Source organism: Chenopodium album, chromosome 25 (assembly GCF_948465745.1).
Source record: "Chenopodium album chromosome 25, dcCheAlbu1.1, whole genome shotgun sequence".
Classification (NCBI taxonomy): Eukaryota; Viridiplantae; Streptophyta; class Magnoliopsida; order Caryophyllales; family Amaranthaceae; genus Chenopodium; species Chenopodium album.
In genome coordinates, this window is record NC_137858.1 from 32,275,838 (window position 1) to 32,347,926 (window position 72,089).

Here is a 72,089-nt window from a genome sequence, read left to right on the forward strand (position 1 = left end):
AGATCTAGAAACACCTAGCCAAGTTCGAAGTTGCCTTCACCTTAGACGTGAAAGGTTTATACTTTTCTGAGGGTTTGGTCCCAAATCCAGTCTAAACTTTTTAACTCTTTTTTTCAATCATTTAATTTAATTCTTTGATTTATTATTTTCATTGATGTTTACTAATGCGTGTATTTTGTTATTAAAAAAAGGTACGAGGCTTCGAAATAAGTAATTAGCTTCGAAGTAAGTAATTAGCTTTCTCCCTTTTTATTTCAATGTAGAAAGCATGCTTAGATTTAATATTCCTAGTATCATGTTAGGATGTTATTTATTGCTTTCTAGAATCATGTTTAGGGTGCCTCTTATTATTTCTAATAGCATGTTAGTATCATGTTAGGTTTAAAGCTTTGATCTTTAGTGCATAGTGACATGTTAGTAGGGCCGTATCTGGGCCGGGGCACCCGCCCAGGGCCCCAAAATCTGAAAATCAAATTAGTTATTAAAAAAAATAATAATAAAGTTATAATATTACTGATAATGAAGTAAGCGGCATTTCTTGGTATGTTAGTCAATCATTCCCTTATTAACTCCTCACAGTAAATCATTAATATTCCTCCTTGAAATTAACTCCTTCATTTTGGGAAGTTAAATTTGACAAATTAATCCCATAATCTAACCAATTCATCCGTACAATCTTCTATTTTCATCCATGAAATCAATTATTTGTATCATTACCTATATTTTTCATCTTCCTTCCCAAATTAATGCTAAAGTGATGATTTCCCCCATAAACGTTTTTCTTTGCAATCAATTTTCAACGGGATTAATCTATGAATTTTCTATAAATTATACTCTTTCAGTTGTTCTTCACATATCAATCTACCTAATCAATTTTTTCTATTTGTTTCTATTAATTTTTCACCATTATTATGGATTTTGGCTTCGATGTTCGAAGATAAACTCGTAAACGGTACGGGCCTGATATTAAGTCATTGGTATGTTCTGTTCTGTACTCCAATTTTTTTTTTCCAGAAATTACAAATGATTAATTTATTTTAATGTATAGATTATTCGATTTTACAAGAGAAGTTCTGAAATAATCATATTAATTTTATGTCATACGAATTTTAATTTCTGATTTATGAATTATCAGTAGATCTGTAGATAGTATGTCAAATTTATATTTTTCCCAGTTCATTCTAATTTCTAATTTTGTTTGAATTATGATATTTTATATTTGATTAACGATTAATAATTAATTGATTATGAATTATCAAATTGTCACATTTGTCAGTATGTCGATTTGATAAATTGATTAATTTTTTAATTATGAATTATCAATTTATGAATATGTCGAAATGTCGAATTGTAGAAATGTAGAATGATAATTGATTAATTTTTAATTAATTTTTAGTTAAAAATTATCAGTATGTCAAATGATAAACTTTTAATAATTTATTCAATTGTACTGAATTTTTAATTTGTGCTATCAATATTATATTGTAGGTGTCAGCGTGTCGCTCATTCTACCATATCTGACGACTTTTGGACTTTTTGGCTTTACTACTAGCATCTTGCGAGATTTGGTGATATCATTCATTAACTTTTTATTGTATAATTTGTTTTAATAATGTTTCCGAGAAAACATGCATCCGGTCATGATAAAAGGGTTAAAAGAAAACGAATACAAGATTTAAATGAATCTCAAAGAGGAACACTAGATAAGTTTTTTTGTATAAGTCGAGTTGAAGAGTCTTCGATTAATTTGAATAATGATAATATTAATGATGTGCCAAAGGATGATGTTCCTAATGATGTGCCAAATGTTGATGTTCCTAATGATGTGCCAAATGTTGATGTTCCTAATGATGACCATGATAATGTTGATGTTCCTAATGTCGATAATGTTGATGTGAGTGTTAATGAACACTTTATCCCTCCTTTTGATATGTATGATCCTAGAAATTGGGTTCACTTGATGAAAAATCTAGAGATATTTTGATTGAAAAAGGACCTATAAGAGATTTAAATCTCACATTTCCTATCGATATATTTTCTAGGCATTTTTCATATATTTATTTTACTAGAAAGTTGAGTAATGGAGAGACTTCGAATAGAAAATGGTTGGTTTATTCTAAAAATGTTGATAAAGTATATTGTTTTTGTTGTAAGTTGTTCACTTCTCAAAATAACAAAACTCTTTTAGCAAATTATGGAGTGAATGATTGGAAACATTTGAGTGAGAAACTCAAACTACATGAGAATAGTGTTGAACATTTGACTAATATGAGTATTTGGAATGAAACAAGGTTGAGATTGAATAAGAACAAAGGCATTGATAAAGAGTTGCAAGAAGGGATTCTAAAAGCTAAGAAAAGGAACGTTGGAGACAAGTTTTGATAAGAATAGTATCTGTTGTTAAATGTCTTGCTAAACATAATTTAGCTTTTCTTGGATCTAATGGAAAATTGTATGAGGATAGTAATGGTAATTTTTTGGGCTTGATTGAAATGATAGCTGAATTTGATTTGATAATGCAAGATCATGTTCGACGTATAAAGGGTCATGAAATTCACTATCACTACCTCGGTCCTCAAATTCAAAATAAGTTGATTTCTCTTTTAGGCCATAGTGTTAGAACTTCTATGATAAAGATCATTAAAGAGGATAAATATATTTCTGTGATACTTGATTGTACCCCGGATGTGAGCCATCAAGAGCAAATGACTTTGATTGTACGATGTGTTAATGTGTCTTGTGATAAGATAAAAGTAGAAGAATTTTTTTTAGAATTCTTAATAGTAGATGATACATCTGGATTAGGACTTTTTAATGAATTGTTAAATGTGTGCAAGTCTCTTGATTTAGATGTTGATAATGTTAGAGGTCAAGGTTATGACAATGGTTCTAATATGAAAGGAAAACATCAAGGGGTTCAAACGAGACTACTTGGAATAAATCCAAGGGCTTTATATATGCCATGTGTTTGTCATAGTCTTAATCTAACTCTTTCGGATATGGCACATTCTTGTGTTAAAGCTATTTCTTTTTTTGGAATTGTGCAACGCATATACACATTATTTGCAAGTTCTACCAAAAAATGGAAGGTTTTAGTTGATAATGTTCCTGGGCTAACTGTTAAATCTTTGTGTAATACTCGATGGGAAAGTAGAATTAAAAGTGTCAAAGCTATTAGATTTCAAGCGCCTCAAATAAAGTTAGCTTTGCAAAAATTGTATGACTCTAGTCGTAATGATGCTAAGACAAAGAGTGAATGTGAAAGTTTGGCTAATTGTGTTGCAAGTTATGAAATTTTACTTGGCATTGTGATTTGGTATGACATCTTATTTTCAATTAACACTGTGAGTAAGAAATTGCAATCTAAGTCTATGTGTATTGGAGTTGCAATGAAGGAAGTTAAAGGTATTATTTCATATTTTGAGGAGTATAGAAATAAAGGCTTTGAATCTAGTATAAATATTGCTAAAAGCCTTGCATTTGATATGGGTATAGAGCCTACACTTCCGACAAAGCGTCAAATTTATAGGAAAAGACAATTTGATGAGAACAATGATAATGATAAAAAAATACAATCACCCAAGGAATCTTTTAGAGTTATTATTTTTTGGTGGTTGTTGATATGGCAATAAACTTTTTGAAAAATAGATTTGAACAATTAGAGGTTTTTGATAATATATTTGGTTTTTTGTTTGATTCAAAAAATTAAAGTCATTAGACAATGATGAATTAAGAATTTCTTGCATCAATTTTAAGACTACTTTTTCTAATAACAATTTGTCCGATGTTGATGCAGATGATCTTTTTCAGAATTTAAAGTATTGCAAATGACTTTACCTAATGTGTTGATGTCGGCACATGAGATTCTAGAGTTTGTCAAAGCTACCGATTGCTTTCCAAATGCATCAATTGCTTATCGAATACTATTGAATATGCCAGTAACGGTTGCATCCGCCGAAAGAAGTTTTTCGAAGTTGAAGTTATTGAAAACCTACTTGAGATCATCAATGTCTCAAGAAAGGTTGAATGGTTTAGCTACTTTATGTATTGAGAGAACAATGTTAGAGCATATTGATGTAGAAACTATTATTAATGACTTTGCATCTATAAATGCTAGAAGAAAGTGTTTTGTTTAAGCGTTATTGTAATAATAAAATTTCTTAGCATTAAACAAAGTCTCTCGTAAATTTTTTTGTGCATACCCAAAATAATTTTTTTTTTGTACCAAGGGCCCCATTTTTTTTATCCGCCCCTATGCCACCAAAGTCTCAGAAACGGGCCTGCATGCTAGGATTTGTTATTAATCTTGTTAGTATCATGCCTAGGATCTTGCTATTATATTTAAGCTTTAATATGCCTTATTATGATATTGTTATGATTATTATGATGATTGTTGTTATGATTATGTTGCTTGATCTATATTTATTGTTATTGCTTGATCACGCCTTTATGCTTGTTTAAAGGGAATTTGTACTTGAAATCACGCTTAATAAGATAATTAATAATTTGGCTTAGGCTAATATGATTTTAATTCAAGTGATCGCCAATAATAGATTTATTTGTGCATTAATATTTAACCAACATAGATTAAACGGGTTTATGATTAATATAATGTTTGCATGTTAGTCAGAAAACGCACATGAATACGAGTAGAATAAAGTAGAGGCCTATTTTTTAGGGTGGGTTCTTTCTTTTTTAGATTGAATTTGTACCCTCATCCCCGAACCCTATTTGGTTCAAGACCTTTTGGAGTTGACGATCTCATGGATCGTTAAGGGGTGTAACCTTCACCTCGTGAACGGTTTACAAGTTCCTAAAACTTGTTAGCGACTCTTTTGCTCTTGTTTCCTTCCCTTTGGACGCCACCATACTTAAGTGTATGATCACAGTGGGGTTCAAGTTTGGGATAATGCTTGAAATATTCCCTACACACCCCCAACCAGCTGACGTTTTCCCTTAGCTTGATATTTTCCTAATCAACTCCTTCCAATGCCTTGAGATCAGATTGTGCATTTGCTAGCTTTTTCTCAAGATCATTTGCCCGGTTTTTGGCGGCGTCATTAGCAGCCGTCAGGTTCAAAATCAGCTCCTCTTGTTTCAACTCTACTGCTTTAATTTCAACATCACACATAATCTTAGTGTATTCAACAGAGTTGAGAGCTTGAGTGGCCCTCTTTTTGGCACCATTTACCTCTTCTTGCTTCCGCGTGAAGGGGACCCGTAACTAGTCTACCCTTAGCATTACCTAAATGGGGTCAGACGGAAAGTTAAGTACTTTACAAAATGAAAGAAGAAAAAATGAAGTGTTAAGTTGAGATCAACTTACCTCCGCCAGCTGGCCCATGATCCGGTCGAAGTCCACCACCTGCAGATTAGGCACAGAGTTCTTCTCTGACTGAGTCAGGGTCCTCACCATCCGCTTAGCAAACGCGTGCAAATCAGGCACCTCGGAGGTAACATCTGCACCACAAGAAGTACTTGGTGAGAAGGTTGCAGCATAGTCGGCATTCATTCTCTGCCGGCTGCTAACTGAACCTCCAGAGGGGCCGACCTTAGTCTTGACTCGCATGAAGTCAAGCGGCCAGGGAAGTTCAATGCTATCCTTACCTTAGGTCTGGGTAGGGGTGTTCAAATCCGGGTACCTGTACTTGCGGGTAGTTGAAAAGACAGCCCATGACCCGACCTGAATAAATCGGGTACCCGGCTGTCGGGTACCCGGTTTATTCGGGTCGGGTCATAGGGTACTCGAAAATATCAGAATTATTTATCGATTCCATGTAAAACAAATTCTAAAAAAAATCATGTAAACATAATCAAACTCAGTAAAATATATTGCAACTAACAAAAGATGATTCATGAACACTAGCATACCAAACTTTTAATTGCTAAATTGAATTACAAAAATGTCAGATTTTCATACAGATCTAACTTAATACTTATCAATAAATAGACTAACTAATACAGCCCAAAGCAACTAGGTTTTACCCAATATCAAAGTAGCCGCCTAATTTAATTATAGAAACAATCGAAGTTATAAGAAACAACTAACCATAGTTACATTAGGAAGCAGCTAAGAAATAAGTAATAATAAAGTCAATTCTTATCATAACACCCAAAGTATCACAAATAAATTGTATCAACACCTACTGTTTGATGTAGAGAGGAGTAGAGGACTATAAAGGGAACGAAGTTCAACATGCAAATTGCAAAGCTTGTATATTCAAGATTGTTGGTAGACTTGCTTGAAAATTTGATGCAGAGAACATGTCTTTTATAGAGCAGTTGGTGAGAGAAAATAGAGAAGAGAGAGATTAGAGAGAGGAGAGAGAGGGAGAAAGTGAAATTTGAGATGACGATTGAGAGTGAAAAGTAATTTAATAACCCTAAGTTTACTGGACTAGAGTTGTATTTTTTTCCATCGGGTAATAACGGGTACCCGAGTCACCCATACTCCGGCCCCATGCCCGGCCCGTGATCCGAGTGTTTTACTGGGTCGGGTACCCTTCCTAAAATTTTGAAAAAAAAATCTCCAAATACCCGTCGGGTTCTTTGCGGGTCATCGAGTCGGGTTTTTTTTTTTAACACCCCTAGGTCTAGGGCTTTGGAGTTTCACCCTCCCCAGTCGTTGCAGCACCGGTTGCAACATTAAGTGGCTCGCCACTCTTCGATGCTGTAGGGGCATCCGACACATTCTTTGCAGCGCGCTCCGAGCTTTCACTTAAAGCCTTTAGTGCTGATGAAGTTTTGCCCTCGGTCGTAGGACGATCCGGGTTGGCAGAAGAGGTTGTCTGGGAAGAGTCCTTCTTCACAGACTTAGCCAGAGTTTTGTTTAACTCCTCTCCCGGCCGCTTGAGCAGCTTGGAGATGGAACGGGGAATAGTTTTGCCAGCACCCTGCAAAAAAAAAAAAAAAAAAAAAATCAAAAAGATTACATCCGGCAAAATACTTGAGAAAAATTGAACATAAAGAAACATGTCAGGCGGTCTTACCCCACCCTTCTTGGCTTCCTTCGCCTCGATTGTTGCTTTTGTGGCAAGCAGCTATTCCTTGCGCAGCTGCGCGGTGGACTTAGCCGGCGTTTTGTTGGGGTACACCATTCTCAGCGCATTGTCTGCGAAAAACAAGCAAACAGTTAGTCAAATAAACTCAATAAAATTGAAGTGCATAAACAGAAACGGCAAATTGCCGGATGTATAACAAATCTACCCTTTGGGAACATGGTGCTCAACCCGTAGGCGGAAAGGAACGCCTCGTCCTTAAAAAAGTCCGTATGGGGGATCCTGTTCTTTAGAACAATTATCCGAGTCCCATCCCCCAAGGGCTCAGTTGTGGTTTCGAAGAAGCCCGACTCCATTATTTGCTCGTAGGATCTGGAAGAGATACGAGGAAGAGCGCACTTTCTGCCCTGAAGAGCCGACTCCTTATTGTACCGGCGCATGATCCGGTTGTGATCTAGTGTGGGTGAAGAGACCAAATAAAACTTCTCCTTCCAGCTGGCCCACTTGGACACTTTGTCTAAGGTCATTAAGTATTACGGGAGGGTGGTCAAGGTGTACCGCGTCTCATACTCGCTAGGGGCCCTGCTCAGGTAGTGCATATGAGCAAAGGCAGCGAAGCTGGGTTCTAAGTTTTGAAACTCGCAGGCGGTGATTTAACTTAGAATGTTGTCCCACGAGTTTGGGGTGAGGTGCTAGAAGCCTAGATCATACCCCTTCAAAATTTTTCTAATACCTCTGTGGAGGGGGAAGCGAAGACCGGTTGCAATCACAGCCTCATAGCAGACAAAATAGTTGTCAGCTTTTTCTGTTTCGTCCCCCCAAGCCAGCGTCGCCTCCGCAGGCGGAACCTCAATTCGCCACCCCGATCCAAAGGGGTGCGCTTCTTTGAAAGCATCAAAGTTGTCCTCTAACAGCTCTATATCCTTAGGGAGCATGCTTGTCTCCATGGGACCGGAGGGGCTGGCCCTCTAGCCGGCTGTTGGTAGTCAGCCGCGAAGTTGTCTTGACCAGAGCCAAACGCCTCCGACCCTAATCTCATGGCGGCCTCTTCTCCGCCTGACTCCTCTCCCCCCTCAGAGAGTCCTGGGAGGAGGCGGCGTCCTCGCCGTCTGCTTCCCCAAATATGGTATCACTTGGGGTAGAGGGGGCACCACATGGAGAACCACTTTGCTCATCAGGACCCTCATTGTCCTCATCACGAACAACTTCATTTGCGGGCACTTCCTAGAGCGCCGCCTTCTAAGCTTAATAGCCGTTTGTTTCACTCTTGCCATTGTGTCCTGCACAGACACAGAGAGGGAGGAATTCGGAGATGAGCAAAGAAGTTCCGACTGTTCAAAAAAGGCACCCCGGGTTCTAGATTCAGCCGTACCAGGAGACTGTCTGAATGTCCTAGGCAGTGCCGTGTGTGTGGATGGAGAGTCCATTTTTTATTTTCAAAGAATGTATATATAGACAGAACAAGAATGTATACGGACGGAAAAGAGAAAAAAAAGCTGAAAGAGGGTATAGGCGGTTACCTTTAACTTAGCTCTGGAAATCTGAAAACAGCTTCAGACTATGACCGGGTGTTGTCTAGCACGCACACGGAAATCTCGAGAAATCTGATGCAAACGGGAGCAGAGTATCTCTCACTAGAATCTCTATTTCTCTCTCTAAAAAATATCAAAGTTGTGAAAATGAGAGGAGAGAAGGGGGGGGGGGGGGGAGGGTAAAACCTGTTTATTGAGGGGTGAAACGAGGGCATCCCCGTCATACCCCAGAAAATTACTAACTGTTTTTATTGTTCACCACCCACAGGGGAACACGTGTCACAGGCGCCACGCGGCCCGCCACGTCACCCCTGTGAGGGGAAAATGTTTAGGGTAAAAATACCTTAGACATGTGGACCAATCAGAGAGGTCCAGGTGTCAAAGCTGGACAAGTCATTATAGGCCACTCACCAGCTGACACGTTGCAACCTCAGATATCAGCGGAATTGCAGCCTTCGAGGCCCAATTCCCGAGAAAGCCGCAATTGCGGCGCAGCCCACCAAACCTAGGTCAGAATGACCTAGGAATGGGCACTTTTCCCAATGACCCTATAAATAGGGAGATATTCCCCTATTTTGGGGACATATTCAATCATTTATTACATCCATTTTCTCTCCCGTCAGAGAATACATGATCTATGAATCCGAGAAGATCCCACCTAAATTTCCGTACCTTTTTACACCTTTTCAGGTACTAACTTGATCTTCGAAGGCGGAACTCTAACCACCCGGAGTCTCTGTTGTTTTTGAAGGTACAACTCGCGCCGGACCAGTCTTCGAGCTGTAACTCTCTCGAGGGACAAAAACACCCAAAACACCTTCATTGTTATTTGTGTTTGATTCTGATTCACAAATTAATTTGTTGAGATCAATTGCATGAGAATTTCGTTCTTCAATTGATGAATTTTACATTGTGATTTCGCCGATTTTTTCGTAGAGGAGAGAGAGTGTGTACAGTTAGTTTTTTTTTAAATATTTTTTTATTTAATATTTTTTTAATGAGGGAAAACTGGGTATTAGTAGGGGTTTTGTTAGAATTGCATTGGGTAAACTTGCGTGGGCTTTTTTATTCTAACATTTGCACGTGAGACCATAAGGTCCACAATAAATTTATAGTGGACCAGGTCCACCCTAGAATTTTTTATAAAGACGAGTAAAAAAGTAAGTAGTCTGAATTGGTTGTCTCCTCCCCACGACTCCAAGTACGTGAGAGGTAGCTAGTCCACAATAAGTTTATTGTGAACCAGGTTTATTTAAGAATTTGTTAATAAATAAAACTTAATTTAATCTTTTTATTACCGCAATTATCCCACTTTAATTTTTATATTTAAGTAAATTAATTTGCCTTAAAATATGTGTGGATTAAAGTGTAACACTTAAATAAACGGAGGTAGTAGATAATAATTAAAGGACCTTGATAGTCAAATTTGTACATTAACATAAACACCAATTATTTTTTTTTTTTTTTTTTTTTTTGTAAATTAACAGTACATGTGTAAAAGTTCTAGAATAGAGGTCTTTGGAAAAAAAAAAGTTCTAGAATAGTGGGTTTCTAAAAATCACTTGCAAATGATTCCTCTCTTCTAAACTATGGAACGAAAAGTGTTTATATCATACAAGAGGTAATTATATCACTCAAAATCAAAGTAATACCAATTGGATGTTGGTGTAGTGGTGATTGTGACTACACTTGGTAGGGAGGACCCGTATTCGATCACCCACAACAATAATTGAGAGGGGACCGAAATTTAACCACCCAAAACTGATCCTCGAATTCGGATTAGCCCAAAGGGTGAACCGCGTAAAAAAAAAAAAACAAAATAAAATCAAAAGATAATTATATCATTCAAAATGTTATTATAACATTTAAAAGATAAATGTATCATTCGAAAAGTGACTACAAAGGTGACTATATTTTTTGAAATGTAATTATATCATTAAAAATAATTATATCATTCAATAGATAATTCTATTATCCAAAAAGCGAATAAATCATAAGAATAAATTATTTAAAATAGGACTATATCATTCAAATTATAACTTACAACAAGATAAGTACTTTTGGAGGTAAATCATCCAATGTAGTTTGACTTCATACTATCTCCGATTTTTATTAGTTGCAATTTTGGGTATTATTTATAAGATATAAAATATTCCACCGTTGCAATTTAAAAAATCAGAGGTAACATAAGATCTTAGGTAACATATGTGCCGATTATAATGAAATCCTTATGAAAAACTCCCTTCGTCTCTAAATTACATTACTAGTTCTAGCATTTATTCCTCAATTTAGAAATCATTCTTTGAAAAAAAAAAAAATAAAAAATTAGAAACCAAGGGATTGAACTTAGTTGCGTAGACAGACCATCGGGCGAAGCCCGGCTTTTGTTATGAAAGTGAAGCCCAGCAGATTCCCCACTTCACTTTTACTTCTCTAACAAGGAGCAGCGTCCTGACCGTTAATGGCGATAAACAAGTAAGCTTTGTTTTTTTTTTTTTTTTTTTTTAATTTTTGTTCAATTTCCCTAATTTTTTTATATTTTGTTTTTTCCTGGGTATTAAATCTTGCTCAAATTGTTTAGCGCCATTGAGTTGCTGATTAACAGTTTAAATTCTTTTACTTTCTGAACCATATTTTTGCTTAGAGATTATTATAATTTTGTTTATTTTGATTATTGTATGTGCGAATTCAAGTGTGTCTCAATTGTATGTTCATTCGATGAATTGTATCATTTTAATTGCGAAATGTGCCACATTGATTCAACTTTTGCTGGTCAAACTTTGCCAATGTTTTCATCAATATTTACAGTGAGTTGTATACTTCCATGTTCCTCCGTTTCTTTTTAGTTGACACGTTTCTTTAGTCACATTTGCCAATGCACTTATTCAATCGTTAATATCTTTAATTATCGATAAGCAAAAATTATGAAAAGTTGATATTTTAAAAGTATAAAACGTGACGAATCTAACAAGATCCCACGTGAATATATTTTTCATTACTTATAAACACAAAACACGGTCAAAGAGAGGTGTGTGAATAGTGCTAAAGTCAAAATGTGTCAACTAAATAAAAACGGAGGTAGTATTGAATTCAATCTTATCTTAAAAATTATTCTTTTCATTGTTTTTGTACAACGAAGGATGTCTACTAGATTTGTTGATTAATACTACTTCGTATGATACAATGCTGTAATAGTATCATAGAGTTGTAATTGAACTAAAATTAATAGTTCATAATCAGAGATACTAAAGTGTATATTATGAAGTATGCCTAGCATTATTTATCATCATGTTAAATTATATTCTGGTTCCTATTTACTTCTTTTTTTAGGGTGCTATTTTGACTTGGCACAATTGCCAATGTGAAATTTTGTCAATATATTTAAATGTGTAATTCGTAATTTTTTTAAAATTTTTTTTATAAAATTTGAATCAAATAGATTGAGACGAATCTAATTAAGTCCAACAAAACTAATATGTATATAAAGCAAATGATAGTCAAAGTGAAGTGGTTGAAACTTGAAATTTTCTAATGTAACAATTTAAATAAACGAAGGAAAAATTCGAAGCTTGTTGAATTGACAGTTGTAGATCTATGACCTGGAATTTGAATCCCGTGCAGAAAGATATTCATGAATCTGTGAAAGGATGACAAACTGACCGCAAATTGTGAAGTTCAATTTGATGTCCGATTCACGGATTTATAGCTGTATTTGGTTCGATCCATCATCTCTTGTAAACTGATAAATTTGCATAAGCAATCTTATCCTTGCTCTCTGTACCTTTATGCATAGACATTGGATGTTATTTCATGCTTGGACACTTTAAAAATCAGGATGATTGACAAAATTGGTACTGTAGAATTCATAGCAGCACCCTTCAGAGTGAACCAGCCTTGGGTTTTTGACGTGACCTGTGGGTGGGGACGAAATCAAGGAATGTTGGCAGCACTGTTACGAGGAAGTGAGGTGGCAATGCATACAGGTCTGAGGTCTTTGAGAGCTCTTTCATCGTTAGCAAACAATGGAAGCTGTCAAATACTAAAGTCACCACCTCTTGTCTCCCTTGACCTGCTTGAAGACTGGACTTGCAGAGTTGATCAGGACCGACAAGAAACTGTTTCTATTCCAAATCATTGTAAGCTGTACATAAGTTATTTCTAGTTGAAGTTCCTGATTTAATTACATTTATATCATTTGTATATCTATCTTTGTGTTTCCTCCATCTCTTGCTACTAACTCTATCAAATATGCCAAATTTGATAGTCAATGTATTGATATTGTTCAGAGGGTTTTCATTCATGTAATTCCTTGATTGATGCTGCTCACTTATTTTATAATGTTTATATCATGTATTTCATCCCTTGTTTCGACACACACATACATGTATAATATGAGAATAGAATTATTTAGTAATCGTATAACATGAGAAAACTAAGGAAGTCTTGCATGTTAAGTGCAGGGATTTTGAAGGTAGAGTACTTCTTAGTGAATTGGGAATCAAGGGGTTATAGTGAGCTAGTTTCCTAGTGGTGGCTAGAATATTACACAAAGAGAGGTTTGTGATTTAGAATACATTTAAAACTATGGATTCATCTTCAGAAGCCAAAGATGTATGGTTTAGAGAAGATAAGCACTATTAAGGTGATATATGATATTCATCTGAGGTTCAGAGGTGCTTACAGGTTAATAAGAGCTTTCAAAGTGATAGGACAAAATCTTTTGCGGGTGACCTGGTGATGAGATATTGCTTGATATCTTGATGAGTCATACAGTGTAATTTTGCAAAAGAGGATAGGAGGTTCAGGGCTTTAGGAACTCATGGTGTTTCATTAATTGGGTATGTCTTACCATAGAGTATGAAAGAATCTTTCAGACTTTCAGTGAGGATTTTGGACTAGATTGGTATACAATTACAGTATATAAACAATTCAAGACCTATACACTCTATAAGTTGTATCAAGATTGAGCTTGAGCTCACCTTTTTTTGTTTTTTTTTGCGCCCTATATAGTTGAAGTTACGAAATACATTTTGGACCATTTACCTTTGGTTTATATAAGGAGTTTGATATTACTAATCCTACCTTTGGTCATTTCAAATCTGTCCTGCCTTTAGTTGACTGATAACAACCCATCCTTTGGTGGATATATTCCTAAATTGGTTCCTAGTGACTTTTAAACTTCCTTTTTTTGATTTTTACTTCTCATCCCCATTGAGCTCATCCGACCACCTTCCATGGCCATCACCATTGTTGCCCCTCCACTGTTGATCAGTCTCAAATAACCACCTTACCGATGCAGAAATGCCACACAGTCACCTCAAGTCTGCAACAAACCAACTAACCAGGTCCTCACTTTCATTCACTCTTTAACTCTAGTCATCCTCCCCCTGTTTCGATCTCTCTCCTTAATCACACGTCACTTTCAATTGCCTATAAATAAAACTACTGCTGGCTGGATTCTGGTAATGTCATCTGATCTCTGCAATCCCCTCAACCTACATTTGCTGTTCTGTTCTCAAGTATGCTGTAAATTTGACATATGTAATTGCAGTATAAGCTGAAGCCATAATTGAGGTTTATTTGAATTAAACAACAATAATTCAAGGGGTAAAACTAAATATTATTACTATATAGAGAAAGGGTTTTGGAAATAGTTGTTTTACTTTTTGGTTTGGCACTAAGCTGGAAAGCAAGAGGCAGAGACGCAGAGTCACCCATAGTCTCTGGCAGAAGTAGCCAGATCATGGCCCTGGCTAATATTTCTAGGAGCAAAGTAAAATTACAATTTTTTTAGTCTACAACCTAATTCAAAAAATCCATTCTTAAATGGAGAGACCATGACTTTAATTTGAAGACCAGGAGCTTAGGGAGAAGGAGATTTGGGAAGGACTAAAGGAGGGAGGAGAGAGGAAGGAGCCTGGGGAAGTTGGGACTGTGGTCACTGCAGAGGGGGAGGAGAGAAAGGTTATAGAATTTTTATTTACTTATTATAACAAAAGGGCTGTCCTATTAGAAACGAATAGGAATCATGGTTTACATGTTATATAAGCCTATACCTGGTTTACCTGCTATAAGGATTAAAACCTAATTTGGGAAGGTGCCCACCAAAGGCTGGATTGTTCACAATTGGTCAAAAGTTGGGACTTTTCAGACTAAGGTGGAATTTTTTTCATCAGTTTTTACTTTGTATGATCCATGCCTCACTTTTTGTTTTTTAAATGATTCATTGTACTAGTTGAATGATGAGAAGAGGTAGAGGTTGAGATTGTTGTTCTGCTGCATGTGCAATATGTGGAGTTTGAGCTCAGTGGTTATAAATTGAGTATGTTTTTCTACATGAAAGGGCTTGGGTTTTAAAGAATGTTGAAATAACTAACCATATATTTAGGGCCTGTTCTCTTACGTTGAAATTCAATTCAGCTCAGTTCACTTCACTTCAGTTCAGCTCCTAATTTCCTTCTCTTATAAAATATCCATTTCATTTCATTTCAGTTCAGTTCACCTCAGCTCCGAGTTCAGTCAATGAGAACAGGCCCTTAGTGTGTATAAGTAATTTATATGTTTGATTTTGGATTATTGATTCATTTATTAGAATGTTGGCCATAAGGATGAAGGTGGGTGTTTGACCATCTGGGATAAGCAATGGTGGATACAATGAGAAAGACTTGTTTCATAAGGTTTGAAATTTTGAAATTACAGTCTAGCAAGTCCTTTAATGAAGGTGTCTTTTTTTTATAGTCCTTATTTAGGTCAAGGCGGGATAAAATTTTTTTCTTAGCAGAAGATTGTTATGGTGATCAACCTTTATAAGTCTAACTGTAGAACTCTTTCATATTCACTTTATTGCATTCAGTTGTGATAATCCTTTATTCTAAACCAATGCTTCTTTACCCTATTCATTCAAACCTATGTATGGATAATCCATTAATATAACTTAGAGAAAAATGCTACTCGTAAAATCATACAACCATTTTTTAAAGCTGTGAAGCAACTAATGGAGATTTTACTTTAAATGAAAAGGAAAATAAGCACTACATTACGAATTGATGCAGTATTACTCTCACCATTTTAACCATTTTTTGATACCTCGTAGTTCTATATTGCCACTTGGATTTTTATGCACAACAAAAATGAGATTTTATTTAATTTACCATTCAGATGATATATGACTCGGTCCATCCAAAAAAATAAATATTTCTAATTTGGTTTGTCCTGTTATTATATATCTGAACAGTACAATCATTTATCCATATTCTCACTATGCTATTTTATTCAAATTTCAAGTCTCATTCATAATTTGCACTCAGTTTTTTTTTTTTTTTTTGAAAAAGCCTACAACATTTATCAGAAGCTCTTTAAGTGTGATTATATCACGTATATGCATTCTTTTACACTTGTTGGCCACATCTGTTGCTCTGCTAAAATTTCAAGACTTTTGGGTTACAAACTGATTTTTTAGCTTTAGTTTTGTAGTATGTTTTGCGTTGATTGTATTTAATTGGTTCTGGCTACTTCGACAGCTAACCAGCTTACTGCTGCTTTAATTGATGGGAAGGCAATTTCTGAAGAGATCCGTTCCAAGATAGCTAATGAAGTGAACCGGATGAAGTCATCAATTGGAAAAACCCCAGGTTTAGCTGTAATTTTAGTAGGCGACAGAAGAGATTGCCAAATTTATGTTCGTAATAAAATCTTAGCTTGTGAAGAAGCTGGAATAAGGTCAGAAGTTGTAGACTTACCAGAAAGCTGCTCGGAAGATGAAATTCTCAGTGCTTTGTCCAATTTCAATGAAAATCCTGAAATTCATGGTGTTCTTGTGCAGCTTCCTCTTCCAGAGGTAAGATCTAAATTGCTACTTAATAATATATTTTATTACTAACTCGGACACACACTTGATGTCTTGATGATTAGTTATTGGAGTAAGTTATCTTTGGAGTTTATCTGATGGTAGTAAGACGTTAAGAACTTGTCATGATACTTATTGGTGCTTGCTAGTTTGTCAAAAGGTAAGAAAGCAAGACAGTTATATTTTGTTTGAAATGTCAGAAAAGCTGCAACAATTCACACTTATTCCAGAACTAATGTATAGGCTTAAACCTTAGCCCTTAGAGTGAAACATTAGGTGCTAAGAAGTAACAATAGGAAAAGTGAGTAACGTGGCCCACAAATACTTTTTCTAGTGGCAGAAAATTACACATGCTTAATTGACTAATTAATCTGCAGACGTACCAACAAACAAGTAAGAACTATATACTATTACTAGATATTAAAACAGTGAACAGCAGGTAAGAATTTCATACCTTTTAACAAACATGCATATGGCGCTAAGTGAACAGCATGGAGGGTTACTGCTTTTATGGCTATAAAGTAGATGAGCTGATACTCTCGCTTACTGGTCAAAACTAGGTCTCATTGTAACACCCCGAAATCACCATATCATTAGAACCCTCAGCCTTATGGGGATTCAACACAAACATACAGCCCTTAGGAGCCATTCCCAATTTCCCACAGGCCGCAACGCTACTGGTTCCAATGTCCATTACTCTAGGATGGTTTAGGTGGGTTATTGGTCTCTTGGACTTTTCCCTTCTTAACATCTTTCTCCTTTGTAAAGAACTCATACTCGTGATGCTCAATTTCTGTCAATAATGGCAAGTCACGGTGTTTCTGTCACAGTCCATCAGGTGGTTTTTCCACACCTCTAGCAAAAATAGCTTCTATTGGGTTTATCTCTATTCCCACAGTTGTTACTTCCTTGTCCATAACTCCATTTTAAAGTTTCCCTTATTGTCTTTCGTATTGATGTTACCATTTCCTCCATTATTATTTCCCTAGTCTCTTGCAGCTCCCGAAAACTTCCATCATTCTTCTTTTTCCTAGTTTTATAACTTTCTTCCCCGGATCCCATAAACTTCGTCTAAGGTTTCAAAAGTCACTGTTCCCTTAACTTTCCTTTAAGGCTTAGTCCCTCGAACCTTTGGCTTTTGGCTTTTCCGTGGGTGCCACTTCAAGGTGCAAACCTCATTAACTCTATGAACCTACTCTAATACTCATTGATAGACATGTTCCCCGTCTTGGTCAACACCTTCTTTAGTTCCTTCCACCCAAAGTTGGGGGATCTTAAAAGTTTCTCTTGGTTTTGGCTCCACCATAAATCAGCTTCTTCCCTCGAGTAATACACAACATTATTATCTTTCAGCACCTCGAGACAACTAATAGCTTCAAAGAGCTTATCAAATTCCCTAATCCAACCACCCTCTTGATAACTTTTCCAAAATGGTCTATGACTCCCTTGGCTCACAAGTTGACTCATGTTCTCACCAATATTGGTTAACTTTATAAGGGTAGCACTCATTTTAAAACCAACGTGTCTATTATTTCTAACTCTTAAAGATATCTTGAGTAACTTGAAATAACAAATACACATTTAATTATAAAAGAAAAACTTCATAAATCTTTTATTAATAACTGACTAACTTCCACACTTAGCCAAAAAGGCTTTATCAAAACAAGTATTGTATGTTTGCCACTAAGAATTATTAAACTTATAAGGCCACTAATTGGCTTGCAAAGCAAAGTAAATTAACTTGCACTAAGGGCAAAACTAGAAGAATAAAAAAATCAACTGCTACTTTTGGAGTCCTACTCCTTTTTACTTGGATTATAGCCTAGATCATCTTTCATAGCCACGTCACCTGCATTTCCAGTGAGAGGATTCCGAGTTGGACTTTGGTTTGGGTTATGTTCAATCACGAATGTAGGATTACACTCACTGTAGGTTGGGCTTCGGTTTGAGCCATGTCTAAAGTTACGGTTTAAATTATTATTTGGATTTGGGTTTGGGCTAATTACTCGGTCTCATAGAACAGGTCACTATGCCATCCTTTCATTTTGATGAGTTCGATTAAATGAGGTAAAGATTCAAGATCATTTGGATGAGGGATGTCTAATTCTTCAGAAGATATGTAGTCAAGATGTAGATGTGGTAACAATACTTAACACTGTTCTAATGGTATTAAGTTTTACAACTGGTGTAAAAATCTCATTGTAGTCAACTCCTTCTTTCTGATTGAATCCTTTAACTACCAATTGAGCTTTGTATTGTTTTGAAACCATCATGCTCCTTTTTCACTCGATATACCCATTTGTTGTGAAGTGCCTTTTTACCCATGGGTAACTAAGTTAATTCCCATGTATGGTTTGAAATCAAGGATTTCATCTCATCTTTTATTGCAAGCTCCCACTTGCTAGCATCACTTACATGCTTCATTTTAGCATTCAGGTTCTCCTTCATCTGTCAATAACAGATAATTCACGTATTTTCTGTTTGGTACATGTGGACGAGTAGTCCTTCTCAATACTGGTGCTGGACTAGAAGGTTGTGGCATATTGGGTTGTGGTGTACGGACATGTCCAACAGATTCTTCTTGTTGAGGTTCTCTTATAGGTGTGTCTTTCACCGTACTATCGGGGATATAATCTTCATCTACAAACATCGGCCCACTTTGTACTGAGTTGCTGGCTTCAGTTTTGTGTCTATCCTTGTACATGACTCTTTCATTGAAAATCAGATCTCTAGTATGGATCACCTTTTTATTTTCATCATCCCATATGCGGTATCCAAACTCATCCCCGCCATAGCCAATAAAAGTACATTTCTTAGATTTAGGATCAAACTTATTCCTGCCTTGATCACTAATATGCACATATGCTACACAACCAAAAACCTTCAATTGAGCCAAATTTATATCTTTTCCAGTCCATACCTCCTCTGGTATTTTGTAGTCTAATGGAGTCGATGGTCCTCGGTTGATCAAGATCAAGTAAGCTGATGTGTTGACTGCTTCTGCCAGAACTGCTTCGGTAAACCTGACTGTATACGAATGCTTCTGGCTCTTTCTGTCAATGTTCGGTTTATCATTATGTTGAGGTGTACCCGGCACAGTTCTTTCCATCTTGATCCTGTGCTCATAGCAAAACTTCTTGAATGTGGTGTCTTCATATTCACCACCATTGTCGGTTCTGAACTTTTTAAATATTCAGGCCTGTTTCATTTTCCACCACAGCTTTCCATCGCTTGAAAGTTTCAAACACTTCAGAATTTTGTTTTAGGAAGTAAACCCATACCTTCCGGGGGTGATCATCAATAAAAGTGACAAAGTAGTGTTTTCTACCTATGGATGAAGTAGTTGTTGGTCCCCAAACATCAGAGTGTACAAGCTCCAACTTTTCCTTCTTTGGGTTCTACCACTAGTTTGAAAGCTTACCCTCTTCTGCTTTCCAAGTATGCATTCTTCACACGTTCATATCAACTAATTTAAGACCTAGTAATTTCCCTTTAGAATGCATTTGTTTTATCCCTTTCTCACTCATGTGGCCAAGTCTTTGGTGCCACAATTTGGGATTTTCATTTCGTACTGCAATTGAAATTGAACAACATGCCCCTGCTGTCATGTAAAGAGTACCACTCTTTTACCATGAGCAATTGTCATTGCTCCCTTTGAAATCTTCCAATTGTCATCTTGGAAGTTTGTAGTGTAGCCTTCAGTAGCCAACTGAAATCAAGTTCTTTCTTAGGTCTGGACATTCTTCAACTGACCCATTTAACTTAATCCTTACTGCACCTTTACCAACAATGTCACAAGGTTGGTCATCGCAAAGGTATACTTTTCCAAGGTTTCCATGAACATACTTCTCAAAGAATTCTTTCTTCGAAGTAGCGTGGAATGATGCTCCAGAATCTAACACCCAAGATTCTTCCTTGCTCTCTAAAGAGCATATCAATGCATCATCTCCTTCTACGGTAGAAGTAAAATTTGCCTCTGCCTTTAATTCTTGATTTTTCGGCGCACTCATGCACTGATTTTTATAATGCCCTGTCTTCCCACAATTCCAACACTCAATAGACTTCGAGTTTTGGGAATTATTGGGAGTCCTTGAATTTGATCTCCTATCTCTTGATTTACCTCGATAGCTTGATCTTCCACGTTCGTTTCTTTTGGTTGAATTTCTTCCTCTTGACTCTATATGTAAAACTGAAGAGGTTGATGATTCACCTGACTCTCTCCGTCGGATCTCTTGGCTGAGAACCAGGTCACAAACATCGTCAAATTTCAACTTATTGCTTCCTGACGAGCTACTCACAGCTGTGACTGTAGCATTTCAGGGTAATGAAGACAAAAGTATCAATGCTCTAACTTCTTCTTCAAAATCAATTTTGACTGAACTCAATTGGGTTGTGATTGAATTGAGTTCATTAAGATGATGGGCTACTGACCCGCCATTTTTCATCCGTAAATTAAATACCCGCCTCATTAAATGAACTTTATTAGAAGCCGATGGCTTCTCATACATACTAGAGAGAGCTTTCATTAGACCTGTTGGGTCGTTTCCTTTGCTATATTAAAAGCAGCATTACGTGATAACATTAACCGAATAAGAGCTTGTCTATCTAGAAGATTCCAATCTTCATCTTTCATACCCTTTGGTTTTTTTTGCGAGAGAGGTTCATAAAGCTTTTTCTGGTATAAATAATCTTCGATCTGCATCTTCCGAAACCCGAAATCTGCACCATCAAATTTTTCGAGTCTTACCTTTCCTTTGTCTGCAGCCATTGCTCCCACTCAAATCTAACTTCTTATGACCGTTTCTGACGATTTCTATCTGAATGTCGACAGAATGTCAACTCGGCTCTAATACCAATTGTTGGAAAATATTATGCAAATTTCCTTTAGAATTAGATTAGTGGGAATAAAAATAATAATATAAATAATACAAATAAATGAACAATATTTGTATATCTAAATATGCTACAAAACTTTACTAAAGAAGATAAATAATACACAAGTGTTCACAACACTTATTACAACTCACAACCATATGCACCCCAATTACACCCGAGAATTTTCTCTATTAAATCTCTTAATGCTTCTCTCTCTTTTATGTTTTTTTTTGTAACAAAACATTAATATAAAAGGCTTACAGAAACAATGCTACCCACCTATTATTTAGCAAATGAATGAACCATTAATTTAATTTAGTAATACTAATTAAGGCTCCTTAATCCTCAACCTTTCATATTTTTAGCATGCTAAATAAAGGCTTATATCTCAACAATGGGCGTATTATCGCCAGGTGTAAACGTTAAGCTTACTAATTTACTCAAAATGGCAATGGAATAAATAAACTTTTTTTTTTTTAAGTCATACTATTGTATGAGAATACTCCAAATAGAAGTAGTCTAACTCAAGAATAAACAAACTCCTAATCTTGGTGATCCAAATCCCGACTTCCCAATTTGCATAACGACTCCACACCTGTAATCAAGACTTCTTACCAAGAATGGTAAACAAGGCAAACCAAAAACAAAAAGGAGTACACGTTAGCCAAAATGCCAAAGTATATATGAGTGCAATACATGTCAATACTCTTCTAGGCAAACACAGTTTCAAAATATTTGACCCTTGTTCAAACATGCCAAAATAGAACTTTCCAAAATTTACAATTTTCCACATTTAAACTTTACACTTTTAAATTTCCAAATATAACAATATTATAATATAGAAACTTCCACTTATTAATCTCCAAAAAAAAAACTTCCAATGTAAAAATATCAAGTTTCCAAATCCAATTCCTCTCATCAGGCTAGTATCATTTGAGGTTAGACTAGATCATACAAAGTTTGCAGCCTTACTGACTAGTCCGGGATAAAGTGAACAATATACATTCAATACTTAGGCTCATAATGGGCTTGAAAATAATTAATTTCGTTGTTTCAATAACTTGAAAATCACGTAATTCATAAATTACTTTTATTGAATTAATAAACACCTAAAAGATCAAACCTTTTTAATTTTTGAAACTTTTATCATAAAATCACGAGCTCACAAATTCAAATGTATTTATCAAAACATGGTTCAAAGCATTCAATTATTAGCTCAAATATTCATTCAATCATTCTTATCAAACATGTGTATCTCAAAGGTCTAAACACCTATACGTACCTTGACCATGACAAACTAAGGTACACTACACTTGATCACCATCAAGAGAATCCTGCTACACAATTAAAATAACCTTAATTAATATAAGGTTAACAAATAATCACAAAACTATAAACACTACCCAACTTGTGCATGAACTACCAAAATATTAACCTTATAAAAATTATAACTTTATTTCTTTTAAAATACTAATTTATGTTAGTATCATAATAGTAATATTAATATCAAATAATTAGAATTATAATTTGGAAAAATTGGCCTCAATGAACATTGCTTGGGTGCAACCAACACTTCGACCTTTAACTAGTAGCTAGAATACCACCAACTATTAATTTGGGTGCAATGCATGTCATTAATGGGTATTTTTGCGCACTCAAATTGAGACATTTCTAGTAATAATTAAAAGGTAATTGATGGCACGTGTTGCACCCCAATCAATGGGTGGTGTTCTAGCTACTAGTCAAAGTTCCGGGTGTTTGCTGCACCGCTGCTCCCAAGCTGTAGTTCAGGGTATTGAGGCCAATTTTGCCTAATTATAATACTAAAGATAATATAAAGAATAAGAGACTAGTGTTTTTTATTCTTTTTATTTTTTATATTTACATGAAGCTCACGACAAAGGGATGGAAAAGAGTAAGAGGTGCATAAGCACCTTGCGGGCAGCAATGGGGCGATGCAGGTGGGCAGTACGGTCGACAGAAGGAGGCAATAGTGGCTTCAGATAGAAGGGCAGTAGGTGCTATTGGTGGCAGATTGGCGGCAGCTAGGGGCAGTGGTGGTGGCGGTTGTAAGGCGGTAATGGGCTATTGAATTTGGTTCTTGTTGCATGAGAGGAGAAGAACCAAGGGAAGAAGAGAAGAGACTAGAGAGGGAGTGGAGGGTCGTGGGTTAAAGAAGAAAAGGGGGGGATTGTTGGTTTTTGGTGTGAGTGAATGAAAGGAATTGAGGGTCTATTTATAGGTGTTTAGAGCCTTAGAGGGTACTCCTGTCGTTCCCTTTTGTTTTTTATGTTTCCATTTAAGGTGTTCCTTTTTATTCCTTACATTTAGGATCTTTCCTTTCTTAGTAATAAATTTTGGAAAAAATTACCTTTGTTTTACAATTTAAATACTCAATTGTCCTTTCTTTTCCATATGCAATTGTACTTTTTATACTACTTTAATGATTTTCCAACACTCGTTATTACTTTCTCTCTACCCTGTCTTCTACTTTCTTCACTCCACATGTAAAATATTCCTTTTAAAGATAGAATTTGTACTTCAATCATTGAATTATTCCAATACAATTCTACTTTACACAGTTTCTTAATAACCTCGCATAATTCTAAACATCAAAAACATTTGGGAACGGAGGGAGTAAGAAGATAAGAGTTCAAAGTATGAGAGATGAGTAGAAAATAAGATAAAATTAGGGTTAGTTAATGTATTTAAGTTTGATTAAGTATAGGTTAATGGTTCAATGAAAAAGATGAGAAAATTTTTTTGATAAAGATTTATTTGGTTGGAACTTGGAAGAGTGAAGATAGGAAGCAAGTAGGATAATAGAGAAGAGTTGAAAGATTAAGTTTTAAAACAAGATAATAATTGAAATCATAAAACTAACTAATTCTAATCCTTAAAACACATTTATTTTATTTTATTTTATTTTATTTTATTTTAGCCATCTTTTTAAAAACGAAATTGATTATTTCTTTTTTTAAGTAAAAATCGACATTCTAGTTTAATAATTAGGGAAGTAATTGATGTTTTCAAAAAAAAATTAGGGAAGCAATTGATTTAGTTAGTTATATCAATTATACCATTGTGAAATCCATAATATATATGTTATCCAAAATTAATTTATAAATCGTAAGATAATAATTTAAATGTTATCTTAAAATAATTAAAATTGCTAAATATCATTATTTAAGATAACTTCCGAAAATAATATCATAAATAATCAAGATATACGTACAACATGAAAGTAGTCCAAAATGATTATAAATATGGACCGACCTACATATTATAAAAGGTAATTAAAACTGGAAACTATTGATTATTATTTCGAAATTCCGAAAATAATATATCCGTTAGTGTAATATTAAATTATTAAATGTTTATGTCCTCTAAATTTTTGGTGCCAAAATTCAAAATAGATTTTGGCTCCAAATTCGTATAATTGATGGCATTACTAAAATATCCTTATTGATTTAGAATAATTAGGACAATAATGCTAAAAATTTGGGGTATTACACTCATCTTAGAAACATGCCGGCTTAGGCGATTTTCTAGCGAACAAGCTTAATTTAAACAACTTGGTGTTTGATTTATTAAGGGTTGTGAATAATTTGTTCGTAAATTCATCTATAAACTCAAATCCTGATTGTTTATAACTCATTCAATCTCAACTATAAGTATACATGAGAGGGGATCAGGGGAGCCAGGAGTTGGCAGAGTCCTTGCAACGTGGTTCTTGTGAAAGGGAGGAGAAAATTGAACTATTAGAGCCTGGGAAAACAACAGCTGCTGCTCTTGCTGGTGGTGTAGAAAGGAGAGAAAGGGCACAATTATGGTGATGAACCTAATAGACAAAGGGGACTTAGGAGAGAGTAATAAGTGGGAGGAAGATGTATTTTGTGGGAATGGTTGACTGACAGAAAACAGTATATGTGTGTGAAATATGTTTGTTTGCAGTTTGCGAAAGGACGAAGGAAACTTTATGTAAATTGAGATATTGAGATGCATTTTGAGGGTTCAACATGTAGAATAGGTTAGAAAAGTCTCCTCTGTTTATCACTAGGAGGTTAAGCTTCATTTATCTTAAACTTGTTAGAACTGCCAAAAATAAATACTCATTTTTCACTATGTTTGTTGTTGAGAACATGCTTCATAAGTTTTTTCTTGGTTTTTTGCTGGTTTATTATGTAATTTAATAGTTTTAAGCGAGGGGATATTTTAACTTGAAAGAAGTGTATTAAGTTTTTCCTTCTTCTTACAAGTTAGGGTGTGTTCTATTCACCTATTTTAACATAATTGAACTTTTTAGGCCCATAGCTTACTCTCCCCTAACTTAAATTAAAGTATCTGAACTTACTTCTGCGGAATTTATGTTATCTGTTCAATTGTTTTCATCATCTTTTCTTTTGCTTTTTTTTTTTTTTTTTTTTTTTTTTTTTTTTTTCAATGCTGCATTTGTATGCTTATTAAGAGATACCTTTCATTATGTGCAGCGTTTGGACGAGGGCAAAATATTGAGCATGTTGCCATTGGAAAAAGACGTTGATGGTTTCCATCCATTGAATATGGGAAACCTAGCCTTGAAAGGGAGGGAGCCACTTTTTATTCCATGCACCCCTAAGGGTTGCATCGAGTTGTTACTTAGGTCTGGGGTGGAAATTTATGGAAAAAGAGCAGTGGTGATTGGGAGGAGCAATATTGTCGGACTACCAACATCCTTGCTTTTGCAGGTATTGCGATATTATCATTTTCAGCGAAAGGATGAATATATTCTAGCTTTGGTTTTGCATCTGTATACTTTTTAGAAGAGTTTTTAAATATGAAATTGTTGAACAGAGATATCATGCCACCGTTACTGTAATACATGCCCTTACAAAGAACCCAGAAATGCTTGCGCGTGAGGCTGATATCGTGGTTGCTGCTGTGGGTATGCCAAATTTAGTTCGTAGAAGTTGGCTCAAGCCAGGTGCTGTAGTTATTGATGTTGGGACATATCCAATAGAGGTATAGACTTGTGCTCGTAGTTTTTTCTTTTCTGTTGACATTTCAACTTCTGTCTAATTAATAGTCCCTCCTTCCCTACTTAATTGGCACATGTTCCTTATAAAGCCGTCCCTATTTAGTTGACACACGTGTCTCTCTTTCTATAATGGATCCACTCAATTTATATTATCTCAATCACCTCAATTTGGTTATGTGCCCGTCTATCTCGTTATTTGTACAATCACAAGTTAAAAGTATTAGCATATCTACCTTTTGGTTATTTTCCTTCTATCTTGTTGATAGTATGTAAAACAGTATTTCAGTATGAAGATAAGTTGAAATTGAGATGCTGAATGTGTTTAAATCTTCTAATCATTTCCTTGTCTATCACTGATGTGGCTTAAGCATATCAGACCATGTATTACAATTCTTGACTGACCCAGCTTTGTGGAAGAAAATGCAATATTATGATGAATGAAGAGTTATAAGCATATTTCTTGATACACAATAGCTGTTTTATTTTGTTTCCATCTCAATTTACATGTGTTCCCTTTATTTTGAAAAATTTCCTTCCACCTGCAAATCTCATTATTTTCATATTGCCTCAGGACTCAAGCTCTGACCAGGGTTATCGGATTCTTGGAGATGTATGCTATGCAGAAGCAATCAATGTGGCATCCGCCATCACCCCTGTGCCAGGAGGTGTGGGTCCCATGACCGTTGCTATGCTTCTGCTGAACACGCTTGAATCAGCCAAGCGTTTTTATGACTTCAGTTGATCTAGGTGTATATGTTTTGTAGGATTGTCAAGAATCTCGAGATTATCCAGAATTTTGGGAAATATATTACATGTTACCCTTATACAGTATATATCTACAAGTATCAAATAGCATTTTCTCAGACCTTGGTCTTTCGTAACATTGTCCCGTACACCTGAGTCCTGAGAACATATAGTTTGGTTCTACAACCCTGCTTTATGCCATTACTGAACACAAACTTTGTTAACTTTCAGTAATAAATTCCTGTCATGGTGTTTGCTGGAGAAAGGAAGACTACTGGCTTCTTGTAGAAGAATGTTTATGGTTTGTGGATGAAGCTCCGTAGCCATAGTGCTGCAGGATTATTCCTTAAAACTGTGTATCCCTTTTTTTTTTTTTTTTGCAATATACCACACAAATATACTAGTGCAGATCGATATTGATAAATATTAAATAATATATGAATAAAAGATATTTATTACTTGCAAGATTTATATATATAAAAATCAATCATGCCTAATGTATTCATTTTTTTTTTTTTTTTAATAATTTTACAAACCTGTATTCTTATAAATACAAATGACATAAAATCATAATATATATGAATTATATAAAATTAAAATATCATGAAAATTCAATGATTATTATAAATATGAGAATCTTCCTCATATAAATAAATTATATTATTAGATAATTAATTTAATTTAATTTAGTTATAGAATTGCATGCTTTGCTAGAATTGCATAGAATCTTTGATTATTACTCCGTATTATGTAACACTCTATATACATAAATTTTTGGCATGCTTTGCTAGTTGAAAGATATGATCATCTTATAGTGGTTTTAAGCTAAAATAAATTAATTAAAGGTACATTGTATTTAGACAAATGTAGTTTCCTAACTTTGTTAAACACATTGTATTTAGACAATATAATGTACTTAGTATTCCATACTTATAGAACGAAAATGAATGTTGAAGAGTTTAATTTTTTTTTTTTTTTTTTTTTTTTTTTTTTTTTTTTTTGAAGGGGAGAAGAAAGTTTAATTAATGTCCAAATATTATGGATTTTTTGTGTGATACAGTATTAAGGTAAATGTGTCTATTGCCTTAATATACAAAGGAAAATATATTGCTAATATTGACAGATTGCCTAATTTAATATGGCATGTCTTTCTTTAACTTTTCTGTCAAAAAAATATATGGCAACTAGGTTAGCTCCCGTGCCCTGCACGGTAATTTCCAATAAATAATTTTTAAAATTAACACTATATTGTAATTTCCAATAACTATTATTAAAAAAAAAAAAAACAAAAAATTTACTTTCGTATGTTATATTCATATCAATTGAATGGAACAACAAAATTTGCCAAGAAAAAATCACACTAATAATAATCAACATGTGCCAGTCTTGGCAAGTTTATTGAAGTATCCATAGTTGATTATAGTATAGTATTAATTGATTAGCTTAGCTTCTATTAAGAAAATATATAATCTTATATTGTAATAAACGTAGTACGTACTACGTACGACATATATAATACGTACATATATAATGTATGTCTTTCCTAAAAAATACACTCCATATGTCACAAATATGATAAGAATATTATTTTTTTATTTTATTATTTGCTTAATTTAAGTTCATAGTTGTCAATATTTTTTTTTTTTAGAAAGACGCATCAAATCTTCTATTATACTTTATATATATATAAAGGATTTGATTCTAATAATTTTTTTCAAAAAAAAAAAAAAAAAAAAAACTAAAGACACACCAGGAGATGACACGTGTTATTGCTGGTTTGTCTTTTAGTATATAGTTATTGATGATATTGCTTTTGTACTCTCATTATTACCATGATTAAAATTACTAGTAGTATAAATATATACATGCATCGAATGAATTTTAAACAACCAACTAGAGTTTACATTGTTATTTCTCTTAAAATAATCGATACATACATTTATCAATAAACCTGTTTGTTTTTATAATGGCTGCTACTGCGATGCTATTGCTTGTTATGGTATACTTATTCCTTAACGTACACCATACAGGTACATAATTTAATTTTAATTACAAGTATTAAGTTTTACTAGTGCTAGTCTAGTTGGTCCATTTTTTTTTACTAAGGACCTGTTCACATTTACTTAATTTCAGTTCAGTTCAGTTCAGCTCCAATCAGTTCAGTTCAGCTCTTAATTTCCCTCTCACATAAAATATTCATTTCAGCTCAATTCAGTTCAGTTCAGTTCAGTTCAGTTCCAATCAGTTCAGTTCAGTTCAGTTCAGCTCCAATCAGTTCAGTTCAGTTCAGTTCAGCTCAGCTCAATTCAGTAAATATGACCAGGCCCTAACTGTTTTGATTTAACTTGCATGGTTTGGGTTGCTCTAATATGATGTTCAATTATGATTAAAATTTGACTTTATTTTTACAATAATGAATCAAGTTTTACCTAATAGATTACTCAATTCATGATTTGTAATAATTTTTATAATTTAAATACATAAACTAATAAAAATTCTAGTCTAAGCTTTAATATGATTGGAATAAGTTGAAGCGAACACATTTCGGATCACTTTATTTGATTAGTTAGTTTTTTCTCTAAACCTTACCTTATATTATGATTAAATAAATGCAGTGGGACAAGTTGGAGTATGCTACGGTAATGTTGCAGACAACTTACCATCCGAGCAAGAGGTCGTTAACCTTTACAAGTCTAACGGAATAGGAACCATGAGGCTTTTTAATCCCAATATTGCAGCTCTTCAAGCGCTACAAGGCTCCGGCATTAAAACCATTGTCGGTGTTATTAACGGAGATCTTCCGGGTTTAGCTTCCGACCCAGCAGGTGCCATCCAATGGGTGCAAACCAATGTCGTCCCTTTTGCTAGTGTGATCAAGTACATTGCAGTTGGTAATGAAATACATCCAGATTATGAGGAAGCCCCGTCAGTTTTACCAGCAATGCAGAACTTTCACAATGCACTCGTTGCAAATGGCTTAGATGGACAGATTTTGGTTTCGACGGCCATTGATACGAGCTTACTCACAAACACTTACCCACCATCTGCCAGCGAATTCAGTAATGCGGAATACATTACCCCGATTATCAACTCTTTAACCACCAATGGTTCGCCTTTGTTGGTTAACATTTACCCGTACTTTGCTCGTATTAGTGACCCTGAAAATATAAGGCTTGACTATGCATTATTTACTGCACCTGCTCCTGTGTTTTCTGACAGTGGAAGGGACTATCAGAACTTATTCGACGCAATTGTGGATGGCGTGTACGTGGCTTTAGGCAAGGCGGGTGCACCTAATGTAGGGATTGTGGTGTCAGAAACTGGATGGCCGTCGGAAGGTGGAGCTGATGCCACGGTCGAGAATGCAGGGACTTATTATCGGAACGCGATCAGTCATGTGAAACAGGGGACTCCATTGAAACCAGGGCAAGGAATTGAGACTTATTTGTTTGCTATGTTTGATGAAGATAACAAACCAGGAGCTCCAAGTGAGCAACATTTTGGACTCTTTACTCCTGATCAACAGCCTAAGTATGGTGCTCTCAATTTCAATCCATAGATTACATTATTAAAATTAAAAAAATTGAAGTGATATTCTGATGGCAATTGTGTAATTCATAGATTACTATTTAAATTAGTTTTTAGGAGTATTAATTAAATAAGAGTAACTTCCTTTGTTATGAATACTAGTTTGATCTTGATAAGAAATAAAATTTTTATGTTTCGGGTTTTTGTTATGCTTTTTATTCATGTTAATTAATGATTTGTGTTATCAACTTATGCTTCATATTGATATGTGTTGTGAACTTGTAATTATAGTAAATTATACGGAGATTAGTTTGATTATACTTTTTGGGGTTAATTAATAAAAAAAAATTGGTAATGAAGGTCTGGAAAAAATTTGGAAGCAGTAATGAGTCAAATTTGTAATGAAATAAATTCTAAAGGATACCTTTCTAACATATAGAATTACAAGATTTGTTTCCTAAAGTTAGAAAAAAGGAATAAAGTATTTATCCCTATTAATAATTATGTAATTATAGAATTACACGAGATTTATACTGTGACTAGTAATGTGATACAATTTATTGTATACTTTGTTTAGAAATTGCTCGAAATTGTTGACTATAAACCTCAGTCAAAGAGAGACCCTTTTTTTTTGATGCAAATGAGGGGATATAGACCCCGGGAACGAAACCAAAAAAAAAAAAAAAAAAAAAAAAGGGAACTAGGGGGGATAAAACGTGGCGTGGCCACACCTACAACATCACTATGAACAATACGCCCTAGTGGTAGGGGTGGGACTTGAATCAACTCGATGCCGTTATACTGAAGGAGTCCTTTGTTTGCTATCCAATCAGCGGCACAATTCCCTTCTCTATAAATGTGCTTCACCTCAACTTCCCATTCCGGGTATGCAATCAGCTTCTTGCAGTGATTAATGTCATTAAAACACTCACTTCCATACTCCACTGAGTCATTCAAGATTTGAACCACTGCCTTATTGTCTAGCTGGACTTGGATATGAAGAAAAAAAAAATAATGAGGTTGAATTAAACGTAAATAAATAAAGGATAAATAAGAGAGAGATACAGACTAGAATATAAATTATGTAAAAATTTATTTAATTTCATTTGCTTTTAAAAATTAAATAAAGAATATTGATATTTGAAATGACGTGGACCAATCAAAATGAGATATAGAATGGGACACAATAGTGGGATAGAGGATTTTGACCCTTGATGAAGGGACTCAAGTGAGTTAAAGGTGAGTTAAGGATTGTTAGGTCCCAAAAGATAATTAAAAAAAAAAATGTCCCAAAAGTTGAAAAACTTAAAAACTTAGACCCCCAATATTGTACTTAACTTATTATTACACTTACATAGTCACTCCTTACACTTACTGAATAACCCTTAAATATAAAGTAACCTCTATATTAGGAAAATTTGACAATTGCCACCTATATTGTTGCTATTTAAGCAATTATCACCTACAATGTTTTTTGTTTTTCTTATCACCTCCTATTTTTTAAAACATCAAAACTTTCCACTATTTGGCTCTGAATTGAAGTGTGATGTCATGTGGGGTCCACTAACTATCTTCTCGTCCTATTTTCCTCTCTTTCTTTCTTTCTCTCTCAAATTCTCATTCCTCTATATTGTATTCCTCTCAAACTTGGGGAAAAACTTCAAATTAAATTACATATTCATGTTAATATTTCATGAATTGGAGTTTTTTACCAATTTTGAGAGAACTACAATATAGAGGAATGAGAATTTGAGAGAGAAAGAAGGGAGGGGAAAAGGGTGATAAGGTAGTTACTAGTTAGTGAGGCTCACATGACGTCACATTTGGTTTTTTATTTTTCAAAACCATATGATATATGCTATATATGAATCAAAAAATAGTCAAAATTATAAAAATCATGATTATATAAAAAACTGACAATAAAAAAGTGAAAACACCTATTTCTTTTTTTTTTTTTTAATAAAGAAACCGAAAACCAAAAACAAAAAACAATGCCAAATAAATCCTAAATGAATGGGTAAAGTCGTGTCTTGACATAATAACATGTATGTTTAGTTAAACTGTAACACTTATCAAAACCCGATTATAAAAGTTTGTGAAAAAAAATGCTTTGACATTTTGGTCAAAAAAAATGCTGCTAAAAAACGCAAGAAGTATTCCCATCGAAACAATTTAACTCACATCATCTTTGGAGAAACAAAGAAGGGGGTTTGGTTTTACAGAGTAGCGAGGCCAATTTGATCTTGATCAACAATGGAGCAATGGGACACCACCACCAAATCAACCCTCACTAAAATCCCACTTCTCACCACTAAAGCCGGTCCTCGCGACGGCGCTGCTTGGACACAGCGTCTTAAGGAGGAATACAAGGCGTTGATCGCCTACACTTCCATGAACAAAGCCAATGACAACGATTGGTTTCGAATTTCTGCCGCTAATCCTGAAGGTACTCGCTGGGTTGGCAAGTGTTGGTATGTTCATAATCTTCTCAAGTTTGAATTTGATCTTCAATTTGATATTCCTGTCACTTACCCTGCTACTGCTCCCGAGCTTGAACTTCCTGAACTCGATGGAAAGACTCACAAGGTTAGATTTTTTTTGTCTACCCTTTTTTTGATTTGGTCGGAATTGATTTGGGTATGTGTTGGATTTTGAGTTTTTGATTTTGATCATGTTCAATTATGTTTGTGAATTAATGGGTAATTTGATGGATTTTTAGGGATTTGATTGTGAACTTTTTAAATTTGGGTTTTTGATTTTGATCATGTTTAATATTGGGTTTTTCTCTCCTTCCTTTTTGTTTTTGTTGTTTTGATGGGTGTTTGATGGATTTATAGCTAATTGATTGTGAACATATTAGAATGTAAGGATTTTCTCTTATTTCCCTTTGTTATTGTCTGATGGGTGTTGAATTGCTGAATCTTGTAGATGTATAGAGGAGGGAAGATTTGCTTGACTGTGCATTTCAAGCCGCTTTGGGCCAAAAATTGGTACTATTATCTACTCTAATTTCCTCAGCTGTTTGTGTTTTGTTTGTGATCTCTGAATTTACCTTTTAGTTGAAAGTTAAAAGCTGAATTAACTGCTTGCATTTTAATTATATCCCTTTTTGTATCCCAATTGGTTGGAATCATACTACTTTTGTGTAGAAACTTGCAATTAGTTTACTTGATTGGCTGAAAAATAAGTTTCATGACATGAATTATGATTGGTTACTATTCATTTAGTTAGCTTAATTGAAGTTTAGTTGATGTGGACTAGGTCTCAACTCTCAACCATCTGTTTTATAAACTTGCATCTTTGCTCTAAACTTGCTGTGAAATAACTTGTTTTGCCCTACTTTTTGCTCTGTTTAACTTCACTTTGTGCTAAAAGTGCATAACTAAATGATGAAATCGGCTCACTTTCTACCTCTTTATAAATAAAGTTACATCCTTGTAACTCATCTCACTAAAAGTTCATGATAATTCTTTCTCAGGCCATCTTTGGCCTCCTAAGAGGCCTTTTTGGTCAATTGGTTTGACCATAAACTTACAATGTTTGCACATCCTTATTGTGAGTACTAGGAACCTTTGTGCCGAAATCTTAACGGGTTTCCGTGTATTAGGCAAATGACTTACCGACCTATCGATTCAGGTTGCAATAGAGATTTATTAGGAATGTACTTTTTAAGTTGTGAGATATGAAAGACGTCATGAACTTGACTTAACTCTGTAGATAATGCTAGTTGATAGGGTACTTTGCCTATTATCTTTCAAAATCTCATAATGACCTATAAAACATGGGCTTAATTTTCTTTCTTCCTGAATTTCATTACTTCATTCAGGGGCTGAACATTAATAAAATTGTATCATCGACTTGCTACACGTCCTCTCCATCTCCATGTTTCAAGTTCGCATAACTCTTTTCTTAATGTGGAGTAAATTTATTCTTATCTTCCAAAGCTTTGTAATGGTTTCTTAGATTAATCTATGGCCATTATACATTCTCACTAGTATCTAATCAACATAAAAGGGTATATGGCACTTTGATTCAAGGCTTTTACAGGTACCATACCAATACTTGCATGTTTGCTTTGTTGTCAAGAATTCAATGAAATCAAGGAAATCTTTCATGATCCTTGAAATTCCAATACATCGGATTTTAGCATATCTTATAAAATCTATATAGTATGCTTGTTTTGACAATTTGGTGCGAGATAAAAGACAATAAGCATCTACAATTTGGTTCCTGTTGCTCTTTTAAATAAATTTCAAAAGTTAATGAATCTCAAGTCACTATTAGACACAATAGTTCTTCACTTAAACCTATGCTAGTTGTTCCATCTTCTAAATAATCTCTTATGATATACCTTGTAATTTTGGTTACTCTATCAACTATAGCCCAAATGTGATAATTTCATTTTTAATTATTGGAAATCATATCAAAAATTCGTTGATGTAGAATTCCATTTCCACTCGAATACATTTAATGGTTGCACACTTGCACTTTTCCTTTTGGTTGCCTTCTGTCATGTACACACTTTAATTTAACAATATCATGCTTTATTTTTGGCCTCCAACCACCTTTTTGAGATCTTAATATAGTGTGTCACTTCCCGATAATCTGGTATTGTGGCCATACTCTATCACTCTTTGTTTTAAATCATCACCTTATTTATTTATTTATTATTAGGAAATTTTAACTTTTACCACCTCTAAAAAACGACTTATTTGCTTTTACCACCTACATAAAAAAAAAAACTTTTAATTTACCACCAACAAAATTTCCAAAAATTCGATTTTACCGCCAACTAACGAATTCCGTCCATGAATCCGTTAGTAGGGCCCACCATTTTGATGTTTCCTCTTCCTCTTCTGCGATCTTCCATGTCAATCAACCGAGAACGAAATCAACTTACCCCGGAAGGTCGGAATTCGTGTGGGGCTAAGGTGGGGTCGGAATTTGGTGTGGCCTGGGAGGTGGTCGGAATTAGGTGGTGGCAAGGGTTTTAGGAGTGCAAAATTTTGTGGTGGCTAGGGTTTTAAGAGTGGTCGGAATTAGGAAAGGGCTTTATGGGTGGTCGGAATTCGGTGGCTAGGGTTTTGAGGTCAGAATTTGGAGGAAAGGAGGTCAAAATTCGGTGGTGGTGGCTGGAGCATTGTGCGGTGCGGTGGCTGCATTGTGGCGAATTGGTGGTGGGTGGTGCGGTGGCTGCTAGCGAAGTGACGGTGGGGCTATTAGTAGGTCCGGTGGTGGGCTGGTAGCTAGCCTGGTGTCGCCGGTTGATGGTTGGTTTTTCTAAATTGTTTTTATTTTAATTTTTTAATTTTTTTGTTTTTTTAATTTTTATTACTTTTTAATAAAATTTACCCAATAATATGTTGACAGGTGTATATGGTAGGCCCCACTTACAAATTTATGGACGGAATCCATTAGTCGGAGGTGATTTGTGGTAAAAGCTAATTTTTATTTTATTATGTATTGGTAAAATAAAACTTTTTTTTTATTATGTGGGTGGTAAAAACAAATAAGCCGTATTTTGGAGGTGATAAAAGTCAAAATTTCCTTATTATTATTATTTTTTACCAATTTTACTTATATCTTAAATTTGTCTTCATGAACTTTGAGGTTCATATCTTCCCCTAGAACAATCATGTCTCTAATTTTGTTGAATTCCTCGCCTCCTTGCTCATTCAAATCTCCTAAAAAATAGCGAGTGTAATTATTTATGCATTTATATACAGGACTCCAGCTGATAAAGTTAGTTGTGCTTCAAAGTAGCTTAGTGTGTTAGTTTAATTCTAGTTAGAGTTGTTGGCTTAGTCAAATTAGATTGTTTTCAATTTAAGATTGTGGAGTACTTAGTGAGGCATGCACTAAGTCACACATTAATGACAACTCCACTCTAGGATTTAGTTACTTTTTTTCAGGAATATTTTATCATTTTTGTTGCCTATTTAAGAGGCACCTTTAATTTCTTAATGTGAGAATGTAGTAGCGGTTTAATTCCAACCAAACCAATGTCAAATTGTATATGTTTTGCTTCCTTAATCCCCAATGATATCATATTTGAAAGCTATGAGTTTTTGGGAAGCAATTGAGTGTGATGTTGAGCCAAAACCTTTCCCCAAAAGCTAACAATAGCCCAAATAAAAAAAAAATGAAGAAGAAGAAACAACTAGAAAAGCAAAGGCCCTTTCATGTATTCATTCGGCATGACTAGGAGGAATCTTAGAAGTATCATGATTTGCGAGTCACCAAAGGAGGTATGGGACATGTCGAAGGAAGAGTTTTTGGGCAATGCTCCAACAAAGTTAATGCATTGAACCTCAAACGAGAATTTGAGAAGCAAAGTATGGAAGAATATGTGATTACTTATATGTGATTTCTAGTGAGAAAGTGGTTGATAAGATCTTGGTGAGCGTTCCCGAAAAAATAAGTAAAATTTCTTCATTTGAAGACTCCAAAGATCTATTCAAATTAACCCTAGTAGAGTTATAGAATGCCCTTAGTGTTGTAGACCAGAGGGGTCAATGAAAGAGGAAGAAAATGGAGAAACAATTAGGGGTGAGCATGGATCGGATCTGATCCGAAATTAGGTTTTGGTTCGGATATCCATATCCAAAATTTCCTATATTTGATAACCGTATCCGATCCAAAAGTTTTCAGATTATCTGAAATTTCAGATTGGATAGCTCAGATATCCAATATCCGACCTTTTAATAATATTATATTATATAAATAATTATTTTATGGTAAATTTCCTATATTTGATAACCGTATCTGATCCAAAAGTTTTCAGATTATCTGAAAATTTCAGATTGGATAGCTCAGATATCCAATATCCGACCTTTTAATAATATTATATTATATAAATAATTATTTTATGGTAAATTTCCTATATTTGATAACCGTATCCGATCCAAAAGTTTTCAGATTATCTGAAAATTTCAGATTGGATAGCTCAGATATCCAATATCCGACCTTTTAATAATATTATATTATATAAATAATTATTTTATGGTAAATTTTTTTTAAAAGGTGAATTAAATCAATTCTGCAACAATTCTCTAAAAATAAATAATTTATTGCAACTGTTCTAAAAAAAAGAAAAAAAAATCAAGAAGATCAAACAAACTAACAACTTAAAAAATACAAAAAACAAAGAAATTATACACAAACCAATTATAAAACAATTTTTTTTAACACAAATCTAAATACAAAACAAAGAAATATTAAATGTCATTGAAATGAAGTTGAAATGAGGGTCGTCGTCGGTGTTGCGGGTTAGAAGCTCGAGGGAGCATGACCCGTACGGTTACGGCTGTTATTGCGGTTGTTGTGGTTATTGATGACGATGGTTGGAGGAGGGTGCTGCTGTGTGGGTTGCTAGTAAAGGAGTCGTGAGGATCGAAGGAGATAAGGGAAGCTGGTGGTGCAGTGGGTTGTAGAAGGAGGAGAAGAGGATGAAAGAGAAGATAAAGAGGGGTGGTGGGGTACTGGGGTTGTAGTCCTTGAGAGATCTAAGAGGAGGATGAAAGAGGAGAGAGAGAGGGGCGGTGAGGATAAATTACAGAACGAGAGGAGAGAGAGGGGCGGTGGGATTCAGGGGTTTTGATTTTGGGTTTGTTGGTTAGGGTATTTGGGCCTTTAGGGGTATTTGGGTATTTCGGATCAATATCCAATATTTGATATCCGATATCCGATTTTCAGATATGTGAAATTCAATATTTTGATATTCGATATCCGATCCGTTATCCGATTTTTCGGATCGGATATCCGATCCAAAATCAATTTCGGATTAGTTGTCCATAATATTCGGATCGAATACTGATCGGATTTTCGGATAGTTTTACTCAACCCTAGAAACAATAGAGGGAGCTTTACTAGCTAACTCTTCATTCTAAAATGGGAAAAGATGTAAAGTAAAATGCGTCAATTATCAAAAGTTCGATCATATGGAAAAATATTGTTGGCATAAGGGAAAGCCAAGATGCTTCAAATGTTAAAAATTTGGTCATATGACTAGGAATTGTTAGTTTCAAAGTGATAAGAAAGAAGCTATGACACAAGCAGCAGTGAAAAAAAATCTGCAAGAATGGCGGGTGATTGTGCACCATGGAGAGAAGTGCTCCAAAATCTGAAGAGTATGTTGGTGAGATGTGAATCGACAAGCAAAACTTAAAGGTGGTGAGACGTGCATTGCAAAGTTAAAGAGATGTAATTCAATATTATTGAGCTTTAAAGCAAAGAGGTGTAGTGAAGTTAGTTGTGCTTCAAATTAGCTTATTATGTTAGCTTTATTCTAGGTAGAGTTGTTGGCTTAGTCAAATTAGTTTTTTTCAATTATAATCTTGGTGCACTTAAAAGAGGCATGTAGTTAGCCATGCACTAAGCACAACTTTACTCTAGGATTTGCCTATTTAAGAGGCACCTATAATTCATCTATATGAGAATGTGGTAGCTGTTTAATTCCAACGTCAATTATATTTGTTTTGCTTTCTTATTCTCCAACACCAACCACCACTATTTACTACTTCCAAGGTGAACCACTCAATCATTGTAGAATTTATCACTAGTCACTATGTTCTTTGCCTCGTGGGTGATCTTCTGACTAAGCGGATCACAATTATACATTCCTTACCCTCGAGCTATATGTTATCCAAATCGTTATCCTGTATCAACTATATTCAAATCCTTGTAAGTGAAGAATTATCAAGTCATACTTCGAGAATCTAGCATACAACTTACGTTATGTTTGTTTAGTCAATACAACTATCAAATTCCTTTTTTTTTTTTTTTTTTTTTTCCTATCGAGACAACAAGTTATTGTCAAATAAGACAACCACAAATTCATCTTAGGGTGAAACCGTGAAACATGCGATTCATCTGGGGTGAAACATACGATTCAACTTAGGGATGATGTAATCGCATTTGTTTTTTTAAACTACATCATTATGAACACATAGTGACTTTATTTTGACCTAAATTCATTTTTCATAATGCTCATTTTTGCAATAGCAAAGCTAAATTCATATTTTAGATTAATTTTTCAAAAGCTCTGTTGGATTGATTCAAAGTAGTTGCTATAATTTAGGATAGGAACATGTTTTGTTAGTTGTAAAGTAGTTTTCTGAATATGTGGAGTTAAGTGGAGTTAGTGGGTTAATTAGCTTTGCTTTATTAAAGTTAGACGTGGGAATATGGGTCATGCTATTCCTTAATTTGTTATGCCTATATAAGGGCTTTTATTGTACTTAGTTTTAATTGAATTGATGAATACAAGTTAGTTTTGTAATTCTTTCCCTTCTCCCTTTATAGTTTCTACATGGTATCAAGAGATTCAGGTTAGATCCGGGGAAAAGGGAAGGGAAAGAGATGAAAAAAAAAGAGGGAGAAGATAGTGAGCGTGTTTGTGAGTATTAAAAATAAAATATTTTTGAGTTTGGATTCAAGCAACGCAGCTTGATTTCGTTGTTTGTGAGCAAAATAAAAAAAAAAAACGAGTGAATTTTTTTTTGATAGTGAGCGTGTTTGTGTTTGACCATGTTAGTAATGGTTGGTTTGTTGTGTTGATGGGTTCCCTTTTAGCCCATGAAAAAGGATTTTAATCTTGTGATAAAGAGGGCAAAATTGTTTACGGGTGTGGAAGTCGTAATCAACGCAGAGACGGTTTCCAAGATAATACCAAATGTTTTTGGTATAATGCAAGGTGACATGGTCAATTGGAGGACAATGTCAAATTGAGTTAATTGAGAGATGTGCTCTATTGAATGTAAGTTGATGATAATGTGCATCAACAAGATCGAGAAATTGATGAGAAGTGCATCAATAAAAAATGTCGAGGCTTGGTTGTGCGGAGAGAAGTGCTCCGAGGATATCGTGTTGGTGATAATAAGCATCAACAAAGTATGAGTAGGTGATGAGATGTGCATCACATAGTCGAGTATGCGGTTAAGTGTTCGTGTTGATGAGATCAAAATATGTCGAATTCAAGTTGAAGTCCATTGCAATACGGAGTGTTGGAGTCAATAGCAAAGTTTAGTCGAGTGTATGAGAGTTTGAATCAAGGGGGAATGTTGGATTGATTCAAAGTAGTTGCTATAATTTAGGATAGGAACATGTTTTGTTAGTTGTAAAGTAGTTTTCTGAATATGTGGAGTTAAGTGGAGTTAGTGGGTTAATTAGCTTTGCTTTATTAAAGTTAGACGTGGGAATATGGGTCATGCTATTCCTTAATTTGTTATGCCTATATAAGGGCTTTTGTTGTACTTAGTTTTAATTGAATTGATGAATACAAGTTAGTTTTGTAATTCTTTCCCTTCTCCCTTTATAGTTTCTACAAGCTCCTCTCAATTGGTCGAATATATCATCAAACTTTGGTAAGGGATACTTATTTTTAGGTAGTAATATTATTTAATTTCATATAATCAATGCGCAGTCTCATGCTACTATTTTTTTTCTCTTTTTTCCCTAACAAATAACATAGGTGTTTCCTAAGTGCAAGTTATATATACCCGTTATTTTGCAATTGAATTTTCAACTCATCTCTAGAAGTCACAATCAATAGGTCCAATTTTAGGTATAGTGAATTCCACCACTGTGACAACTTTATAATTGTGTTAAGAAAAACATCCTTAAACTCTTTTGTAACTTGAATGCCCTGAATACTCAATTCATCATTTTCTCCTAATCTTTGTAATTAACAAAAGTACAAAGGGTTTCCTTTTTGTACAAGGTTAGCACTCCTTACACTTATGATTTTCAATCCATTTCGTGCTTTCAATTTCCTATATGACACAGTTTTACCAAAAGTGCTTCTTATGGTAACTTTGCACATTACACTCAATTTTAGCTTATTGCAAGTATAACTCAACCACTAGAGCTCTTAGGAATGGATTGACTAGTTGCTATATAAAGATCTTCGTCTAAATTCATATTCTCTCCATTTTCCTAATTTCTACTCACTTTCGGTTTTCATTCGTTTTCCTAAGTTCTACTCACTTTTATTTTATTCCTTTTATGACAACTCCATTTTTTTTTAATCTTACTCCACTTTGTGGGGTCTAATTGTATTTAATAAATCCCTTACTCTTTATCTCCCTCCTCTCTCAGGAAAAAGTACCCACACGCATGGTTTCTATTTCCACATTTTCTTGGTTTGCGTAACTTGTAACTAAGTAGTAAGTTGTAGAACTCAGGAAGACGGAGGGAGTAAGAACTTTGACCAATATAACACTTCCTTCATTTCTGCAATCCCCACTCATAGAACTTCCTGCAATTCGTCTTGCCATTTCTGATTTGACCTTAAACAAAGTCCTTTAAGATGGTAAGCATGCAAGAAAAATATCTACATCACAGACAGAGAGTGGCTTGCTCCACTTAATTGAATTAAGTGTCACTTTGCAATGTTTATATTACTATTGATAAAAGAATTTGATAATTCTAAGCACATAGCATTTAATTTTGCAATTAAATTAATTGTGTACCACACTTGATTGAAATAAAATAAAATTTCATTTGTTGTTATCTAAAACCCCAATATAAAATAAATAATCTTTATTCCTTCTAACACATCCTAGAAAATAAACTATTAAACAAATTAAATTACTTTCACCTATAAAAATAAACTGATGGTAACTAATTTACAAATTATTGCTTCCTTTTTTGAGAACTAAAATATGAGCTATCCATCTAATAATCAACATTATAATTAAACATCCTTCTCTTTTATGTAATCATTCTCATTGAAGTAGAGGCCTGCACAGCCATAATTATTATTTTCTTCCAAAGCATGATCCATGTAGAATTCAGTGGCAAAATTTGGCTCATCTTCTTCCATGTCATCCTCTACTTGTTATATAGGGAGAGGGTGTAACCCAAGCCTCATTTGATATAATTAAGGGTCATCATTATTAGGAATATTAAGTGCAACTCTAACTTAAAAGATGTGGAGATGCTTGCATAAGCTCTCCTTCCTCTAAGACTGGGGTAACTAATGGTTTAACTTGTTGAATAGGCTCTAGAGTACCATCATCCTACACTTGTGATATAATGGGGGCCTTTGTGTTATTCCCACCTCTTGATATTGCTGAATTAGTTATTTGTTAGTTTGTGATTTCTTTTGCCCTGAATAGCTTTTGTTTCTTTTGCTGTTTTCTGTATATACTTGGTTATCCTGCCCATATTATTGTGCATCGTTGGTAATAGATGCATTTAGTGTGTGTGTGTGTGTTTGGTGAAAATTTAGTGTGTTTTTAACGGTTGGGATTGTCTAATAAGCAAGCTATAAAATTCATCCCTATTCTTTGAGATGTTCGGAATTTGCTTTACTTGTAGCTTCGTTCATGCTTTGCTTCTTATTTACTCCGTATTAGGTAAAATTGATGCATCCCCCAGGCTAGTATTTCATGGATGCTGCAATTGCTAGTCTTTGAATGGATTTTGTTCTAAATTATTTGTTTTGAAACCCTGCTTAAACCTTCTTTTATTTTTTCCACTGTACAATGTGTACATCCTTTCTACTGTCAATTTACTTTGGATTTTTGCATCTTCAGCCCCCGGTTTGGTATAGCGCATGCTCTATGTTTGGGCCTTGCTCCATGGCTTGCTGCGGAGATTCCCATTCTTGTTGATTCTGGTATGATCAAGCACAAGGATGATGTTGCTGCCTCTTCCAGCGACAACAGTTAGCTACTCAACTCCCAACTACAAAAGGGGTTTGGCTGACCTCCATAGGTAGTGGAATGCAGAAGTATCAGGATACTGTTTATATTTGTTTAATTTAGATTAATTTGAGGAGCTAAACTATACTCGGATTGTCGCAATGCAGAACCAATTTGTTTAGATTTTTGCAATTAATGCAGAGATATTTATTTATTTTTCGCTGACACAGTGATAATGTATGTCTATACTGCCTCACCTCCCCTTGATTCACAGCTGTGAAATCTGTAATTGTGTTTTGTGTGAGAGCTTCTGAAGCTTTAAAGGGTTTTTTTTTTTTTTTTTCTTTCTTTCTTTCTTTCTTTCTTTTGATTAGACTATAAAGCCCTTTCATGGGTACGATGGAATGGGGGGCCTTTATATAGTATATCTTGGAGTGGTTTTGCTGTTACCAATTTGTTCAAGTTACGAGTTTGTGGGTAGTCGACTGATCAAGTGGTTGTCAGTAATTGACATTGGTTGTTTGGAAAGACTAGTAGTAGAGCAGGAGTTGCTGCACTTACTTAAAGTCACCTTTCTATTTAATAATGGGTGATGGGTCGGGGATTTAATGCATAGTTTTAAATCTGGATGCTGTTGTGATTGCAGTAATGGTCGCTGAACTATTTTTGCAGGAAATGCAGGTGGTTTGCAGCTGTTCAAACACAATTATACTGGTCGTAGTTAGCTTAGAATATCAAAAAACCTTAGCTTTACTACAATGATGTGAAAGTATTATTTTGATTTCTGCTTGCATGTAGATCTTTTAATTTGCTTTTTAGGTATGAAGTTCATCCGACTCTTTCTAGATGGATTATGCTTTGTTAGTTTCTCTTCTCGCCGGGAAATTATACGCTGGATGATTTTTTTTTTCTTTTTAATTTTTAATTTTTTAGAGCTTGTGATTTTATTTTTTATTTATTTATTTTTTTTTTCAGTCATGATCAGAGGCTTCTACACCCAAAATAATTCGAGATTTCAGGCGAGTTGGGTTCAAGTTTGGGAGAATAATCACCCAATGTGTTGCTGTGTTTCTAAGTTTCAAACCCAAGACTTGGGTTAAACTAGAACATCTTTATTGCTAAAATCAAAACACTTGTTGCTAAGAGTTTGTTGTATAATGACTATCAATCAATACTATATAATAAAAGACACATCAGCAATGACACGTGTCATTTCCTGGAATGTCCCTTATATTTTTTTAAAAAAATAAATTAAAAATCCATATAAAAAACAAATTTTATACATAAATAAAAGATTTTATGCGTTTTTATATTTATTGTCAACTATAAACTTAAGTATAAAACAAGTTTCTTATTTACATAAATAAAATATTTGATGTATGCATGTATCCTCCCACAATACAGTATATAGTCAAATACATAGTTTAGAATATTTATTTGGCAAATAGGCTACTTTATAATCTATCATTATATTTACATATGTAAATAACTTATACAATGTTAATTTAAAATTAATTATTAAAAATCTCCGTGTATGCCACGGGGTCTAACTTAGTAATCAATTAAGTTCTTGACTTCTTGTTGATCATCACTTTGCTACTCTACTTGTCTTTATTTTATTTCTTCACGTTTTTTTCCTGTCTTTTTTTTTTCTTGTCTTTGTTAGTATTGTATTCTCTCTTTCGCACTACCGCACAAAGTAATATTGCTTGTCTCTTAATTTAATTTTTTGATTTCTTGACTTAAGTCCACATAATGTTTCACTCATATTGTTTTCACTTCCTCTTATCTTTTTTACATTCATTTTCTCTTTACTACCTTTACCTCATGACTACTCGTTTTGAGGTAAAAAATATACGGGAACAATGATTTTATTGATAATTTGTGGGGTTACAACTCTCGTAGATCTCTTGATTCCTCTCTCCAAAGGGTTAGGGTTTTGATATTTGTTTATAGTACGGGGCCTTGTCGGCTTATTCCATACTATGTACCTACAATGTTTGGTAGTAGGGAGGAGATGGGGTCTTTGTGACTTATTCCATCTGAGCCTCATTAAACCCTAAATACGACCCTCTTTATATAGAGTGTCGTAGAGTAGTAAATAAGATAGCTATAAAACATTCTACGAGATCTTAAAGATAATATCTTATATTTTTTGATATTATCTCCTAATTTACATAAATCTGACACCTAATAATTAACAAAATTTCAGTGTCAACACTTACTATTTTTTTTTTTTTTTTGAGAGAAGATAAATTCTTACTATAATATAGAAAAAAAATGAGTCAAAAGGGATTTTGTTATCTTTTCAATGTATTAACTTTTTATAATTTTTCACAATACATAATTAAAAATATTCATGTATAGTCAAATGAGTACATTAGAGAGACAAAGACCATGCAAATGTAAATAGTGCAACGATTTAGAAATGGAAGAAGTATAAGATAAACCAAAATTATCTTAATTATATATTAAAAAAATACTAAATATGAATGTCCTTTTCATAGAAGTGAAAATATATGGCATTTTCATAGGATTGCAATCATAACTACATCTTGTATAAGTATTGAGTAATAGAATAATAAGAATAGAACCACAAGTTTGGAAAAGGCCAAATCAAAAAGTGTGAGTACATTTGGCCTCCACGGTTTGTAAGTAAATTAGTGGCGAATAGAGAAAATCTAAACTTGTGATTTCCCCCACTCTCTTTCTTCCTATCCTTATCTCTTTCATCTCTTTGCTTGTACTCGTATTATTAAAAAAATACCTCATTGTTTTTTTCTTGTATGATAGATTATACTAATATCTTCAATTGCTATCATTAATGATATTTGGATATACATGGAATTTTATTTACGAATCTAAACATTTTGATGAGATTTGGCTGAATATATTGTGGTCATGTTATTTTTACGTCAGAAGGAATATCAAATCACTGTCTATTATTATATTAACACGTCCAACTTCATGGAGCATCTATCTCATTACGTCACAACATTAATTTAAGTTTTTTACATTTTGACATGTTTGATGTTGGAGTTGCATTGACATGAATATACATTGACATGAGATATTTTTTACAAAAAATTATAGTAAGCGAATACAGTATAAAATATTTTGAGATACGTAGTTATGAATTAATAGGTCTGAATGGACGAATGGTTTGGTTGACTTTCACATTTATTATAAGTCAAACTAAATATGGAGTAATATATTGGATTAGTGTATAGTGTGCATGATACACTCGGATAAAACTGATCATTACTATTAATTAATTAGTTGTTACTAAGTACGGAGTACTAAATATTGATCAAACGGGCCATTAGAATCTTCTACATTTTTAAAAAAAAAAAAAAAAAAAAAGAATTATAATGATCTTAGATTATTATGCAAATAGCTTCAAACATACACATGTACTCCGTTGTTCATATGATAAACTATGAAGTCATTTGGATGGAAAGTTAAAGAATAGTATATTAACGTATTTTAGAAACAAAAGATGATTAAATGATATGAGATGATAAAATAATTAAGGAGCATTACAACCATTATTCCTTTCTATATTTGCTAGAATATTTATAATCATTCAACTTCGACAAAGTTATGGTTGGCATGAAATTGTACTATCTAGGTCAATCATCCCTCTTTCCTGCTCTTTGCTTAATATTTATTAACGTACTCCCTCCGTCCCAAAAAGAACGACCCATTTGGCCAAAACTTTGTCCCAAAAAAAAAGACCCATTTGCATTAAAACACCCACCAATTTGCTACAATATTTGTGCAAAATTAGCTTCCCCATATAAAAATTTGATTTTCCATGTTATTTTATTACTTTCTCTCTCTATTTTGTTACAAATCCCATGTAAATTTATCTTTCCAATATACTTTTACTTCTTTTTACTTAACTTCCTTAATACGAGCGTAATCAACCCAAATAGGTTGTTCTTTTTGGGACGAATGGAGTATATAAACTATAAAGTGATAAAAAAATTGATTGTACTAATAAAAAAATCAAAGTTGGAAGTCTATTTAAATATAGAGTTTTGACTTTATATATTACAATAATTAATGGTCAATAACAATTTTAGATACGGCGTACTAAGAAATCCCTAAACAATAAATTTACATCATTTGCATCTAATTAAAAAGTGCGTAATTATGTGAGCTCATTACCTGTTTTTTGTTGCATGCTTCTTATTAATTCTATTCAAATAAAAAGAAAAAGTTAGTCATGACTTGTTTGAGTTCTTTTTCTCAAATTTAATTCTTGGGCTTTCAACGCTCAAGCAGGGTTGACAAATTGAATGGAAGAATTGAAGAAGTCCATGTATTACAAAAGTGAAAAAAAAAAAAAAAACGTGGAGGTATCATATCAATTTGTACAATACAAAAAAGAAAAAAGAAAAAAAAAAAAAAAAACCCCCTTTTGTAGTGAAATAGAGAGAATTTTGCCTTTATCCAAGAATAAATTTAGGGTTCCACTACAAGGGATCTAGAATTATTTATTAAAAATGTGGAACAAAAATTATGCTTGTACTTCACAATTATCTTTTATATTAGAGGTTTTTTTTTTTTTCTTCACAATAATATCTTTAGTATTTGACTAACTTTTAAATTTGATTTTTCAATAAAAATTATACACCCCAATAACAAATTCTGTCTTATATATGCAATGATAAGTTTTCCAATGTCAAAGAAAAAAAAAAAAAAACCAAATGTGGGATGAAGAGATTATATTATTGGATATGAAGTTGTAAAATAAAAATGCTAATATAGATTTAGCTACGAGCATGACACAAACTCAAAGATAATTCAATTCGCAATTGAATTTGCGAGAAAGATTATTTGAAATCATTCTACATTCGACATAAAAGGTAAGTAGTTTGGATCTCAAATTACACTCATCATCCATTGTATTAGAAATTCTAAGTCAAACTCGAATTGAACTTCGACTTAATTAAAAAGAAAATTTTAAAAGTGACACAACCTACTATTACTAGATCAAAAATCAACAAAGATGAAACAAATTTACTTTGTATTAGAATTTAAATTAGTTGACGATGGAACCAAAACCTAGTGATAACTTGCACTTGAAGAGATTTGTTGATAATTCAAATATTCAATCAAAACTTAACTTGAACTCAAACCAAAAAAGAAATACCATTAAAATTTATCTTCACAAACATAAGCTATAGAGCAACTCTTTGCGAGCCACTAAATATCATAAATCAACTAAACAACATTAATCTAACTCAATAATAACTTAATCTGAACCCAACCCGAACCCTAAAATGGCTGAATTTATGGCTCTAATTACAACAACAAACACATGTCAAAGTATAACTAATACAAGATGACCTTTTCCAATACACCAAATCCACAATTTCACCAAGTACCTGTATTAAACAACTTGGTCCACATTTCACATGTTTTCATAGATCTCAATGAAAAAAATTACACAACCCCCTTTGAAATTTCCTCCTCCCGAGTAAATAAAAGAACCCAATTCAACCAGCCAAACTTGACTTTGTTACAAGAATTGGTTGCATTGGGTAGGCGTTGGGGGGCCAAAAGAGCTAGTCGTGTGGATAAAACGTGTCATCCTTCAACCAATCAAATTCCACAATTCACAATTCCCCCCATCTCTAATAACCCACCCCAACTATTTCTTCATCACATTTTCTCTCTCCTCCATTAACGAACATCTTCACCTCTCCACACGCCAATTTTCTCTCTCCTAGCTCTCCCTATTTCAACCTCCCTTTGAAGGTCTCCAATGGCGGTTTCAAGTGGTTTATCTACCTCTTTCGCTTTGGAGACTCTTCTTCACGCCGCCTCCCCCTCTCCCGCCGCCGCCGCGTCGTCGTCGTATTCGCCGTCGTTGATCAACTTTTCCGGTCGGAGTCACCGCCGTATTCAGCGGCGGTTTCCGTTGGTTAGCCCTAGATGTGAGGGTTCCTCCGATGTTGCGATTACTTCGGTTGATTCTGTTCGGTCTTCTAGTATTTCTGCTCTTGAACAGCTCAAAACCTCTGCTGCTGATCGTATGTTCTTCTTCCTCGTGTTTTTGATCGTGATTGGAGAATGTTGATATCTGCTTGTAATTGAGTTTTGATTTCGTGATTTTTGTCAATTTTGCATCTCGCATTGGATTTTGTGCAAAGTGCATCATGTTCGTTTTATTATTTATTTGATATTCAAGTTTTTGGATTTTTTTTTTCCTAAATTATTGCCTGTTTTCTGGATTTCATAATTGGTGCACAATTGTAGGCTTTCTAATTATGGTAATTATTGGAATTAATGCTAAAGAGTTGACATAATTGCTCAAAAATGCTCTTTTTTCTTCCCAGATTTGCGCCTTTTGTAATCACAATTAAAGTTTTGTCCTGCTTTTGTCAGCTAATTTCTGATTTTTTTTTTTATTTTTGTTTTGTTTTTAGAGTAATTTAGTATTTTGTGAATCTTATAGCTATTATTTGTTTTGGTTAATTGTTTTAATGATTGTAGTGTTATGAAAATTGATTTAATTGATGTTTAATTAATTGAAAGAAGAAAGTGACTGAGTTTTCTACAATTTGATCATCCAGGGTATACGAAGGAAAGGAGTTGCATTGTTGTTATCGGTCTCAGCATTCACACTTGTCCAGTTGAAATGCGTGAGAAGCTTGCTGTTCCAGAAGCTGAATGGCCTCGAGCAATTGAAGAGTTGTGCAACTTAAACCATATTGAGGAGGCTGCTGTGCTTAGCACATGCAATAGGATGGAGATATATGTTGTTGCTTTATCTCAGCATCGCGGAGTTAAGGAGGTCACAGAATGGGTGTCTAAGGTAGTTTAATTGAAGCTCATTTTTGTCAATCTCAATTTGTTTTGTGTTTCTAATTTATTGATGGCTTGGATTATTGTATCAAGCCTGCCTATCATTATTCGCGGTGACATTTGTGTGGATATTGTGGGAATAGGAGAACATGACGAGCTGTAATTTGGATCTGTATGTTTCCTGAGTCTCTATATGTCTATATTACCACGGAACTAGTATCAGTGTCATTACTGTCATGTGATCTTGAATTGTAATTCTTGATGCTGAAGATAATTTTTAATGGCCTGTATACCTGCAATCAAATTAAATTTTGGTGTACTATTTTCTGATAAGCTACTTGATTTTTAGTTGGTTTTGAGTGGTCATTTATCTTTCCTTTTCGTCTTTTTACGTAATTTGCTGATCAAGTTTACATGATTATGTGTTGATTATCCTTTTATTAACAGTAAGCTAATCAAGTTTGTCTTGTACTTTGATTCTCGTCTTCTCTTATAATTTGTTGTTTCTTGTCCTGATTTTTGATAGTTGGGTTTCATTCTTGAAACTTTTTTTGTTTGTTTTCTTTTAAAGTGTGTATAGCATTTGAATGTTGAAACATTGCTGAACTTGTTACTTATGAACCTTAGCCTTCTTGTTGGCAGACTAGTGGAGTTCCTGTATCTGAGATCTGCCAGCACAGGTTTTTGCTATACAACAGCGATGCCACCCAGCACATCTTTGAAGTATCAGCTGGGCTAGACTCTTTGGTGTTGGGAGAAGGTCAGATTCTTGCTCAAGTCAAACAGGTTGTTAAAGTTGGACAGGGAGTTGTTGGATTTGGAAGGAATATCAGTGGTTTGTTCAAGCATGCAATTACTGTTGGAAAGAGGGTCAGGACTGAGACAAGCATTGCTGCTGGAGCAGTTTCTGTGAGCTCGGCTGCTGTTGAGTTGGCCTTGATGAAACTTCCAGAATCTTCCCATGCTAGTGCCAGAATGTTGGTGATTGGAGCTGGAAAAATGGGTAAGCTTGTGATCAAGCACTTGGTAGCAAAAGGATGCACAAAGATGGTGGTTGTAAACCGAAGTGAATCAAGAGTTACTGCTATTTGTGAGGAACTGCAGGATGTGGAAATCATCTACAAACCTCTGACTGAAATGCTTGCCTGTGCTGCTGAAGCTGATGTTATTTTTACCAGCACGGCCTCAGAGAGCTTATTATTTATGAAAGAGGATGTGCAGGCTCTTCCTTCTGTAGGCTCAGAAGTGGGAGGTGTTAGGCGATTTTTTGATATTTCTGTTCCAAGGAATGTTGGTTCATGTGTCTCAGACCTTGAAAATGCACAAGTATACAATGTCGATGATCTCAAAGAAGTAGTGGCTGCTAACAAGGAGGATCGTCTAAGGAAAGCAATGGAAGCTCAGGCTATCATTGCAGAGGAATCCAAACAGTTTGAAGCTTGGAGGGATTCTTTGGAAACAGTCCCCACCATCAAGAAGTTGAGGGCGTATGCTGAGAGAATCAGAGTTGCAGAGCTCGAAAAATGTTTGTCAAAGATGGGTGATGATCTTCCTAAGAAAACTAGGAGAGCAGTAGATGATCTGAGTCGAGGAATTGTGAATAAGATTCTTCATGGTCCGATGCAGCACCTTCGATGTGATGGGAGCGACAGCAGAACTCTTACCGAGACACTTGAAAATATGCATGCATTAAACAGAATGTTCAGCCTTGAGACAGAGATCTCTGTATTGGAGCAGAAAATTAGAGCCAAGGTGGAGCAGATCCAGAAGTAACGTCTTGTGCAGAAATCTCTTCCACAATTCTTCATCCCTCATTTCTAAATAAGGGGAGAGCTTCCTCGTCTTATCAAGAGAAATATTATTATGTAAACAGGAAGGAAACCTGAAGGTTTCTTTCCATTCATTGATTTATCACTCACTTCTTTTAACATTGGTGTCGGATCCCTTTCAAATTGTATGCTCTTCGTGTCCGGCCCTTTCATAAATTCATGAAATATGAGGATGACATCTTGGTTATGTATTCAAGTAAAACGGCTCTGTTGTAATATTGTAATTTTTGTAATTAATGTATGTATACTGATTATTTTTGGTAGTACTATAAATTTCCTCAACCTTGATCTGTTAATTCTTCTTAACATAGAAACATATATGTTATATATATGACATAATGCATAGTCAGGTTGCATATTATACAAGGTCTGAACTTTGTGCTGTGGACAATCGGACATCCATTTTTCTCTAAAACAATGTGCATTAATTTCCTTTTATATTTGTGATTTAATGCTCAACTAATTATTGGCCTAGGTGATGTCCTGAATTATTATACTACCTCCGGTTTCAATTATTTGCAACAAAGGAATATTTTATATCTCACAAATAATACCCCTTTGTTGCAGATAATTGAAACCGGAGGTAGTATACGGAGTATTTATTACTTTAATCAAATATACTTTGGCTTTTTTTTTTTTTTTTTTTTTTTTTTTTTTTTTTGTGGAAAATTTGCAAATTGCAGCCATTTAAAGTTCGTATTTTGCAAATTGCAGCCCAAAAGTTCGTATAAATTGTAAATTGCAGCCCGATTTAACTTTTTCATCGGTTTACATGTCAAAAAATCATTGGTTAAGGTTTTAGGGGTTATTTTAGTTCTTAAGAGTCCGAATTGAGCTCGGATTAGAAAAAAAAATTACGTAAGTGTCTCATTTTACAGGTTACCACAAATCGATACATTTTTGTACCGCAAAACGAGGCACTTACATTATTTTTTTGCTAATTCCGAGCTCAATTCGAACTCTTAAGGGCTAAAATGGACCCTAAAACCTTAACCGAAGATTTTTTGACATGTAAATCGAAAAAAAAGTTGAATCGGGCTGCAATTTACAATTTATACGAACTTTTGGGCTGCAATTTGCAATTTTGTTTTTAAATGTCTACAATTTGCAAATATGAACTTTAAATGGCTGCAATTTGCAATTTTTTTTTTTTTTTTTTTTGTATGAGTTAGTTTGACTATAAGAATAACTAGATATTGGGCCCAATTTGTTTAATATAACTTGGGCTTTGTTGGGCCCGACTTGTACATGATCAAACTAATTGTATTATGTACTATTATTTGTTCTTTCACATAAATTTTTGTAATTCCTAATCACTACACCCCCCTTTAGCCATTACTACCTACTCCCCCCTGAAATTACAATAAAACCCTTACCCACACTAACCGCACCCCACTAACCACGGTAAACCCACCCGCATCCCACTAACCGCACTAGTTGCAGTTAATTCTCCATTTCTCTTCAACACCATGTTCTCTCTCTTCAAATACTCAAAATCGCTACAATTCAAGAAAAAAAATCTTCAAAATTACTGCAAATTGCATCAAAACATGTAAAAATGTCTGACATTCGAGATAAAGTTCGTCAATCGCAACTAAATTCTGAAAAAGAAGAGTAAGAATTTGTTCATTTAAGTAGAATTTTATATGTAAACCCTAGATTTTTTATTTATTTATTTATTATTTTTTTTTTTTTGCGTTTTGATATTCTAAAACAAACTCTACTATAATTACACTTATTTTTGTGCAAAATAGACTAAAATCTACTACATTTGGTGGTATTTTTAATTAGTAGAAACGAAACAGAGAAGAACACTTCGAAGGTTCCGTCGGAGAAGACGGTTGCTGAACAAATGTTTATTTTCTGTAAATGTTCATTTTCAATTTGATAGATGTTCATTATGATACTAGTATATGGTCATTTACATTCTTACCTTACATCTACTAGAGTTCATTCTTAAGAGAAGATTACCCTAACTCTGTTTATGATCTTTACATATTAATGAATGTTTACTGGTATTTAAACATATGTTTATTTGAATGTAAACACGTACATGTTCATTCTCATATTGAAAATATCAACATAGATTATAATAATACATGTTTAACTTCATATTAAATTATATGCTCATGAGCGTCATTTGAATATTATACTACATACATTTTTGCTCTAATATTGATAGATGCTTATTCGAATTTGATACATAGATGTTCATTTGGATATGTGTATATTATTCACACATATGTTAATGTATGTTCATTCACATGTCTAAAAATGTTCAAAAATAAATCACATATTGTCATTTACATTATTTGTGATATATATATGCTCATGTTATTTGTGATAATTTGTTCATTTATATAAAACAGAATGTACATTTTTGTTTTGCCAATTGAACATTTATTAAAGTTGTAATGTCAATATAATGTTTATGCATTTATATTAATTTACAAACACAATGTATATTGTAGTGATGTTCTATATAAAGTGAAACACGCATTGCAATAATTTAGAGATGGAAACTCTAAAGCTATATTTATAATATAGGGAGATAATGCCATCAATTACTACATATATTGAAAGATAAAAATGAACAACATAGTAATTGGTGGGAATCATATTTTGATAGAAACATGTTGAACCACAAGTAAGTTAATTTGACATATAGCATAATGTTCATTTTCATAACAATGAATACACTCATTGACATTGTAATTTGTTTGAATTATAGATAAACCACACTAAGAAGCTGAGAATACAATACATTGCTAAATTGATGCTATTTGGATTAAACAGAAGCTAGAGGCAATCGGAAAGGATCAAGAAGATTTATGGAAGCTTATTTTACTACAAATATTATTCTTTCGGTTATTTGATCATTTATGGATTTTTAAATGATCAAGTATTAATATTCATACATATTTTTTTAATTCATTAGTGCTTATTGTTGTTGTTGTTGTTGTTGTTGTTGTTGTTGTGTGTGTGTGTGTGTGTGTGTGTGTGTGTGTGTGTGTGTGTGTGTGTGTGTGTGTGTGTGTGTGTGTATTACTGGAATGGAAATGTTCATTATTAAGAAGTCATATGTTCAATTACATAACAGTTATAACGAAATACAATAAAATGTTCGTAACCAAAAAGGCAAATTGTTGTGTAATTAGGTTTTGATGATTGTAAACCAATGATAATTATCTATCTAACGTATTTGTTAAGTTGTGCATAGAAAGAACAAGTTATGCTTGGAATAGGATACAAGGAACCTGAGCAATGACAAGTATATATATAAAGAAACTAAGCAATATATGATAAGCAATAGAAGAACAAGAGCAATATATGATAAGCAATAAAAGAACAAGAACAATGATGAGTGGTATGGTTGATAAGCATGATGATGGCTGAGGAACTATGAAGGTAACTATGTAAATAGGTGTTTGCATATGTTAGCTCCATAAGGTAAGTACACTATGCATACATGAGTCGTATATATGTAGGAGTATTTACATAAGCTTTAAGTTTATTTAGTTCTCTTACTTGAAGCTTGTTTATGACAAACAAACTTCAATCTAATGTTTCTCTTAAGTGTTCATGTGAAGACATGAACTGACTTAGGTGAATTCAATGGGTTGGAACATAGAAGATTTCAAGAGGAATAAGAGAGAATGAATGAACCTAAAGCAGGCTCTCCCACAAGAACCAAACCACGAAGGAACCAGAAGATATTCTCTAATGAGATGCAGGAGGAACCTTCGATAGGCTTTCCAACAAGAGCCGGAGCATGTTCTGTTTTGGGTGTTTTTGTCCCTCGGGAGAGTTACAACTCGAAGACTGGTCCGGTGCGGCCTGTACCTGCAAAACAAACGGAGACACCGGTTGGGTGGTGCTCCGCCTCCAACGATCAAGTTAGTAACTTGAAGGGAGAGAAAAAGGTGCGGAAATTTAGGAGGGTATCTGCTTGGATTCCAAGCTCAGATGTCTCTATCAAAGGGACAATTTGTAATAAATGGTATAACGTGTCCTCCAAAAGAGGGGAATCTCCCTATTTATAGGATCCTCAGGATTTGTGCCCCTGATTAGGTCACTGAACCCTAATCATTGGTGGGCTGCGCCGCATTGCGGCTTTCTCAGGATTTGGGCCTGAAGGCCGCCATTTTCCCCCAAATTTCTGGAGTGACACGTGTCAGGGAGGGATAGGTCCACTTTGGACCACCCTGGGACTGACACGTGTCATCCTTTAACTCGACCACGTGGCGGGGTAAAATTACCCTAAACATTTGCCCCTCACAGATGTGACGTGGCACGCCACGTGGCATCTGTGACACTTGTCACGCTCCGGTTGGTGGTAATTTTACCGCCAAAAAGTGACTGTTCACCTTCTGAGTAAATTATGGGAATTCCCCCGAATTTACCCTCTATATATAGCCGTTTACCCTCATAATTTTTGTACGTTCACAAAAATTTTCGAGAGAGAAAACTTTGAGAGAGTAGAAGTCATCCGTCTGAGTCAAGCGCAAGTTAGGAAAAATCGTTCTCGTTAACCCAGCCAGACCCGTCTACCTTCAGATATCAAATATAAAGGTACCGTCTCTGTCTCTCTCAGCTCTTTTTCATTTTACACCGCTTGTACATATTTCTTGCAATAAATGGATGCTTCACCAACACACACGGCACAACCTAGGTTAGAGACCAGCCGGTCTCCCGGGACGGCTGAGTCTAGGACTGGGAGTGCCGTCTCGGGGTGTTGGGACCACCCTTTTACTTGGATTCCGACCATTTACGTGTCTGTGCAGGACACAATGGCTCGGACAATGCAGACGGCCCCCGATCCAAAGTATAGAAGCGAGGGCTCACGCGGCCAAACGCCTGAGGGAGAAGCGTCTAGTCAATGACACCAGACGGCTCCGGAGAGATCCCTTCCGCGTGGCCCTCCAACTCCTCCAGATTCCTTCTTGGATGAATGCGACCAAGGCGGCGATGAAGCCGTCTCAGCTCCTGCTTCACAAGATGAGGAGGAGACGGAGAGCGGCAGCTCCGCCTCCTCTTATGAGAGCAGTGACAACTTGCCACCGCTTGAGGATAGTGAGGAGGAAGAGAGGAAGAACTGGAAAGAGAAGGACAACCCCTTCAAAATCCACGTCTCAACCAAAGACAGAGGTCATATGGAGGACAACCTCAACCAATTCAAACAAATGCACCCGTTAAGAGACGGGTACAAAATCAGGGGGCCGCCTACAGACGGCACCATCTCTTGGGAAGACGACCAACAAAACGCCAACGGCTACTTCGGCTGTTACGTGGCGGCGTTCAAGGCCGGTCTTCGCTTTCCCCTTCACCAAGCGGTGAAGGCAATCTTGAGAGGCTACGGCCTCGGAGTCTGGAAACTTACCCCCAACTCTTGGGCGAACATTTTGGGGTACGTTGCCGCCTGCGAATTTCAGGGGCTCCACCCCGGCTGGGAAGCTTTTGCTAAGATGCATTATCTTAGCCGCAACCCAGGCGGGTATAGGGCGTGGTACACTCTAACCACGTTTCCTCAATATATGATGACCTTGGACAAGGTCTTCAAATTCGATGGCTGGAAGCACAGGTTCTACCTGTTGACGGCTCCCAGCAGGCGGGAGAACTATGAGCTACGCCAATACAATAAGAAGCCCGATCTACTAGGCCGGAAGTGTTGTCTTCCTCGGATCCCGGATGAGGACTTCGACAAAATAATTGAGGCCGACTTTTTCGGCCTCACAGACGCGACCTTGTCAACCGGGGAGACAATAAAAGTCCCCAAGAACTGGATCCCAAAGAGTGCCTGGTTCAGGGATGAGTGTTTCTTGGCCGCTTGCGGGCTAGGGAACATGTTTACCAGACGTATGCGCCTGAGTACATATCCGCCTGTAGTACTTTTGTATCGGAATTGTTTGATGATATACTGATCAACTTCTTTCATTTTTGCAGAGGCAGCTTTGGACAAGTTGCCAGACGAGAAAACGCCCAGGTGGTCCTCTGCAACAATCCGCAAGGAGCTTGCGGAGAAACAGGCGTTCAAGCTCAGGGCCAAGGTAAAAAACGCCTGACTCTTACTTAATTTTGCTTCAAATTTTACTTTCCCCGACTGCTAACTTTAACTTGATTATTTTCACAGGGAGGAGAGGTTGGGAAGAGCAAGACGTTTGAGAAAAATCTCAAACGGGCCAGGGAGGAATCCGCCTCCACCCCCAGCAAGACCATCCTCAGCAAAACCAAGAAATCCAGCTCCACCGCAACTCCTGGCGCCCCAGCCGGGAAAAATCAGATGCAGATAGGGGGGAGAAATGAGAGGGTAAGCGGCGGTCTTAACCTCAACCTCGCCAACCCCCTATCAGCAACCGGGGGGTTCACCACGCCTGCTAGCGGCTCTCGCTTAGCTGGCTCTGAAGGTAAGAACCCTTTTGAATCCCCGCCTGAGCTGGGGTGGCCTTTGCGAGTGAAATCCCACTCCCAACAGACGTCATCCTCAGACGGTCGACAACAGATAGGTGCCGCCTTAATTTCGCACTCATGTGACGTTGATTATGGTGCAGATCAATCTCCTCGCTGGCCAGACGTCCAGAAGCATGCTAGAGCCATGCTGGAGGCGGTGAGCAAGAGGGATAAGGATGCTATCCCAGGGATAGAGACGTTCAACCCAGAACAAATCCTGTCCCTTCTGGCTGAGGTGAGATACTGGAATAATTTTTCTAAGTACTTTACTCCGCCTGCAGTACTAATCTTGATTTTCTTTTGCAGGCTCTGCTGCGGATAGACGACCTTAAGCGTCCTTACACCGCAAATGGGAAGAGGTAAAACAGCCAAGAAGTCCGCCACAGACGCCGATAATGTTGCTTTATACTCCTGTATCATAGATGAACTTGAAACTAAAGCAACCACAATGACACAGGCGGCAAAAATTCAGGAGCTAGAGGCGGATCTGAAGACGGCCAACCAGCGGGCGAGCGACGTAGAGGCGGCTCAGAAGAAGGCAGAGGAGGACCTCTCAAAAGCTAATGAGGCACTCCAGAAGGCCCAGGCGGACCTCGAAAAACTCCAAGGTGTTTCTCAAGAGAACACCGACCTAAAGGCCAAGGTTCAGAAGCTTGAGGATGAGGCGGCCAAGGCTCAGACGAACTTCCTAGCGACCTTGGAGGCGGAGTAGAACCGCCTGGTTGCTGAAAGTGACGCTGACAAGGACTCCAGGATGAGAATCGCTTGGGCTGCCTTGTACCCAGACAAGGATTATGGCGTCTGGGCACTGTAGGGAATATTTCAAGCATTATGATCCCAAACTTGAACCCCACTATGATCATACACTAAAGTATGGTGGCGTTCTAAAGGGAAGAAAGCTAGAGCAAAAGAGTCGCCAACAAGTTTTAGGAACTTGTAAACCCAAAAACGATCCAGGAGATCGTCAACTCCATAAGGTGAGGAACCAAATAGGGTTCGGGGATGAGGGTATGAATCCAATCTACAAAAGAAAGGGCTCGCCCTATAAAATAGGCCTCTACTTTGTTCTGCTTGTATTCATGTGCGCTCTCTGATTAACATGCAAACATTATATTAACCCTAACCTGTTTAAACTATGTTGGTTGAATATTAATGCACAAATAAAACTATTATTGGCGATCACTTGAGTTAGAATCACATTAGCCTAAACCGAATTATTAATCATCTTATTAAGCGTGATTTCAAGTACAAATTCCCTTTAACAAGCATAAAAGGTGTGATCAAGCAATAACAATAATATATAAGTATGAAGCAACATAATAATAAGCATAATAACAATAATAATATATCATGATCATGATAAGGTATAATAAAGCTTAATAACAATAGCAAGATCCTATGCATAATACTAACAAGATTAATAACCAATCCTAGCATGTCACTAAACAATAAAGATCAAAGCTTTTAACCTAACATGGTACTAACATGATAACATGATACTAGAAATAATAAAAGGCACCCTAAACATGATTCTTGAAAGAATAAATAACATCCTAACATGATACTAGGAATAAATCAAATTTAAACATGCTTTCTAAATTGAAAGAGAGTAATAAGATTACATACTTTGAAGCCTCGTACCTCTTTCTAATAACAAAATACACAATTTAGTTAACTTCAATGAAAATAATAAATCAAAGAATTAAATTAAATAAATTAAAAGAGAGAGTTATAAATACTAGACAGGATTTGGGACCAAACCCTCAGAAAAGTATAAACCTTTCACGTCTAGGGCGAAGGCAACTTCGAATTTGGCTAGGTGTTTCAAGATCTTGTGTATGCGGAATTGTGTTTGTAAAAAGCTAGTTTAGAATGAGAGAGAAAACAAGCATATATTGCTTAAGAGAGAGAATAGAGAGAATCAAGTAATTCTTGATGAGAGTTGATTGTAGATGAGAGTTGATTGGCGATGAAAGTTGATGATAAAAAACGGAGGTCGAGGACCCTATTTATAAGAAAATAGTTCGGAAAAGCATGGAATTTGATAAGGAATAAAACTACACGTTGTCGCCAGAAATTCATTCTGTCGCGAGGCGACAGACTTGTCGTTTGGCGACAGTCTGACTTAGACGCGCTTTTCCACGCGGAATCCGATTTTTAATCAACTTGATCCACGGAATCCGTAGAGAAGATAAAAACGTGTTTTTAAAGATAATAATAATAATAATAATAATAATAATAATAATAATAATAATGATAATAATGATAATAATAAAATAATAATATTTTATTCCACATAAAAATCCATTTTAAAATAAATAATTATTAAATCTAATAATATTAGAATTAAAAAGAACTTTCTAGAAAATTCTAGAAAGTTTTAATTAATCCTAATAATTTTAGGAATAATAATTAACATTGGGCCCTCCTCTAGATCATTGGGCCGTATGTAAATAATTAACCGGGCCCAATTTAGTATTTTGGCCATAACTTCCTCATTATTCATCGGAATTGGGCTTATAATATATCGTTGGAAAGGTCTCTTCGAACCCCATCCAACTACACTATTATTGGACCTTAAATATGGACCAAACTAAACTGGTTTGGCTATTTTTAAATAAATAAAGTTATTTTCGAAAACAGAGAGAAGAGAATTTTAAATAAAACTAAACCGCAACACTTGACTTTTCCACACTTTCACCTCATTCAATTATGATTCGACGTGAAAGACATTCATCACTGGGTTTGGTTTTGGGGAGACACAAATGGGTGTCTACAGAAGCCCCCACTTTGACTGAGTGGAGAAACGAATGTTTCGAAAACAAAAGTCAAAGTAGCGATAGGGACGGAGAATGATTCAGAACGTTCTGCGATTCCAAACCATTCTTGTAACGCCAATACCTGCAAGCTAATCATTAGTTAAACATATAAAAGAGTTAAGAAACGCGTATCTTGTACCATCGAGTACATGTCTCTGTAGTAACCGATTTGTTGTAGCATATTTGTTATTTGTGACAACCTCCACAGTATCTCGTGAACGCTATCATTGAAGGTAACATTACGTTGTCATCTTCAATACTTCTTGGTGACAATCCTCCACAGTATTTCGGGAACATCGTCGAAAATAACTGTATGTCGTCATCTTCAGGGTTGTGGCCGTACGTCGCCACGGCAGTGCGTCGCCGCTATAGACAATCTCTTCTTTACCTTGAGGGTTACTTTACTTTATTGATCCTTGATATTGCTATTGATGCTTCGGGTGATGACAATCCTCTTTTCTTCAGGAACCGTTGTCAACACATCTTTTATATGACAATCCGATTTAGGGAAAGTTGTCAATGTTTCGTAACAATCTATCCTTGGAAATGTTGCCACAATGAAGCGACAATCCGTATCTCGGAAATTTGCCAAAATCCACTATTTGGGAAAAGTTGCCAATGTTTCGTAACAATCTGTCATAAGAACCTTGCTACGATCGACAATCCACGTCTTGGAACATAACTCTTGAAAATGATCCATCTTGGAATTTTGCCAATGCTATGCGACAATCCTCATCTTGGAACATTTGCAAAGAAGAGACAATCGACAATCCACTTCGGGAAAATTTGCCAAACAGGAATGAATGACAATCCACGTTGAGGAACCTTTGCCGGAATCTATGATGAAGAGAAGCCTACGACAATCTTTTGGGAAATTTTGCCATAGGGAACTAGGTATATGACAATCCAATCTCGAAAAATTGCCAAGGTTTTGAATATATGACAATCCGATCTTGGAAAAATTGCCAAACAGAGAAGGAGCGCGACAATCCATACTTGGAAATTTTGCCAAAGGTGACAATCCAATCTTGGAAAAATTGTCGTGGAAGAAGATACGCGACAATCCACATTTGGAAATATTGTCAGTTGGGGATGACAATCCAATCTTGGAACATTTGTTGTATAAGTGATGCGCTTTTGAACCAATGCTTTGATGCTTGTGATGAGCCAATAATTAGGCTCTTTAAGCTAAGTGAGACGATTTTTAATTTTGTCAGGTCAATCGCTTATTGCGATTGAAATTGAGCCGACTACTTAATCATGTCAAATTGCTTATAGGGGCTAACTGGCGTACCAAGGAACCCAAAATTGTTGAATAAGATTTGCATAATTTAATATGGGGGGCCACACATTCTGTCGCTGAATTGGCGCATGCCAGAAGCTCTTGTCGCTGCAATATCACTCTGTCGCCAGGCGACATATTTTGTCGCCAGACGACAGTCTTGTTGTCTAGCGCTGGAGTTCTTACTTGTTGGAATGTACCTGCCTTTATATTTTGGACTATAGGACTTTGCTCATTATTAGTATTTTTTAGTTATCTTAGGGTTGACCTAAGGCTTAGTGTTGCTTGACTCATTGGCTTGACATGACTCGACTCAAAGCGGTTGACACATGTGTTAAACTCCACTCGATGTGATATGACACGACATGACTCAATGTACATGACTCGTGTGTGATGTGCGACTCGAAAAAAAAACAAAAATTTTCTGTCATTTTTGTGGAGGGTACCGACTTTCTCCCGAAAAAGAAAGACGCGGAAAAAAGAATCGAAGTGTTTAATGGTGCATGTCGAATGAGCTTAATCAAGTATATGCATTTGATGCTATCTCTCAAGGTGCAAGGAGTAATTCATCCTAAACTATCTCAATTGTTGACTTAATGATGAAAGTATTTGGGTAACTTAGGCACGGAGGCTAAGCACTTCATACTTTGATGCAATGATGTTTATGAGTGATGAGTGCTGTGTGATTTTGATAAAGCATGCTTCAACGTTTTGTTAAGACTTCATGACAAAGGGTTCCTAATGGGAAGGACTATTTGGTCATGTATCTGTGCAGTGTGTGAAAGTGACACTAAAGTTAGGCTGCAAAGGCTAATGGTATGGAAAAGTATTATTTGGTAAGAGTCAAATAATGATGACTCTTAGGCTAGATAGGCTAATGATGTAAGGATCAAGCCCCCAAGTCTAGCTCTAAGTAAATAGGGATGAGCATTGGAGATCCCTTGATATGATCATGGTGTAAGTGTGTGAATGTGAAAATGAATGCATTTTTATTACGGCCGCACCTCAATGTGAGGTTTCCTACGTATCCGTTAGGAATCAGGCCAAACGTAGCTCTAGCCGAACCTCACACAAGTGTGTGTATACCTCAAAAAGGTCTTTTTAAGGGTTGTATCGTGGTTAGGCTAAAGGTTGAAGAAGAATGGGATAAAGGCTCAAGACCCTAGATAAGCCCCCAAGGTGTGCAACCTTGCTTTCGAATCTTTGCATTTTTATGCTTGAGGTTTCTCACTTTTGAGCTCTCTTTCTTTTTTTTGTTTATTTTTTGCTCTTTTTTTTTTTTTTTTTTTTTTTTTTTTTGCTGTTGCATTTTTATTTTTATAAGTGTGGGCAATCCCGATCATGCGGTCTATCACTCACTTGGCATTCATGTTTCTCAGGCACGGTACCGAGCATTCAATAAGAAACGCAATCTGAGACATGTTCTTATCAAAGATATTTTCATATCATAGACATTGGAACACTTGCCCTTTTGTACACTTTTATTATTTTTATATTTTTTTATTCTTTTGAGATCACTCAAGCTTTGTATTTAGAACTTGCATAAGTTGCACACCATCCCATCCCGAGGTTAGGTAGATATGGGTTGAAAAATGAAAGGTCTATCGTTAGACGAGGCTCAAAGTGTTTTATCAAAAAAGGATTGTATATTTGAAGTGTAAAAGGTAAAAGTGATAAGATATGGCTACAAGAGGTGTCTCAAATCATTGGTATACCTTGTGCTTAGTTCGACCTTGATTTTTTTTTAATTTTTTTTTATTTATTTATTTATTTTTTGACAATGCAATGCAATGATCATATGCAAGAAAATAAAATGCTCATTTTATTAAAAGGAAAGAGTAAATGAAAGTCCTACAAAGTAAAAACTAGGGGAAAATGAAAGGTGCCTATGCTAGACTTATTGGGGAAAAGAATAAAAAAGAAATAGAAAAAGAGGTCATGGAATCTTGTCGTTAAAGTTCGCCTTGTGTCGATGGCTTTATCATCACCCAGTCTTCTGGTTAGCTGAAGGTAATGGGATCTTGTTTGCTTCTATGAGATCTTGAATGAGATTTTGAAATCTGTAACATTCATCCGTGGTATGACCATTTCCTTGATGATACTTGCAATAAGAATTGGGATTCCACCTCGAAGATCGTTTTTCTGGCGTTGGATCTTCAGTAGGACCAATGGGTTTGATTAATCCTTGACCATAGAGACGATCGAAAGCAACATCATAGGTCATTCCAATGGGTGTGAGCTCTCTTTTGGGTTTCTTCTTAGATCCTTGATTATCCATGGCTAAAACATCGTTATGATCAAAGGTACCAACATTGTTACTAGAGTGGGCGTTTTCGGAAGAAGAAGGATTGTCGCTCTTCTTTCCTCTCCAGCCACTGTAGTTACCATTGTTAGTAGCTTTTTGCTTTGCAAGGTCATCTTCGATGTCTATGCCTATGTCGTAGACTGCCTTGAAAGTGTTTAAGTTGTGTTGATATCTCAAATGTTTCGAATACTTCTCTTGTAAATTCTTGATAAACAACCTCACAGACTCCTTCTCAGTAGGGACTTCAATCATATTAGCGAAAGTTTCTCTCCACTTGTTGAAAAAGGAAGTGAAGCCTTCATTTTCTTTTTGTCTTAGCATCTCAAGCTGTCTATGGTCAGTTTCAACTTGGATGTTACATTTATATCTATCGATGAAAGAATTTTTTATTTCTTCCCAATTGGAGGTCTTCTCTTTGTCCAGAGAAAAGTACCATTGTTGACACGCAGCTTCTAGTGATAAAGAGAATACATAATGAAATGCTTTCTTGTCTACCCCCTTAATATTCATTATGGTTTCGAAAGATCTTAAATGAAAATAAGGGTTGTCCATTGGCTTGAATTTAGGGATGTCATTGGCATTGAACTTCTGCGGAAGAAGATCTTTGTCCACCGAGACCCCTTGTGAACTAATGCCCTAGAACCTATGATCATTAGATATTTTGCTCAAAATTTCCTGAATGAGGTTCATTTGTTGTTGTTTTGCAGGGTCATTAACTTGAAGAGTTAAACCCTTCAATATCTCAGCCAGGTTTGCTACCTCTCCTTTAACTTCATTAAGTTCTTCTTGACTAGCCATTATCTTCTTAGCTTTCCTTTTCCTACCGATTGGTTTGTCAAAAGGTGCTACTTGAACGAAAGTGTTGTCCTTGATTAATCGCCCTTCTCTCCTTGACCAAGTAATGTGAAAGGGGAAATTAGGGGTGAGTTTTATACTAGTTATTTTGACTCAAGCTTTATTCAACATGCAATGGATGGGAAAAGATTATGGAAGAACGAGAAGAATGATATGCATGGGGAGAGAATGTAGATGGAGAAATATGGAAGAAGGTATGTGGAGAGTAGGAAGAAGATGTAAATGGAGAAATATGGAAGAATTAGGATTAGAATGGACCCCCAACTCAAATGACGGAAAAACGACTCATGCATGATCCTAAGACATGGTCGTGGTGACAAACATGTTATGCGTGTGCTTTATAAATGTGTGTGAGTGACATGCTTTGACACTAGTGTATGACCATGGAACTTAAGTGCCTAGACTCAATTAAAGACTTGGACATGGTTTGAACCATTAATTAAACTGATGAACCTGATTAGTATACTGTTTAATTAGACTCGTCGTGATGACTCGAGTAAGAAACTGGACTGTCGCTAAAACGACAGAACTGTCGCTAAAACGACAGAACTGTCGCCACTGTTTAAAGCCTGTAGCCAAACGACAGAACCGTCGCCAAACGACAGAACTGTCGCCAGGCGACAGACATTAAAAAGAGGCACCACAGCCCAGATTTCTGCGCCATTGCTGGAACATCAATCTGGACTGTTTCTAGTAATTTTACTCTAAATGGACATGCCTAAAGTCGTACTAAGTCAAGTTAATTAATTTATTGGCCTTTAATTAATTTTAAATTAATTAATTGATTAATTAGACAAAGTCCTTTTAGTCATTAGTCAATTTATTTAGTCTTAAACACAAGTCAAACAAACGGTTAACACATATATAGTATGCACAAGCAAGGATGCACAAGTAGTTCATATAGTCACAATATGATGCAATGAGTTTGCAACCTAACCAAGGCTCTAGTTCTCTAAATTTCAAGGATATGGGTTAAGTCAAAGAGGGTCCATGGTTATGAGTCCGGATGCATCGCGCGGAAGCCTAATTGTGAAGGGTTGGCGCGTATGGATGGGACCCCGCAAGTTAAAACTTGCTTCCATGGTTTGGTGGATTCACAACTTGCATGTACCCGTTGTTGCCAGGAGCGTTCAATTGGGTAGGTGAAGCGTGAACCCCCAGAGGGTTATGTCCATATGTAAATAACACATATGGGTTTCAGAAAAGTGAGAAAAGAACTCAATCAGGAAGTAGAATCGAGCCAACAGTACTAGAAATGGTCAATACAAGAAGGCAGAGTTCTGGCTCGGTATTGGAAGAACTTGGCGCCAGGCGACATAAGCTCTTTACAGGAGACAAGCCCAGTTTTCTAGACGCTAGTTCCTACATGCCTCAGCAGATATCTGTGTTCTTAGAATTTACCAGATTTCGCAGCATTATTTCGATTCTAGTTGTGAAAGAAATTTCTCAAATTTCCTACGTGTAAAATCCTATGTTTTTGACTCATTGGTCTATCCAATGAGGACCTTTTTATGCATATGACAATAATGTTAATCAAAATTACGCATATGAAATACTTAGAATTTTTCAAGTCTCATCCGCTCATTCTAAATCATTGCCAAAATAAATTTCAGGAATTAAAATAGAAATCCTCCCCAGTGGAGTCGCCAAAAAACTGTAGGGAATATTTCAAGCATTATGATCCCAAACTTGAACCCCACTGTGATCATACACTAAAGTATGGTGGCGTTCCAAAGGGAAGAAAGCTAGAGCAAAAGAGTCGCCAACAAGTTTTAGGAACTTGTAAACCCAAAAACGATCCAGGCGATTTTTGCCTAACTTATCAAAAGCATGCGGAGATTTTTGCCTAACTTATCAAAAGCCGGCTGTCCTTGCCCCTGGACGGCTGTGTGGTTGGTTTCAAATGCAGTTGGTTGATTGACTTGGGAACGTTTGATGCTGGAAAGAGCATGATGCGTTTGTAAGTCAATCAATCACAGTAGTAATTGCCCCAAACCAAGTGCACAACCGTACATAAACAGGCGTTCCAGTTACTAACTAGACGGTGTTTGGCCGTTTAGGCAGAGATTGCATAGCCATTGCACAACTCTTCTGCCCCAAACAGGATAATGTATGCAATTTGAAAACGAAAAAAATGCTAAGTAAGAACTTCAGTCGGTCACCGACTGATGTCGCTGGTCATCCGGGTTCCGAAACTTGGTCGTTCCTTAGACTGTTCAGGTCAGATGGCTATGGGTGGGCCGATTCGGCTGTCCAATTGTGGTCGCCTGCATTGGTACGTAGAGTAAGTAGGTTGGATTCTCTCTGCGATGATCACACCCGGAGGGGTGTCGCCGGACGCCCTTGTCCATGTTGGGACAGACGAATTTGTGAAAATGCAGCCATTCGGCCTTTAGCCTCTGGTTTAGGTCGAAACCGGCTATATAGCCACTAAGCGATTTTGTGCTTAGCTTAATTATCTGGCTATTGGCCTCTCGTCATACAGACGTTAATTTGGTTTCCAAGTATCAAACTCGGAAAGATAAACAAATGACCCGTCTGAGCAATGCTTCAGACGGCGTACAAAACTTAAAAAGACAAACATAATTTGAAAACAAAAAGTAATTTCTCATTAATGTACTTGTTTTCAAACATTACAAATCTCAGAAGTAGTATTTTTTTCAAATTGTCTACATTCCAAGTTCTAGGCAGGTCCCGTCTCTTACTTCTTCATAAATCCGGTAGGGGCCTTCCCAATTTGCAGTTAGCTTTCCTGGCTCATTGGCCCTATCGGTTGCCTCCATTTTCCGTATCACTAAGTCGTCAACTTTCAAAGGACGCTTGTGTACTCTCTTGTTGTAGGCTCTGGTCATTCTCAGACGGTAAATCTCATGACACAAGGCGGCATTGCCCTTGCGTTCTGGGAGTGAGTCCAATGCCAGGCGCATTGCCTCCCAGTTTGCCTCTTCATCATATAGCATGACTTTGAGAGTCGGCTCGTAATGTTCAATGGGCAAGACGGCTTCAGCACCGTAAACCATGAGAAATGGGGTTTCACCGGTTGCCCCCTTTGCTATTGTCCGGATGGCCCATAGGACCTGGATTAATTCTTCTGCCCATAAGCCACCGGCTCTTTCAATTTTCTTTTTAATGCCGTCTGAGATCAGTTTGTTGAAGGCTTCAACTTGGCTGTTTGCTTGGGGTCGGCCGACTGATGCAAAATAACTTGAGATCCCTTGATCTCCCAACCAAGTTTTGAGCCGAGGCGTCTCAAACTGAGGACCATTATCGAACACCATAGACATAGGTAGCTCATACCGGGTGATGATGTTCTTCCAGATGAAAGAAATTACTTCTGATGTCTTGATGTTCTTAACCGCCTCGGCCTCCACCCACTTGGTGAAGTAATCCACACCACCAAGATGTAGTTCTTTCCACTTGGTGTAGGTGTGTAAGGACCTAAGATGTCCATGCCCCATTTTTCAAACGAGATTGGGTTGTGGATGGCCGTCAGATCAGTAGCCGGACGGTGAATAAGTTTGCCAAATTTTTGGCACTTGTCACATTTCTTCACCAACTCCTAGGAGTCTGCCTCCAGAGTGGGCCAAAAATAATGCCGTCTAGCTCTGACAACTAGAGACCTGCCGCCTATGTGGGAGGCGCAGAATCCCGAGTGCAAGTCTTCAAGAACATCCTTCCCCTTTTCTGGGGTAACACACTTCAACAGAGGCTTCAGAAACCCCGCCTTGAAGAGTTCTCCGTTTCTCAACTCGAAGCTTGCAGCTCGTTTCTTCAGGACGGTCGCCTCCTGTGGCGAGTCAGGAAGTCTACCGTCTGAAAGGTATGCCCAGATGCCATCCATCCATCCAGGTAGAGCTTCGGTCAAGAATTCCAATATGATTTTCATAGATGCTTATTTTTTCAAGAACATCCCAAAAGACTGACCGAGGCGTATCATGGCAGGCGGAAGATGCTAGTTTTGACAATGCATCCTCCTGGTTGTTGTCCGACCTGGGTACTTGACTCAAGTGGAACTCTTCAAGTGACCCAGCCTCCTCTTTGACCACCTGGAGATATTTGATCATAGCCGGGTGAGTTGCCTCAAATTTTCCCTCATACTGGCTAACGACCAATTGTGAATCAGAGTAGGCGTCAATTTTCATTGCCCCTACCGCCTTACATATACGGATTCCGGCTAGCAGGGCTTCATATTCCGCCTCATTGTTAGAGGCCTGAAACTTGAACCGTAGTGCATACTCATATCTGTCCCCCTCAGGAGACTCGTAGATTACACATGCACCACAACCGTTCTTTGTAGAGCTCCCGTCTACATACACTTTCCAAACCTGATCAAGATTATCCGGAGCCACCGGACGGGTCATTTCGACAATGAAGTCGGCAAACGCCTGACCTTTCACTGCCTTTCTTGGTTCGTAAGTGATTTCAAGACTTTGCATTTCAATAGCCCATTTCAACATTCTGCCGGCTGACTCCAAGGTAGACATTGGCCGCTTAAGTGGCTGGTCGGTGTAAATCACCACCGAATGAGACAGAAAGTAAGGCTTCAGCTTTTTGATTGCCATGTATAAACAAGGCCAAAATTTTCAACCATGGGGTACCGGAGTTCAGCATTTTTGAGAACATGGCTAATGAAGTAAACTAGGAGCTGAACGCCGTCTTGCTCAGTTAGGAGAACGACATTGAGAGCATGATCTGAGACGGATAAATACATGTATAACGTCTCCCTAGGAAAAGGACTGACCAGCCTAGGCAGAGAATGCAAGTGCTCTTTCAACTTCTGGAATGCCGCCTCAACATCGTCTCCCCATTCAAACCTGGTCTTCTTCCTGATTGCTTGGAAGAAGTAAAGGCATCTGTCGCCTGACCGGCTGAGGAACCTCCCCAAGGCGGCCAGGAAACCTGTGAGTCTCTGAACTTCCTTAACAGAACGGGGTGAATTCATGTCAATCACCGCCTGTATCTTTTAGGGGTTAGCCTTTATCCTCCTTTGATCAATCAGGAATCCGAGAAACGTCCCAGACTCAACACCAAAGACGCATTTCTTAGGGTTTAACATGACCTTATGCAGCCTGAGGGTGGTGAACGTTTCTCGGAGATCAGCAAGGTGATCCGTCTGTTGCTTGGATTTGACTATCATGTCATCAATGTACACCTCCACATTCCTCCCAATTTGATTAATGAAGACCATATTAATCATCCGTTGGAAGGTGGCAGGCGTATTCTTCAACCCAAACGACATCACAGTATAACAGAACAACCCCAAATCAGTGACGAAGGTCGTCTTCTCTTGATCTTTCTTCCAGAGGGGTATCTGATGGAAGCCGGAATAGGCATCCATAAAGCTCATCAAGGCGTAACCAGCTGTAGAGTCGACCAGACTGTCGATCTTTGGAAGCGGGTAACTGTCCTTTGGACACGCCTTGTTAAGGTCTGTGTAATCAACACACATGCGCCAGGTCCCATTCGGTTTCTTAACAAGGATCACATTGGCCACCCAGTCGGGGAAATTACAAGGCCGAATGAACCTGGCGTTTAGCAGCTTTTTGACTTCGGCAGCTGCCGCCTGACTTCTTTCCTCGCCGTGGTTTCTTTTCTTTTTCCGGATGGGCTTCTTTTTGGGATCCACGGTGAGTTTGTGGACAGCGAGATCCGGGCTGACGCCTGGCGTCTCTTCCACTTCAAAGGCAAAAATGTCTTTGAATTCTTTCAGCGGAAGGTGCAAGCTTGCACCCAGAGTAGCATAAGCAACCTTCCCAACCTTCACAGTACGCTCTGGACGGCTGTAATCCAGAGCGAGATCAATGTTTTCACCAGCCGGTTGGGGACGGAGCTCGTCTGACCGTTCACCGGTCAGTGATTGCTATTTCTTCTCTTTCTTCACCTCCACCAGCAGAGGCGCTTTTCTTTTCTTTCCAACGGTTGGTGGGGCGGGATTGGCATCCTTGAAATTTTCAAGGTCTATTGGTTCCTGTTCTTGGCCGTCTGAGGGCATAGTGTCTTTAACGGTTGAGAGGTAGCACTCTCGGGCCGTCTTCTGATCCTCGTTCAGGGAACCAACAGAGTCATCATCCCGCTCATACTTAATGAGCATGAGAGACGGGATGATTACCGCCTTGGCTTCGTTGAGTGTTGGCCTACCAAGGATAATGTTGTAGGTGGTCAACTCCTCAACGACCAAGAATCTGACGACAAAGTGTTGTCCCTGGCCTTTCTCAACCAGCCGGATGGGTAAGTCAATTCTTCCGGCTGGGTAGACCATCCCACCCCCAAAACCAACCAAGGGGTGGGTGACCGGATGCATGCTGCTGACATTGTTTTTCAGCTTCTGCAAGCATATGAGGCTGATAATGTCCGACGAGCTGCCGGTGTCAATAAGGATCCGCCCAACTAGCTGGTTGGCGACCTTACATTCAATGACGACCTGGTCGTCGTGCGGATGGCGGACGTTGCCCCTGTCCTTCTCAGTTATGAGGACGTCTGGGAAGGTGGAACTGGCAGACGCCTGCTCATCATCATCCTTATCCATCTTTCGAAGATGGCTTTTGG

At 36.2% G+C, this 72,089-nt stretch overlaps 4 protein-coding genes and 1 pseudogene across 4 annotated transcripts; all 5 read left to right on the forward strand.

Annotated features, from left to right (window-relative positions):
- The first annotated feature begins 1,612 nt into the window (after window positions 1-1,612).
- LOC145613980 (uncharacterized) lies at window positions 1,613-4,136 on the forward strand. Its single transcript, XM_081669001.1, has 6 exons — window positions 1,613-1,951; window positions 2,155-2,375; window positions 2,465-2,615; window positions 2,838-2,994; window positions 3,349-3,489; window positions 3,811-4,136. The coding sequence occupies exons 1-6, from the start codon at window positions 1,613-1,615 to the stop codon at window positions 4,134-4,136; spliced, it is 1,335 nt and encodes a 444-aa protein (XP_081525127.1).
- A 6,715-nt stretch (window positions 4,137-10,851) lies between these two features.
- On the forward strand, window positions 10,852-27,101 carry LOC145613304 (bifunctional protein FolD 1, mitochondrial-like). The gene is made up of 6 exons (XM_081668386.1): window positions 10,852-11,005; window positions 12,391-12,666; window positions 16,051-16,367; window positions 25,742-25,978; window positions 26,085-26,252; window positions 26,840-27,101. Exons 2-6 carry the CDS (start codon window positions 12,468-12,470, stop codon window positions 27,008-27,010), a joined length of 1,092 nt encoding a protein of 363 aa, XP_081524512.1. The 5' UTR covers window positions 10,852-11,005; window positions 12,391-12,467; the 3' UTR covers window positions 27,011-27,101.
- A 1,877-nt stretch (window positions 27,102-28,978) lies between these two features.
- Window positions 28,979-30,571, forward strand: LOC145613981 (glucan endo-1,3-beta-glucosidase pseudogene; annotated as a pseudogene).
- A 2,091-nt stretch (window positions 30,572-32,662) lies between these two features.
- On the forward strand, window positions 32,663-43,412 carry LOC145614501 (ubiquitin-fold modifier-conjugating enzyme 1). Its single transcript, XM_081669557.1, has 3 exons — window positions 32,663-33,126; window positions 33,469-33,530; window positions 43,080-43,412. The coding sequence occupies exons 1-3, from the start codon at window positions 32,794-32,796 to the stop codon at window positions 43,213-43,215; spliced, it is 531 nt and encodes a 176-aa protein (XP_081525683.1). The 5' UTR covers window positions 32,663-32,793; the 3' UTR covers window positions 43,216-43,412.
- Window positions 43,413-48,862: 5,450 nt separating this feature from the next.
- Window positions 48,863-52,117, forward strand: LOC145613215 (glutamyl-tRNA reductase 1, chloroplastic-like). The gene is made up of 3 exons (XM_081668277.1): window positions 48,863-49,231; window positions 49,775-50,016; window positions 50,649-52,117. Exons 1-3 carry the CDS (start codon window positions 48,964-48,966, stop codon window positions 51,777-51,779), a joined length of 1,641 nt encoding a protein of 546 aa, XP_081524403.1. The 5' UTR covers window positions 48,863-48,963; the 3' UTR covers window positions 51,780-52,117.
- The last annotated feature ends 19,972 nt before the right edge of the window (window positions 52,118-72,089 follow it).

What these genes read in the sequence shown, in the direction of transcription:
- LOC145613215 (XM_081668277.1), top strand. Translation starts at nt 48,964, where the DNA reads ATGGCGGTTTCAAGTGGTTTATCTACCTCTTTCGCTTTGGAGACTCTT. An exon ending in CAAAACCTCTGCTGCTGATC is followed by an intron (nt 49,232 to 49,774) that starts GTATGTTCTTCT and finishes TTGATCATCCAG; the next exon opens with GGTATACGAAGGAAAGGAGT. An exon ending in TCACAGAATGGGTGTCTAAG is followed by an intron (nt 50,017 to 50,648) that starts GTAGTTTAATTG and finishes TCTTGTTGGCAG; the next exon opens with ACTAGTGGAGTTCCTGTATC.
- LOC145614501 (XM_081669557.1), top strand. Translation starts at nt 32,794, where the DNA reads ATGGAGCAATGGGACACCACCACCAAATCAACCCTCACTAAAATCCCA. An exon ending in TCGATGGAAAGACTCACAAG is followed by an intron (nt 33,127 to 33,468) that starts GTTAGATTTTTT and finishes TGAATCTTGTAG; the next exon opens with ATGTATAGAGGAGGGAAGAT. An exon ending in CCGCTTTGGGCCAAAAATTG is followed by an intron (nt 33,531 to 43,079) that starts GTACTATTATCT and finishes TTGCATCTTCAG; the next exon opens with CCCCCGGTTTGGTATAGCGC.
- LOC145613304 (XM_081668386.1), top strand. Translation starts at nt 12,468, where the DNA reads ATGTTGGCAGCACTGTTACGAGGAAGTGAGGTGGCAATGCATACAGGT. An exon ending in TGTTTCTATTCCAAATCATT is followed by an intron (nt 12,667 to 16,050) that starts GTAAGCTGTACA and finishes CTACTTCGACAG; the next exon opens with CTAACCAGCTTACTGCTGCT. An exon ending in TGCAGCTTCCTCTTCCAGAG is followed by an intron (nt 16,368 to 25,741) that starts GTAAGATCTAAA and finishes CATTATGTGCAG; the next exon opens with CGTTTGGACGAGGGCAAAAT.
- LOC145613980 (XM_081669001.1), top strand. Translation starts at nt 1,613, where the DNA reads ATGTTTCCGAGAAAACATGCATCCGGTCATGATAAAAGGGTTAAAAGA. An exon ending in AAAAGGAACGTTGGAGACAA is followed by an intron (nt 2,376 to 2,464) that starts GTTTTGATAAGA and finishes GTATGAGGATAG; the next exon opens with TAATGGTAATTTTTTGGGCT. An exon ending in AAGCCTTGCATTTGATATGG is followed by an intron (nt 3,490 to 3,810) that starts GTATAGAGCCTA and finishes GATCTTTTTCAG; the next exon opens with AATTTAAAGTATTGCAAATG.